General features: G+C 41.1%; 4 protein-coding genes across 9 annotated transcripts; all 4 read right to left on the reverse strand.

Annotated features, from left to right (window-relative positions):
- Nucleotides 1-32,760: 32,760 nt before the first annotated feature.
- Nucleotides 32,761-35,131, reverse strand: LOC119770611. Of its 2 annotated transcripts, XR_005278911.1 has the most exons (7): nucleotides 34,965-35,131; nucleotides 34,540-34,900; nucleotides 34,240-34,477; nucleotides 33,938-34,175; nucleotides 33,515-33,875; nucleotides 33,213-33,450; nucleotides 32,761-33,148 (listed from the first exon to the last, which is right to left on the reverse strand). XR_005278911.1 is itself a non-coding variant. In XM_038265830.1 (3 exons), the coding sequence occupies exons 1-3, from the start codon at nucleotides 33,753-33,755 to the stop codon at nucleotides 33,091-33,093; spliced, it is 537 nt and encodes a 178-aa protein (XP_038121758.1). In that variant the 5' UTR covers nucleotides 33,756-33,846; the 3' UTR covers nucleotides 32,761-33,090. The 2 variants fall into 2 exon arrangements, 1 of the variants encoding a protein (XP_038121758.1); XM_038265830.1 differs by lacking the exons at nucleotides 33,938-34,175; nucleotides 34,240-34,477; nucleotides 34,540-34,900; nucleotides 34,965-35,131 and having other exon boundaries at nucleotides 33,515-33,846.
- A 565-nt stretch (nucleotides 35,132-35,696) lies between these two features.
- On the reverse strand, nucleotides 35,697-43,360 carry LOC6038791. 5 transcript variants are annotated; one of them, XM_038265823.1, is made up of 11 exons: nucleotides 43,282-43,360; nucleotides 39,351-40,654; nucleotides 39,251-39,286; nucleotides 38,491-38,827; nucleotides 38,391-38,426; nucleotides 37,943-38,267; nucleotides 37,519-37,879; nucleotides 36,850-37,456; nucleotides 36,425-36,785; nucleotides 35,879-36,362; nucleotides 35,697-35,816 (listed from the first exon to the last, which is right to left on the reverse strand). In XM_038265823.1, the coding sequence occupies exons 2-6, from the start codon at nucleotides 39,958-39,960 to the stop codon at nucleotides 38,249-38,251; spliced, it is 1,038 nt and encodes a 345-aa protein (XP_038121751.1). In that variant the 5' UTR covers nucleotides 39,961-40,654; nucleotides 43,282-43,360; the 3' UTR covers nucleotides 35,697-35,816; nucleotides 35,879-36,362; nucleotides 36,425-36,785; nucleotides 36,850-37,456; nucleotides 37,519-37,879; nucleotides 37,943-38,248. The 5 variants fall into 5 exon arrangements, with proteins under 5 accessions (XP_038121751.1, XP_038121754.1, XP_038121752.1 ...); XM_038265826.1 differs by adding an exon at nucleotides 38,951-38,986 and having other exon boundaries at nucleotides 37,943-38,426; nucleotides 39,049-39,286; XM_038265824.1 differs by having other exon boundaries at nucleotides 37,943-38,426; nucleotides 38,491-38,540; nucleotides 38,799-38,986; nucleotides 39,049-39,286.
- Nucleotides 40,754-44,182, reverse strand: LOC119770603. The gene is made up of 4 exons (XM_038265819.1): nucleotides 43,846-44,182; nucleotides 43,509-43,768; nucleotides 41,557-43,447; nucleotides 40,754-41,153 (listed from the first exon to the last, which is right to left on the reverse strand). The coding sequence occupies exons 2-4, from the start codon at nucleotides 43,760-43,762 to the stop codon at nucleotides 40,803-40,805; spliced, it is 2,496 nt and encodes an 831-aa protein (XP_038121747.1). The 5' UTR covers nucleotides 43,763-43,768; nucleotides 43,846-44,182; the 3' UTR covers nucleotides 40,754-40,802.
- A 1,883-nt stretch (nucleotides 44,183-46,065) lies between these two features.
- On the reverse strand, nucleotides 46,066-58,431 carry LOC119770604. Its single transcript, XM_038265820.1, has 12 exons — nucleotides 58,334-58,431; nucleotides 58,089-58,251; nucleotides 57,865-58,019; nucleotides 57,550-57,796; nucleotides 53,171-53,411; nucleotides 48,190-48,649; nucleotides 48,077-48,130; nucleotides 47,763-47,984; nucleotides 47,120-47,279; nucleotides 46,822-47,003; nucleotides 46,484-46,762; nucleotides 46,066-46,400 (listed from the first exon to the last, which is right to left on the reverse strand). Exons 6-12 carry the CDS (start codon nucleotides 48,646-48,648, stop codon nucleotides 46,332-46,334), a joined length of 1,425 nt encoding a protein of 474 aa, XP_038121748.1. The 5' UTR covers nucleotide 48,649; nucleotides 53,171-53,411; nucleotides 57,550-57,796; nucleotides 57,865-58,019; nucleotides 58,089-58,251; nucleotides 58,334-58,431; the 3' UTR covers nucleotides 46,066-46,331.
- Between the last annotated feature and the right edge of the window lie 12,575 nt (nucleotides 58,432-71,006).

The raw sequence follows: 71,006 nt of genomic DNA on the forward strand, positions 1-71,006 counted from the left end.
TTAAACTAATCACATTAAAATTATTTTACCGCACATAAAATTTAATCGAAAAGCGCAAAAATGAGCCCACGCGCTCGCTCTCTTCTCTTCTTTCGTTCACACTGCACGCAACGCGATACATGTCGTGACAGGAATCGGCAATTAGCAGACAGACAGCTTTTGCGTTTGGCGGGCGGCTGGTTTGTTTACGTTTCGCGCAGTTTTTGGTAGTTCGCGAATCGCCGCGGGTTGTGAGTACGTTCTGTGGCCGAGTGTGTGTTCGTTCGGGAGCCGCGATATATTGTGGTTAAGTGATTGCTTCTGTTTTGGTGGCTGGGGCGAAGAAAAAGTTCCGCTCAGAGTTGGCGGATGCAAGGAATGTTCAGGCCAAGCACCTGTCCCCAGAAAGAAATCCTCTTGCCCTCAATGTCACTTGTCCTCCTTCAACTCCTCCTTCTACTTCAGGTGCTGTCTTGACACGAATCAACGCCGGTACGTTTTAGGCGGATTTAACAGGACACAGGAGTTCTCGTTGAAGGAAAACACAGCTGGTTAAGTTTGTTTTGGTTTTGGTGTCGCGTGATTGGAATCCTGATTTGTGGGGAACATTATTTTCGCGAATGCGCGATTGTGTGCGTGTGTTGGTTTACGTTTGACGTATTCTTGGTGAACAGGTGATTACAACTGGATGAAACTTTCTTGGTGTTTCCAGAGGGGTGAGCAGAGAAAAACTTAAGTGGAGTCTATCTGAATCGATGGTACATGCTGGTTCTAAATACTTAGTAGGAAGAAGTATTTCAACGATTTTTGACTCAGATAAGTATTCTTTGCTTTCCTTTTCTATTTTTATAATATCATGTTGGATTATTTGATAAAAAAAACCTGGAAATTCTGTTTGAGAATTGATACTTTGTGTTTTGTTTTCTTTAACAGAACCACAACCTGGGCATGTTTCAGGACATTCAGCATCTGGCATTTTGTTTAATTAGACAAAATAGCTGCGATGCAATCGTGCTTTGGTTGGATGGATTTGAAGAGGATTAACCAGGTATGTACGAAAAATATTATTTTAAAGTGAACCTATCGAACTTTATTTTGTTACTTTGCGAATATTTTTTTTCAAACCAAATCAATGTAGTCATAAATTTTATATTAATTGAATTGAAACACCAAGATATATTGATCACAGATGGCTTCGAAAATCTTTTTCTAGAATATTTTGTGCGAATTATTGTTGTAATATTTTTTAAAGACGTTCTCGCAAAGAGATTTTTTTAATTTCACGTTGTTGCAGTATTATATTGGTATAGTAGTTGTCCTAAACTAAGATGAGGAGTACCTTTAGAAACTGTTTTATTCAAAGAAGATTTTGGTTTTAGCGAATAATTCAACTGAAGAAGAACATCACCTTTCTTCAATATTTGATTTGCTTTTATTATTTCAGTGTTTTAAAGAATTTGGGCATGAATCGTTTTAAGATAATAAATTATGCTAATGTCAATGTAACTTTCCAATTTTTCAACAAAAGTTGTTTATATTACATTGAAAAACTGATGATCTATGTAACTTGCAATATCAAATATAGAAGTTTTGTTTAAATATTTAATGAATCTCTTTAAATACTTTTTACATTTAAAAATATTGTTGACTTTCAGTACACAGAAAAATGATGGTAATATTCATCAAATGATGACAGATTTTATGGCAAAATAAATGATTAATTTTACCCCAGAAAAAAATGAATTTTCATCAGTTTTGATCAATATTCATCAGGTTCACATTTTTTGGATTGGTGGTCTGGGACGCTAACTAGTCGGCCATCATGGAGTTAATGCTCTAGAACTGAATTGATCCGTAGTGGCAAAATAATGTCACATGGTATAATATAAGTTACGGAAATTGCTTTCCGCATAATTGATCGACGCCACCAACATCGTCAACAGCCGGCAACAGTAACCCAAACTGCGAACAAAGCTAAACTTCGTTTACCTCGCCGCGATTGAAGCAAGTAGCTCGATTAATGCTTTGCAAGCAAAACCTCAGTACCTCGTGTGTGAGGCTCTGGGGGACTTTTCGATCACAATAAAATCAGAACGTTTTGGACAGTCAAAATGAACACTTTGGAGTAATTAATCAAGAGAAAACCACCCTTGCATAATGGGACTTTTATAACTTATATCAAACCATTATATAACTACTAACACCGTCTCAAAACAGCCCAGGGCCATCTCATATACGCATGAACTGGACGAAGTCGTGGATTGCCTGGCCCGAGTCATCTGCATTATCGATCTTTGTCTGTACAATTTCAGAATCGTTAGCCATAGAAAGGTATTTCGCTTCAAAGGTTCTTGAGATATATGGTGGTTACTAACCGAACCGTCTCAGTTGAAATATACTGTGGTCATGGCCAAGTCCTGCCAAGACGGGGTTCAAATACATACATACATACATACAATATTCATCAGGTTCACATTTTTATGTAATATTAGTCAAAAAAAAAAAAAAGGTATTCAACCTACCAAATTTTCAACATTCCAAAATTCAACTTTTTTCTGTGTACATCATTTTAATAACAGATTGATTGAAAGTTATTAACAAAATATTGTTATGTGAACATATCACTTTTTATCAATTGGATATTCATAACATGTCAATTACCGTTTGGTTTTTTAGATAATGGGTCTTCATTGAAAACATTCATGGTGTTAATTTTTGAGATATTACGCTTAAAACTACTTTTGAGAAAAACTTCTTGCAAATTGTAATTCTCGCTTACTTTTAAAAGGTCCTATGTACATAGGAAACCCATGGCGCATGGTGGTTTTGAAAAGTAACCTAGAATTATTTATAGCATAGCATAGCATAGCATAGCATTGGTGTCTACCCGTAGCTGCTACTTCGTTATTGACCAGGACCCCAAAAATTGCTCCGTGGACCACAGATAAAAAGTAGGAACCAATCATCACCCCTTCGCAATTTTCAAAGGTCCCTATCATGCTGATCAATACCGACGCCGGCCACGACCAGTGGTAAGACACGGGGAAGTGGATGGGAATGTTAGTCCGATACTTGAGTGATGGGACCGCCAAATCGACTGCGTCTCCGACAAAGTATCACATGAGTTTTGAGGGTTAGTAAGATGGGTATGAGGTCAGGATTCACTGTGGTAGGTGATGCGACCATGAGCAATTTGTTTATCGGTTGATTTTTTAAAATCTTAGGCAGCCGGCTGCGGAAAGATACATTGTTAATTATTTAGAAAGTTTTTAAACGAACGCGTGCCTTCCGAGCATTGGTGCTGTGGGAAGGACTTTTGATTTGCGAAAACATATTAAATTTTAAATAAAAAATATACAAATGTAAAAATAAAAATATATAAGAAAATATGCGAATTGATAAAATAAATAAGTCAAAGTTGAGAATAATACACAACTGTGATCGGACAATAATCAATAAAATCGTGTGACAAACTCGACGGCAAACGTGGCAAAACATACTCTGGACGAAAACGAAACCGAACAACTTTTCGGCCCGAAAAATCATTCGTGACTCGGGACAACAAAGACGGAAAAGGCAACGAAATTCCTGCAGAACGACCGTGACGCGCACCCAATCGTGATGATCTAATTAATCACAAGAAAAACATTTTTAATTATCGACCGATTTTGAATTATTTCGCGGCAAAAGAATAGTATTAAGTCATTGAGAAGATTGAGAAAATATTTAAAAGCAATGTAAAGTCGAATCAACCACGCACGGAAAAGAGATAAAACGATGATTACAATAAGGCTGACGCGCTCGAATCGAAGCCGGATAAAAATAAACATCTTTTCGATCAGATCTAATCAAATGGAACGACAAACCGGCGGTACGAAACGATAACTACGGAATTACTTAGCGGGAGAACCGACCACGACACTGGAACGTTTAACGGCACCGAATGAACTGATATACTCTGAAAATAAAAACACTGACACAGAAAATACAAACAAGCAAACACGCAAACACACACACACACACATACACACGGCTTTAATCCACATTGTTGCGAATTCACTAAACCGTTTAGTAGTTCCTCATTTAGTAGCCGATAGTTCCTCAAAAGTCAACGCGTATAAATTATGGAAAAAAATATAAGATTCAAAAAATATTGGACAATCCGACAACACTGAATCTAGCTCAATTGTACTCTCACATGCAAACACGCAAACCCTCATACGTGCACTCTCTCTCTCTGAATTCCTATTGGAATTTCCTCACCAGTTTCTGCCGCTGCTCCGCCGACACCAGTCTCACGCCACGATCACAGAGTTTCGCGAAAAGGGTTCGTTCAAAATTACGTCCATGAATAGGGGAGGGGCGTCTGGGGTTTGTGACAGCCCATGTTAAAGGTATAGGAAAAGTGCGTGACAGGGGGAGGGGGTCTGAAATCCCGAAAATCTCTGGACGTAATATTTGAACAAACCCAAAGGAAATGAAATAATCAGAATAAGCAGTTTGTTGAATAGGCGACATCGAGCTTAGAAAGCCTAATCCATGCTCCCAGACGCCAAAGTGTTTGCTCAACATGGAGCGAACTCACCGGAAATATTTTCAGCATACACACAAACACACCGACGTTGTCGGTCCGACAGCCTCTACACGCTGCCAGAGACGGATGATGAATCATCATCATGATGATGACGACGCAAACACTAGCAGCAACAAAGCGCTACTCTATCCTCGACCGCCTCGAACCATGGATGGAACGAGAGCACTTGCTGTCAGACACGCAGTATGGTTTCCGGAGAGGCAAGGGAACAAGCGACTGTCTAGCCTTGCTGGCCACAGGGATCGACATAGCCCGTGGTAAGAAACAGCAAATGACTTCTGTCTTTCTAGACATCAAGGGTGCATTCGATTCAGTCTCCATCGATGTGTTGGGAGTAAAGCTGCGGCGGAGCGGTCTCAATCCGAAGATGTGCAACTTCCTCATCAACCTGTTGTCAGAAAACACATGCACTTTGTGCAAGGTGATCTGGCAATCACTCGGATAAGTTACATGGGTTTGGCACAAGGCTCACGCCTTAGCCCATCCATGTATAACTTCTACGTCAGCGACATCGATGATTGCTTGACCGGAGACTGCACCCTTATACAGTACGCAGATGACGCAGTGGTTTCAATCGCTGCCAAGAAGGAAGTCGATCTGCTAGAACCCTTGCAAGATACCTGAACATGAACAACTTGGCCCATTGGGCAGTTGAAAAGGGTATTGAATTCTCTCCGGCGAAGACGGAACTGGTCGTCTTTACGGGAAGCATGAACCGCCGCAGCTCAATCTTTCTCTCTCGGGAAAGACTATCGAGCAGTCGGACCACTTCATGTACATGGGTACCATCTTCGATCAAAAGGAACATGGGGAAGCACATTAACTACCTGAAGCAAAAGTGCCTGCAAAGAACTAATTTTCTGCGCAGTGTCTCTGGCAACCGGTGGGGTGCTCATCCTTCTGACCTGCTTCGACTGTACAAGACAACGATACTCTCGGTGGGAATATGGCAGTTTCTGCTTCCAGTCAGCTGCGAAATCACGCTTGTTGGTTCTCCAGCGGATACAGTACCGAAGTCTTCGCATTGTCTTGGGATGCATGCACTCAACTAACAACATGACCCTCGAGGTCTTGGCGGGAGTATTGCCTCTGCGAACTCGTTACTACGAACTGTCTTACCGGTTCCTGATCCGGTGTGATTACAGGAATAAACTGGTAATTGACAACTTTGAAACGTTGCTGAACCTTCACGTTGAGTCTCGGCGCATGCTTCTATACTATGACTTTATGTCATCGTGAAGTGGAGCCCGAGCACAACGGTACAGCGCACGCCTCCGTTAACCAACAGCACCCTGATTGGCTTCGACACGTCCATGAAAGCCGATACTCGCGGTATCCCAAACCGTCTTCTGCGGGGAGTTGTACCGTCGATCTTCGCATCAAAGTACAACCATGTTCCTCCAAACAACAGATTCTTCACCGATGGCTCCAAGCTCGACGGTTGTACGGGCTTCGGTGTTTATCATGAATCTTATCAGCTGTTCTTTAAGCTGAAGGACCCGAGTTCGGTTTACGTCGCAGAGTTAGCCGCGGTTTACAGCGCACTGCGAATCATCGAGACCATGCCACCTGACCACTACTTCATCTTCACCGATAGCTTTAGCTCTGTTGAGGCTATCCGGTCTCTGAAGCCGACCAGAGTCTGCGTTTTCCTCACGGAAATACGCAAGACTTTAAACAACCTGGCGGCTCAGTCCTTCAGCATCACGGTGGTGTGGGTCCGCGCTCATTGCTCGATTCCGGGTAATGAGAAAGCGGACTTGCTCGCCAAGAAGGGTGCTGAGTGGTGACATTTTGAAAGGCCAATTAGCCTACAAGAATGCTACGGTTTGCCGAGGCAGCGTGCGCTCCTGGATTGGCAAAAACAATGGGACGACGACACCAAGGGACGTTGGATGTATTCCATACGACCTAAGGTGCAAAGAAAAGCCTGGTTCAAGGGAATGGACTTGACGCGTGGATTCATCAGAACGATGTCCCGCCTTATGTCGAACCATTACTCGTCCAAGGCTCATCTTTACCGTATCAACATGAGTGATACAAACTTATGCGACTGTGGGCAGGGTTATCAGGACATCGACCATCTCGTATGGGCGTGTCCAGATCACCAGGCTCACAGAATTAAGTTGAAAGATACCCTCAGGGCCCGAGGAAGACCACCAGAAATCCCGATGCGAGACGCGTTATCTCAACTAGACCTTGATGTTCTCTATCCGATCTATCAGTTCCTCGTAGATTCCAAAATATCCATTTAGTTTTCTTCCAGTTAGTTTTCCTTCAGTTAGTATAACTCGCCTTCACACAAAGCCGTCGTTTCTGGATTGCACCGGAAGCAAAGCAAGAACGCCCCAGCAGCTGGACACCGAGTTGCGGCTGAGGACAGAAGCAAAGGCCAGCAGAGCCAACCAAGACCCCTACACAATCCCCCCCCATCCCACGCCTTGTCTTTAACATCAATCCCTTCCCTACTAACCCCGAGTAGGCCGCGGGTAATCGGCTCCCCTCCCACTAACATTTACACACAAGATCCTCTGTAATTATTAAGTCAAATGTAATTACAAAAGCCGACTCGGTCCTAACCAGGTCCCAGTACCGAAAAGGACCTAATAAAAATAATTTGACGAAAAAAAAAAAAAAGCGCTACTCTCACACCGCTCGAACTCGTGAGACCATTGCAATACAAACGCAAAAGCTCTTTTCGCCTTTTTCCTTTCAACGCGTCAACTCAACACATCAACACCTCCGCACCACTGTCATCGCTGAACCATACAGTCAAACGAAAATTCTCTCTCTCCGCCTGCATTTTGTCGTTCTCCGCAGCCTAACTCAAACCAACCGCACTACATACTACGAACTTCTGCTCTCTTCCGAAATGAGCTTTAAAACACCAACAAAGCAGTCTAAAAAGCTGCACGTCACACACACAAGATTCGCAAGGGAACACCAAAACCTTTTTTGCCGCCTTGGCGTACACACTAATACAACAGAAAGGTATGAAGAAATGCTTTAGAACTCGGCGACGGCGGCAAAAACAAAAACACTTGAAAATGCACTAAAACCATGGAATTTAACAAGAACTCCATCTTTCCCAAAACGACGAAACACTTCTGCGGCGAACACTTTTTGACCCGAAAAACCAGCTTTAGCTACGAAAAAAAGCGAAAATAATCGAGCGCGATTTCCAGCAAGACCAAGTCCGGTCAGTGTTGCCAGACCAATCCCAAAAGTAATCTAGAATTATTTATTGGCAAAAATAAAAGGAATCTAAAAATATGCAATTTAGCATTTCAAAAGACGATTACACCAGCTGTATGATTAACGCTTTGTTTATTCGTATTCAGTCATACTTTCGTTTTGCAAAATCATCATAAATCAAAGTCATCTGGTTTATGGTACCCATGCTTATTAATGTTAAGCCGGGACCGTGGTGTAGGGGTTAGCGTGGTTGCCTCTCACCCAGTCGGCCTGGGTTCGATCCCAGACGGTCCCGGTGGCATTTTTCGAGACGAGATTTGTCTGATCACGCCTTCCGTCGGACGGGAAGTAAATGTTGGCCCCGGACTAACCTAAAAAGGTTAGGTCGTTAGCTCAGTCCAGGTGTAGGAGTCGTCTCCCTGGGTCCTGCCTCGGTGGAGTCGCTGGTAGGCAGTTGGACTAACAATCCAAAGGTCGTCAGTTCGAATCCCGGGGTGGATGGAAGCTTAGGTGTAAAAAGAGGTTTGCAATTGCCTCAACAATCAAGCCTTCGGACACCTAGTTTCGAGTAGGAATCTCGCAATCGAGAACGCCAAGGCAATGCTGTAGAGCGAATAATTTGATTTTTGATTTTTTTTTTGCTTATTAATGTTAACCCCAAATCAAACAAAACAATCAATTTATGTAAATAAGTTAGACTCTAGTACATTTATATATTTTCAGAAAAAAACACCAATGTATCACTTATTTTCATAGTTCTTTTATGTTTTCAGATGACAGTTTTTGACATAAAAAAAACTTCTTCTGACTATTTTTTTGTAAACAGTGCATTGGGCTTACACCCTTACCAAAAATCATGATTTTCTGAGTTCAATATCCCACTTTTCATACGATTTTTTGAGTTCAGGTACTACAACCATAAAAATGGTTATATGGGTTGAACTCGAAAAATCGTATGAAAAGTGGGATATCGAACTCAGAAAATCATGTTTTTTTTGGTAAGGGTGTACTCAGTTCAGATAGCGCGACGCACTTTTACTAAAAAATAAGCCCTTTTAAGTTTTCTGTCGAAAAATACCATCTGAAAATAAAAATGTTTCATGAGAAATTGCGGAATATGGATTTGTAAGATTTCTTCACAAATCACAACTTTTCATGATACATCAATGTTTCTGGATGATATTTTTACGAACATTTTTTTCAGGCAAAAAACCTGAACCTGTCTTGATTTTATGTTTCTACATCTCTTAAGTCAAGCGTTCTGGAAACATGTCATCTTCATGTTTTGGCAACATGACAAGTTTACCGTAAGATGTAATTTTCTGATCGGGCGGGCGACTTTCTGCCCGGGAGATACTTATTTTGCGACTCAGAAAAAATTGACCTCTTTATCATGAGATGATATTATTTTGTTTTATCATGTTTTCGCTGGACTTAGCAAAATTTTGTAAGCCAAATTATTTTGGGACTTAAAAAAAATTTCTAGGGGAAATCTACCCATTTTAATCCTAATAAGCGGTCGTGTTTGAATGATGCTGGATAATCTAGAGTCTCCCTTGAATTTTACTAAAACCAAGTACACCAACGAGTAGAGCAAGTTTTTGTGAACATTTCTGTTTATTTTCACTTTCACTAAAAGTTATTCTATTTCTTTACCAAGCATTTAACAAAAAAAAATTCCCAATGGTATTCTAATCGAGGCGAATGCATTGGGCCACGCCCATTTTTCTAATATCGGCTTAGTTCTTTTTTCTTCCAACACTCTGTCGAGTGTTGCCATTTGCGCTGACAGTTCAAACGAACACTCACGAAAAGTGGCATTTATAGGGAAAGTTTCCTGGCATCGCTGGCTGTGCTGCTGGTGGTGTTGACGGCCAGCCTTTGTTCTTTTTTGCCTTCGTCTCTCGCTCGGTTTTCTTCAGCCTTCGGTTGGAATGCAAAGTGAAAATTGAAACGTCAAACGACTTGGCGCGTTTGTTTTTGATGGCGCTTGCTAATTTATTACATTTTTCGGGATTATTCTTCAAGTGAGTGCCTTACTAATGATCAAAAGAACATGTTGCCGGTAGTTGGAAGCAATTTCATATCTTAAGCGCCGTGAAAAAGTAAGCGAAAGGGAAAAGTTAATTTTGGCGATATTCATTAAGCGTTTGAGGATTCTCGTGTGTGTCACTGTGTGTGCCAACAAAATGATGAGAAGTGGTCTCGCAAAATACAAATTATGATCAAAAGTGCATTAAATGTGATCTTTTTGGCCAGTAAGTGGCATACATTTGCGTGCTTACTCGAGGCGGTGCTGTTGCTGATAAGTTTATAGCCCAAATAGTATTTTTGGAGCTTTAATCGAGCATCAAACTCTCCATATGACGAAGATAGGTGTTTGATTGGAAAGGGTAGATTTCCCCTACCTCTTTATCATGAGATGATATTTTCTAGTTTCATCTTGTTTTTGTTGGACTTTCACTCCTCGACTAAATTTCACTTTTCTGACACTTAGAATATTTTTGAAAACCTTGGATTATGATATGATTTTTAAAGTTATTTTTTGTTCAAGCGGGACTTAGCTAAAATGCCAGTTTTGTTAATAGAAATTTTAATTGAGTTTTCTTTCACTTAAATTTACTTTAAATGCACTAGTTAAACTAATCACATTTTAATTTAATTTAATTGTGTTTTTATTAGAATTTAACAGTTTTGCTCCAGGATGTTATATTTGCAATTCAGAGATTTGGAGAACCTTTCAACTGAGATCAATTCATAAGCCTTTGCAGGGAGGATACATATGTCTACGTTTAGATTTTGCTAACTGAGCGTTCTTTTAGGCAACTAATCACATTAAAAGTATTTTACCGCAAATGAAATTTCATCGCAAAGCGCATATATGAGCCCACGCGCTCGCTCACTCTCTTTTCTCTCTTCTTTCGTTCACTGCTTGCACGCAACGCGCGGCATGTCGTGACGGGAATCGGCAATCGGCAGACAGACAGCTTTTGCGTTTGAGGCGGGCTGGTTTGTTTACGTTTTCGCGGATAAATTGTTGTCTGCGAATCGCCCCGGGTTGCGAGTGCGTTCTGTGGCCGAGGGAGTGTGTGTTCGTTCGTTCCGTGGCGTTCGGGAGCCGCGATATGTTGTGGTTGAGTGATTGTTTGTGTTTTTGTGGCTGGGGGGCGAAGAAAAAGTTTCGCTCCGTGTTGACGAGTGCAAGGAATGTTTCGGCCAAGCCGCTGCCCCAGAAAAGTAATCCTCTTGCCCAAGATGCTGCTGTGGATTAACGAGGAAAGGATTTTGTCGGATTTGCCAGGACAAGGACAAGGGACAAGGATTTGTTTACGTTTTTGGTGCAGTTGTTTTCCACAGATTAACAACAGTCCGCGAATCACCGCGTGTTGTAAGTGCGCCGTGGGAATGTGCGTTCGTTGGTGTCGTTTTATGTGAGTGTTGCGAAATGTTGTTATTTATGTGAAAGTTGATGTTTTTGTGGCTCATTGGAGAAGAAAAAGTTACCTGCATGTCGCTGGTCATCGTTCCTCCTCCTCCTCCGGCAGGTGCTATCAAGACGCGAATCAACGTCGAAATGATTTTGGCGAATTTGACAGTTCTCGATGGAGGAAAACAGCAGTTTCGATTTGTTTTGGTTTTTATAGTCGCGTCATCAGAATCGCGATTTGTGGGGGAACCGTATTTGATCCGTGTGTTTTCGCGAGTGTGCGTGTGATTTGTTTGCGTTCATGGTGGTGATTGGGGACTGGACATGACACTGTTACATTGTTTCTATCGTTTTGGAGTGTCAGCGACATAAGGATTACCCACAGAGTAACGCAGAGTTACCACTGCCGCTTGATTTTTGGTTCAACTTTGTGGTACATCGCAGGTACATCGCACGCCTGCTACCAGCAAACCTTATGGAGCCAAAAAATAAAATGACTTTTCTTCGGACTGTTCACTTAGGGTTACTCTATCGATGAACCTTCCTCTTGTGATTCCGGAGGAGGTGATTCAATTAAGTGGCTCACAAGCTGTTTTAAGGAAGAGGATGAGCCCACCTGAAGTGGGTACAGATGCTGGTTTTACTAGTCAACCCGACAATTATTTTTCGACGATTTTTAAAACTCAGATAAGTATTGCTTGCAGGGTTGCGAATGAGCGAGCGCTCACGGAATGCGTGCTCGCTCCAGCTGGAGCGTGAGTTTTTATCAGGTAGCTCGTGCTCGCTTACGCTCACCGGAGCTTTTTGCGCTCACGTGAGCTGGTGAGCCAATGTAGGTAGTGGTATTTTCCCGTTAAAGCAGCTGCGCGTTTGAAATGAAGTTTCTAGAACTATCTCAGCAGTGTCTTGCGAACCTTCGAGGTGAACGGACACTAGAGCTGCGGTATTTTTTACTACCTAAGCTCAGAGTTATTTCAAACAAAATTCACAGTCTTTTTAAAGACTACCTGAGTTATTTTCCAAAATTCTAAACAGTCTTTTCAAGACTAACCCCACCTGAAATTTTGTTGTATTTTACAAACAAAGCCATCTTTTCAAGAGAACTCTGCTTGCAAAATGCGTCAAAATAAAGGTAAACGCAAATTTTCTGAAGATTTGGTCGTTACGTCGGTGAAGCGTTTGAACGCTAAACCGGCTAACGGAAACAGAAAAAGAAAACAGCCTCATCCGAGTTCTGATTCTGAAAGTGAGGTCAATCCTCCAATTCCATTGGCAAACAGTGTTTCGGTGTTTTATCCGAGTAAAGGCTCCGCCAACTTCCGTCTCCGATTTGGCCAGCTTTCGATCGTAACTGAAGAATTGCATGGAACTTGCAATTTGAAGGTTTCGTTCCAGCTTGGTCGAAGAGGAGAATGTCGCTTGTTGACGGAATCTTTACAAGATCACCAAACTTTTGTTGGTTATTTGAAAAACCACAAACACAATTTCTACACGTATGAGACCAAGAATGCTCGTCCATTCAAAGCGGTCCTGAAAGGTCTCTCCAACGACTTGTCGGTGGATGAGATCAAAAATGAACTTAAGGTGTTGCTTGGCTTTGCCCCATCCCAAGGAATACCAATGAAGAAAAAATCAAATGGGAATATTTCTCGCTTTGGTTTGACTTCACAATTTTATCTGATTCATTTCAACAGAAATGAAATCAACAATTTGAAACTCTTGGACAAAGTTCAGTTTTTGTTCCATGTACGGGTAAAGTGGGAGCATTTTAAGAAACATGGCGGTAATGGCCAGAATCTGACCCAGTGCCGGCGTTGCCAGGCATTCGGTCACGGTACTGATCATTGCACCATGGTTCCAAAATGCATGGTTTGCGGGGATTCTTCTCACGAAAAGGACAATTGTCCCGTTAAAGAAGTCACCCAATTTAAATGTGTAAATTGTGGTGGAAATCACAAATCAAATTTCTGGGATTGCCCCATCAGAAAAAAGGTTTTGGATTCTCGTGCTAAGCATCAGCCGAAATCCAAACCGAAATTTTCTCAAAGTCAGGTTGTACCTGCATCTTTGAATCAAACGTTCGTGCTGTCTCACTCGAACAATGCTAGAAATACCCCTACCGTGGAAAAGTTAGGTAACACTAATGGTATTTCTTATGCCAACGTCGTTTCGGGTTCGGGTTCATCCACGAATTTTAAATCCTCTACCAATCTTCCGAAATTGGGCAGGTACCTCAAATATCATTCGAAAATTTGTCTGCTGGCAACGCTTTGGGATCTTCTGATCTCGGCGATGTTACGTTTGAAAAATGATTTTTTGCAAAACTCACTGTTTGGTTTGATTCAAACAATGAGTAATGCTACATCCATGATGGAAGCTATCCAGATTGGATTAAAATTTGCGAATGATGTTGTTCTTACCCTGAAGTTTAATCATGGATCTAAGTAATTCCATCAATATTATGAATTTTAATGCTAGCTCTTTAAAAGCGAAAGAAAATGAATTTTTCAACTTTTTACGAGTTCATAACGTGCATGTTGCTGTTATAACCGAAACATTTTTAAAAACTGGCACTTATTTGAAAAGTGATCCAGATTATAAAGTTATAACCAATAACAGAATGAATCGAAATGGCGGTGGAGTTGCAATAGTTATCCACCGTAGTATGACTTATAGCAAGTTACGTGACTTTAAGTTAAAAGTTATTGAAAGTTTGGGCATTGAACTTAAAACTTCTTTTGGGAAAATTATGATTGCAGCTGCATATTTGCCAACCAAGGCACTGGGGAAAATAAAAATTATTTCAAAGGGGATTTGAGCATGACCATGAGCATGAGAGACCACCCATGGTTGTCCTTCTCCGTTGCTGAAAAGAACCGTAATATCCTTTCAGCACTACTGATCATAGGCTTCGACTATCAAGTGGTATTTCCATTATCAACAGCATGTATGAATGCACTGAAAAGATAAAACACGATGATTGCCAAAACAAGATCAGTTGCGAATAGGTAACAGTCATTGGTCACAAACGGCGCCCGCCATGTCAGTTTGTAGATCTCGATTTTAAGGGACGGGAATGTTAGTTAGCCCAGGTTGCTACTAGGGCAGCTGATTTACTCTGTGCTTACACCCCACGAGCGCCAGGAAGCTGAAAACTTGTTAGTAGGATAGGGTGTTTCGTCAGGATTCATCATAGAAGATGATGATGCGACCCAAAATCATAGTGTTTGTTGAAAGGTATTATGTATTATTCTCAAGGCAAACAATCGGATGCTGCGGATGAGACATTTCCCGTTTAACTGTTGTTAAATTTTTAATGAAATGGTTTAATCTTAGACAGCCGGCTGTGGAAAGATAAAACCAAATAATATTTATTTATAAAATGAGGTGTTAAACGCAATGCTGCAATGATAGCGTAGTCTGATTTTTAATTATATAATCATTTAGTTCATGAATTTGTTACGGAATAGACGCGACGAACTCAACCATCAAGTGCCTTCCGTTCTTCTTTCTGTTAGCTAGATAAGGTATTGATTTTCGTTGCCTCTCGAGCTACGATGCTATGGAGAGGGCTTAACACACAAACAACCGACGTCGAACCCTCCGAGCAACGGAGCTATGGGAACACAAAAAAGACTCGCGCACCAAACAACGTTCTTGATTAATCATAATAATTTTGTTACGCGATAAACCTAACAAACTCGGATAGTTTTTATCGAAAACTATATAAAGAGAACAAAAAAAACTCATCAGCCAACGAACGCGCGAACTAAAAAAATGAAAAAGAAGAAGAAGAAGAAGACCAATCACCCCATGCACACAAACAGCGACACAAAAGAGACGTAAATTACACAAAAAACAGGACTGCGCGTCCTCATAGGTACTGCACTAATGATCAATGAACTCACTTGTTTGTTCAAAAATAAAATCAAATTGATTTAAAGTAATTGCCAAAGTGTAGAAACAATTTAAACCGTTAATAGTTTGCGACGGCCCGAACACAACGTGGACAATTTTCAAAGGCAGAAATAAATAAAACAAAACAAAAAATACCAAGAACATTAAAAAACAGGATTGACTAAGAAAAGGGCCTATATCTCCCACACATACTTTAAAAAAAAATCAAGTAAACACGCAACATGGAACGAACTCACCAGATGATAGTTGATCATCCTCCACTCGCAGACATTTTTCGCTTTCATAGATGAAGAAGTCCAGTCTTTTAAACACAACCGCCACCGATCACTCGCAAACCAACATCACTAAACCAATGAGCCTCCCACCCGTCACCCAGACTCGGTAGTCAACACAACCCACCACCGTTAGAGCACAGCTCCAGCATGTCATCTGTTTACCAACAAACCGCGATGACCCCAAACATTGACCTTAAAAAATTAAATTATTATTTTTTAGACCAAAATTAAGCATGTTTACAAAAGCTGGAAATTTTTGTTTACAAAACTTTTGAAAAAAGGTTCAAACTGCAGTAAGTTATGTACAACTATACTAAAGTAAACTATGTATGAAAACCCAGCCCAATAAATTAATCTTGAGGCTGATTCCAGTGACTGTAAAAATGCAGGGATCAAGTCTCCCTAAACGCACTTTTTTAAACAATTGATTGTAAAAATAGTATGACGATAAATTTAACATCAAATGCGTAAGGGTTTTGGAGTTGATAAGTTTATCAAACAATTCATGTATAAAACATATTTTTTTGAATAATTTTTGAGTGTTTTCTATACATATCAAAACAAAGAAAAAAAGATCTCTTGGAAGATTTTTGCAGCTCGTTTTAGAAAAATGTGTGTAACTCAATCTAAACATTTTTTGCTTTGTTTTCTACAATGAGTTTTAGTTAATTTCGCACAACTATCTAGAACAAAGCTAATTGTTGAAATTTTCAAGTTTTTTGAAAAACATATTTTTTTGCCTCCTGATTTTTCAGTCCAATATAAATTAAATTTTTAATTGCGGATTTGAAGGTGTCGAGACAGAAAACCCAGCAAAAATATTCAAAAGTAGATTTTTCGAGAGGACTAAAACGTACCTCAACTTTAGACAGCTATAAAAATGACAGGATTCGTTTTAGAAAAGAGATTTGTTTCAGCTAAGTCAATCACACCCCCACTAAGGGTACCTAAAATGAGGAACACACTCCATTCGGAGTTAGTATATTTTTAAAACAAATTCTCGAAAGTATTAAGGGACCATCCATAAACTCCCAACTTGTGTTAAATTTAAAATATTTTTAAAAGAAAACTAAACACTTTTAAAAAATATAAAAGAGGTTTCCCTGGAAAAAGAATTCATAATCGATTTCGGACCATTTCGTTTATATTTTATAGATCAAATCATGTTGAACAAATCTTTTCGTTTTGGCTTGAAAACAGGATTGCCAGATTGGCAGATAAATCTTATAATGCCAGCTTATTAAAGTGCCATCCACAAAGTCACCTGGACATCGCCTAACCAACGAACAAAAACACAAATCGACCACGTCCTCATCGGCGGCCGATTCTTCTCGTACATACGGAACATCCGCACGTACCGCGGTGCGGACATCCACTCGGTCCACTACCTGGTGGTGCAAGCATGCACTCAAAACTGTCGACGACGTACTATTTCAAAGGGGATTTGAATAAACTTACTCGGCATAGATCTCGATTTTTGATCATCGGTGATTTTAATGCCAAACACCAATCTTGGAATAATTCTAAAGTAAATTCCAATGGTAAAATGCTATTCAGAGATTGCACTTCTGGTCTTTATTCGGTTTTATACCCGAATGGGCCAACTTGCTTTTCTTCTGTTAGAAATCCATCAACAATTGATTTGGTTTTGACAAATCAAAGTCAGTATTGTGGTCCATTAGTGACTCATGCTGATTTTGATTCTGATCATCTTCCAGTAACTTTTTCACTTTCTCATGAAGCAGTTACCAGACCCAATAGTTCTGTGTTTAATTACCACAAAGCTAATTGGGACAGGTATCAGCATTATATTGAAAACAATTTAAATCATGATTTTGTTTTAGAAACCAAAGCTGATATTGATTTAGCCTTGGAATCTTTAACTAATGCAATTTTGAATGCTAGGAATATTGCTATTCCTTAAGTCCAATTAAAATTTGATTCTCCCATTATTGATGACGGTCTTCAGCTTTTGATTCGTCTGAAAAATGTTCGCCGAAGACAGTATCAACGTTCTCGTGATCCTGCACTGAAGCGAATTCAAAAAGATTTGCAAAAGGTTATTGACCACAGATTCACTCTCCTGCAAAATGAAAAGTTCGCAAGAGGTTGTAACCTGCCTGCTGCAGTTTACCATCGCAACAGTAGAAGTCTGCGAATAACAAGAAGAGTGCCCTAAGCCATCCCGATCAGGGCAAAATTTGATCTTTTGTCTGCTAGAATTTTTATAAAACCACTACACTTACAACACAAACAAGAAGCCAAGAACCATCATCATCATCATCGATCGCGGCTTCCCAGCAGCCGATCGATGCTGATTGCGCGTTGACTCTCGCGAGCGCGTAATCTCCCAGCGAACTGCACGCACATTTGGAACACATGCACATGATATTGGGCAATTTAAAAATCGAAGGCCGATCATTGATTGATTATCCTAGCACAAAACACAACAAGCACATCCACCCATTATGTTTATGCTCATCACCACATCAACATACCGGACCAACATCAACCATGCCAGCTTCAAACTAATTTCCCGAGGGGGAAATCAAGTCGAGCAGCCACCCTGGCGACGCCCCGGTACTCACTCTCCAATCTCTTATCGGCCAACGTCAACCAGAGCCGTGAGTGATAAGACGAGGCGCGATCGGTCAACCAATATAGCCGATCGTCGCCCGCAGATCGTCATCAGTCACTGGTTTAGCGTAAAGGAGACCGCGTCGATCGTCAACCCGTCAACTTTTCCGCCGGACGATCGACCTCAAGAAGAAGTTTTGTTCGAGGAATCTCTGTGGTGAAAACCGTCTCACCAGTGAGGAAGAACAAGGCGTGGAATAATAACCGCACTGGAGTGCGAGGTGCCGCGACACCGTAAATTGGTCGTGGTGGAGAGGTAGAGTGGCGACCCTCCCTCGTGTGCTTAATTGGTGTTAATTTGAGTCTTTTTGGTACTTTTGTGTGCTAGTGAGGTGGCGTCTACGATCAGCATGGAAAGCATGGCCATGCTGGAGTAGATAGGAGTACTTGAGATCGGCCTTCATTTCCTGTTTCACAAGCTGAATTCCATCATGGCTGGAGCCGTGGTGTGGAGCAGTGCGCTGCTGTGCATTCCTGCCGACTGGACGGCGGGGCTAATGCACCGGATGGCCGGCGTTCTCGCCGGTGACCAAGCTGGGTTCTGCCCGGGCAGCAACGTTGTTCCGGATCGTCGAGGGATACACGGGGGTCACACACACACACAGGTTTACACCCGCAACTCTAGTTTTAAGGACGCCAACAAGGTTTAATTCGTCAATATAGATGTAAGTACGCTAAAATCCCCTCTTTTATTTCTGTGTAGGTTGAATTTATCCATGACTTGGGAGGGCTGGTTGATTATCTGGGATTCTGTTGGAATTCGACCCATTTTTATTGTTTGCTGTGTTCTTTTGCTTCTGTGCAGGAAATGGTACTCCTGCTATTCAATAGTCCTCCATCTTGTCTCATGCTCGCACTTTCCCTGGAAATGGGAGGTGACAAGGTGTCGAACAAATTAAACCTTATTCCAAACCTTTTTGGAAACTTTCAAAGGTTCTTAAGAAACCTCAAAAACCAATCCCTTCTTTAAAAGATGGTGATAATATTCTATTAACTAATGGGAAAAAAAGCTCAAAAACTTGCCCAGCAGTTTGAGAGTGCTCATAATTTCAACTTAAATGTTTTGAGTCCTATTGAAGATCGAATTTCAATAGAATTTCAGAATATTGTTGAACAAGAGTTTTCATCAGATGAAGTTTTTAATACGGATCTGAATGAAATAAAATCTATTATCAAAAATTTAAAAATATGAAAGCCCCTGGTGAGGATGACATTTTTACATTTTAATTAAAAAATTACCAGAAGCAACTTTGAGTAGCTTGGTCAACATTTTCAACAAATGTTTTGATTTGGCATATTTTCCCAGTAGTTGGAAAAATTCCAAAGTAATTCCGATTTTGAATCCGGACAAAAATCCTGCAGAAGCTTGAAGCTATCGGCCCATTAGTTTGCTTTCATCTATTAGTAAATTATTCGAAAGAATAATTCTTAATAGAATGATGACGCACATTAATGAAAATTCAATTTTCGCTGATGAGCAGTTTGGATTTCGCCTTGGGCATTCAACTACTCATCAGTTGTTGAGAGTTTCAAATTTAATTCGAAGCAACAAATCTGAGGGCTATTCTACTGGCGCTGCTCTTCTAGACATAGAAAAAGCATTTGACAGTGTTTAGCATAAAGGTTTGATTGCGAAATTGAAAAGGTTTAATTTTCCGAATTATATCGTGAAAATTATCCAAATTTATTTGACGGATCGTACTCTGCAGGTATGTTATCAGAATAGCAAATCTGATCAACTACCTGTACGTGCTGGCGTCCCTCAAGGAAGCATTTTGGGTCCAATTTTATATAATATTTTTACTTCTGACTTGCCTGATTTGCCCCCAGGATGTCAGAAATCACTTTTTGCTGATGATACAAGCATCTCCGCCAAAGGTAGAAGCCTTCGTGTCATCACAAGAAGATTACAAAAAAGCTTGGATATTTTCAAATCTTATTTGAAAGAATGGAAAATTACTCCAAATGCTGCAAAAACTCAACTTATTATTTTCCCTCACAAACCAAGGGCTGATTTTCTTAAACCAAAAAGTCATCACATTATAAAGATGAATGAGGTAAATTTAAAGTGGGAGGATCAAGTGAAATATCTTGGACTTGCTTTTGACAAAAACCTTACTTACAAGGATCACATTGAAAGTATACAGGTTAAATGTAACAAATATATTAAATGTTTGTATCCTCTTATAAACAGGAATTCTAGATTTTGTCTCAAGAATAAACTGTTAATTTATAAACAAATTTTCAGACCTGCCATGCTTTATGCTGTGCCGATCTGGACAAGCTGTTGCTTAACCAGGAAGAAAAAACTGATTCTGAAACATCCTCCCTGGTTCAGCACCAGTGAACTTCATCAATTAGCCGAAGTTGAAACTTTGGATGTAATGTCCAATAAGATAATTGATGCATTTCGACAAAAATCATTGCAATCTTCAGCTGCATTGATCCGCTCTTTATATAGTTTATAAGTTAGTTTTAAGGTATCCCTTTTCCCTTTCTACATGTAGGACCTCCTACATTTGAAATCACTGAATAGCGAAAGCTACAATACTTCATGAATATTTTTTTTTGGAATTAAATATGTCTTTATTGAACTTTCTTATAATAATTACATTTCTTTTACATGCTAAGTGGTATGGCCTAATGCTCTTCATCTTTGTTGTATATTTCGTTTTATTATTAACTGATCACATTTATTTTATTTACTTCAAATTGTTTTAGATTATTGCATTGAATCGAATACACTTGGGTAAAAAAGAAAAAAATCACTTCAACAACTAATCCTAACTTAAAACTAAAAAAATAAATTCATTGAAATATTCAAAATCATTAGAACGAGTAAACTACGAACTGTATTTTAAGATGAATGCTCCAAGAGCTCTTACTTGTTCCTGGCGAGTTTTGCAACCACGCAGTGTTGTTGTCATCTCGATGAAAATGTTCAGATGTTCTTGTGGTGAAAACAGGTCACTACTGCCTTCACCCGTTGATGTTGGTTGGTTTTCCCTCGGTTGCTGACTGAAGCCTGGAGGTGTTGTATTCTCTGCAACTTTTTGCCGCTGATTCAACGGCAATGGCTGCAGATTTGGAATTACTCGAACAGATCCTGCTCCAGGTGACGCCAAAGCAGGAAAATCCACGTCCGTGGTGGTGGTGTTTTGCGACGATTTGGTTGGTGCCTCGTCGTCGCTTGCTGCCGAATTTTTACAAACTCAGCACGTTTTAGGCAGCTCCGATTCTTGGTAGAATGGTCGCCGCCGCAATTGTAGCATTTCGCTTCGATGTTCTCGTTGATTGTTTCACAAGCTTGAGTTTTGTGCTCACCTCCGCAGGTTGCACAGCGACTCTTGATGAAACAGTTCCTTCCACCATGTCCAAACTGCAAGCAGTTCGAACATTGTGTCACGTCACGGTGCACTGGACGATAACGTTCCCAAGTCACGATGATGTTGAAAATTGCCCGAACTGCTTTCAGCTCAGACGGCGTTGTCGATCCTTTCTCGAGATGAACCAGGTACAGTTGATCACGATACTTGATGTCCTTGTTGTGTCTCGTCATCTTGAAGACTTCGATCACGTTCAACTTAAGAGTTTTGAGCTCTTCTTTCAGCACACTCCCATCCATATCGTACAGGCCTCGGAGAACCTGTTTCATGGGGCGTTTACCTGGATCGTCATGACTGAAGTATTCAATCTTGGTGTTGTTCAGGAAATCCCGAACGTAGTTGTAATCCTTTCTGGTAGGTAGCAGAATTTTGAGTCCATCAGCACACAAGCGAATGGAAGCTCGTAAAGCACCAGATTTGATAAATCCGGTCAGCCACTTTCGCACCGAATCCGATGACGATGTTTTCACAAAAATGGGTGGCAACTTTTCCCGTCGTTCAAATTCTTTCTTCTCGCTCACGTCCACAGGAAGGGTAGCGAACTGGTTTCCAGACGATTTTTGAGCGTCCTTGCTCAAACTGCCTGGCTTTGCAGGTAGCGCTTCGGCATTCTTTAGCTTCTTCAAATCTGCCGATCCTGCTGGTGAGGACCGCCTCTTTTTCTTGCTGTGAGGCATTTTTGCACTTTTTAAGCACTTTTCAGGAGCTAATATCCAGGAGTACCTCACTGATCGGTGGTCCACAAAGGAATTCATGAATAAATGAAAGTTGCTAGTATTTAAAAAGGTGAAAAGTCATCGATTGTGATTGGACACTCTATAATATTTTAACTGAATGAATGTACATGGAAGAGAAAATCTGAAAAAAAGAACTATCTCAGCGCAGGCAGCGAAAACAAACAAGAAAGGTGTCAAATAAAAAATGTAGATAAGTAATGAAATGTTTTTAGTCGACGAACCAAAATTTACGTTCTATTTAAAATCTAGAACATTTTCGAACATGGAACAAAAAAAAAACATGCAAAAAAACTAAATGTTAATATCCTGTCGTTGGCGCGAATACCTTATATGTTTGTATTGAGTATATTGCTTCTCATGAAGGAAATTTACAGATAGGATTGAAAAAAAATAAATTAAAATTTTAAATGTTCCTGTTACTGCTCTCGTTGGGAGCAGATAGGAATCAAACCAAGGATCAATCGCTTACAGAGCGAACACCGTATACATTTAGCCAAGGCTGCTCCTCAAGACCAACCAAACTTGTCAGATATGGAAAAAATCATTCTTGAAGAAGCAGTTTTGGGGCTTAAAGTAGGGGAAATAAACCCATTTTAAGCCTAATAAGCGGTCTTGTTTGAATGATGTTGGATTATCTGGAGTGTTCCTTGAAATTCAGTAAAACCAAGTACACCAACGAGTAGAGCAACTTTTGTGAACATTTCTGTTTATTTTCACTTTTATTAAAAGATATGCTATTCCTTTTACAAGCATTTAAAAAAAATATTTCAAAAATGCATTCTAATCAGTCGAGTGCATTGGGCCACGCCCATTTTTCTATTTTCAGCTTAGTTCTTTTTTTCTTCCAACGCTCGTTTGGGTCTGCTTCGTGCTGCCAAAATTGATGAAATTTTGAGCGAACACTCACGAAAAGTAGCATTTATAGAGAAAGTTTCCTGGCAACACCACAAGCGCTGCTGGTGGTGTTGGTGGCCACCCTTTGTTCTTTATTTGCCTTCGCTTCTCGCTCGGTTTTCTTCAGCCTTCGATTGGAATGGATGGTCAAAATTGAAACGTCAAAAGACTTAGCGCGTTTGTTTTTTTTGATGGCGCTTGCTAATTATTTACATGTTTCGGGATTATTTTTTAAGTAAGTGACTATCTAATGGGCAAAAGAACATGTTGCCGGTAGTTGGAAGCAATTTTATATCTTAAGCGCTTTGAAATCGTTAGCGCAAGTGAAAAGATATTGATGACGACTTTCGTTAAGCAGTTAACATCTGATCTTGCGTGTGGATTTGTGTGCCAACAAAATGATGAGAAATGGTTTCGCAAAATATGAATTATGATCAAAAGTGCATTGAATTTGATCTTTTTGGCCAGTAAGTGGCATACATTTGCATGCTTACTCGAGGCGGTGCTGTTGCTGGTAAGTTTATAGCCTAAATAGTATTTTTGGAGCTTTAATCGAGCATCAAACTCTCCATATGACGAAGATAGGTGTTTGATTAGAAAGGGTATATTTCCCCTATTTTCCATAAAAATCGATCAATTTACTCTTCAATTTACCGATTTTCAACTCGTATTCAATATGATTTCGATTAACATTTATTTATTATAAAAACCGTCAAATTTTAAATTGGGATATCTAAAAATAGACATCGATAGACACGGAGATATTTTCAGTAAATGTAGGTGAAATTGTGTACTTTCAGGTGCATTGTTCGGTTTTGCGTCAAAAAGCGCCATTGTTAAAACATAGCAACTTGAAAATAGGCTCAAAATTGTAGAATCATCACTCCCGTAAACACATCCGTTCCATGCTGCAATCCAATCTCAACTGCCGTTTGACATTTACTCTCTCGCTCTTGTTCGTTCGTTCGTCTGACAGCACTCTCCACTTACACGCTGAACTTGGTTTACTCATTTTATGTGTAAATGCTACACTTGGAATAACTCATAACTCTACATCTCTCTCCTTGTCCGAAGAAACTAAGCGAGAAAAAAAAACTGACGGTTGAAGTCATTTAACCATCTTGAAACCCTAATTTCAACATTGATCCATATTCGATGATCTTTACTACTAATCCGTTTTATTCAACAGTAGGAATAAATAAAGATTCTTCAATGCCGACATAATCCATTCTCAATAAAGCATGCAGATAGCAATTTTAAATTCCTATTTTTGAAGCAATTTCATTTCAATACGTTCCGCTATATTCCCATAGTTTCCTCTATCACCCACGGAGCCAGCTTGTAAGATTTACTTTTCAAATGATATATGACCAATCACAAGCCAGTCTCCAAAACTACACATACTTTGATTCTAATACCAACAACTTCTCAATCCTCTATTACAAAAAGAATACCATAATAATAAAAATGTGGTCATTCAGACCGCGCACTGCACTTACTATCCAGAGGTCGCCTGTTCGAATCCAGCGGCGAACGCCCTAAACTTCTGAGTGTCAATACCGGTCCTTTGCCCCTGCCGTACTTTCATACACTTAAGAGCACAGGGCTGCGAATGTAGATAAAAAGGAAGACGCTTAGCAGACCTCAACCTGAACTAGAAATTTGCTTATAGAATAACTGTTTCAAATTGCGTATGCTCCTAAACAACGAAGACAAGTCAACAATCAATCCGTCTCCAACAAAACAAGACGTTACTAAAGAGTAAGCTGTAATCCCTTAACCAAGCCGAAGAAACTTCGTTATCAAGACAGCAACTGAGAACAACAGCATTACAGAAGAGCACATTTTTCTTACCATTTGATTTCTTAACTTCAACAATCCACTATCACCTCTTCTGGGGGCAAAATGAAAGCTTTGATCGCTCGTATCCCATATTCAGTATCCAGAAGACTCGCTATTTGACTAAATCCTCAACACATATTTTCTGTAACAGATATATTATATCACCTCGTTGGGCCTCATCCAAACTATTCAAACTTTCGAAATGGCAACAATATTCAAAGCCATCTCTTCTGTACACCGTCAATACATCAAAATGTACCGTGCCCGCTGTCTCAATGACAACCTTTAAATGTCACGACCATCCTACAAAATTCATGTTAAATAGGCACATCAACGCGCAAATAAACAAAAAAGGTCTAGCTCTAGGCTGAAACAAATAGGAATCAAATCCAATCCACCCAGATCTTTGTCCCTGATCCTTTGTTCAACCTCACCTCGCGCGACTGTCAGATCCACCATCAACAAAGTTAGTATGCTGCATCACGTGCTCAACAAGGTGCGATAGTAAAGACTTAAGAACAGGTCAGCCAACAGTTCATCCAGATAGGACCACTCCAAACTCACACTTAAAATAAACCATCCTGGAAACAACATCAAAACTTCTCTAAACGACTTCATTTCGAACTCCATCTTTAACGTCACCAAAGTGGGAACAGTGTGATCACATGTTACAAACCTATCTTGATTTCTGTCCTACCTTGTCACCTCAAATGCATTGAGCTGTCAAACCCCCTGCGCTTTTTTTAAGATGTCAACTCACGTATTTTCTCTCGTGGACAAATTGCGCTACACTCTTGATTAAATATGCGGCCATCGGTCACAACATCACCGAATTCATCTTCTCATCTGTTGGAAATCCCAACCAGGGATCGAGTCGATCTTTTCAGCAAATCCACCTTTTCACCTCTCCTTGCGCAGCTGTCAAATCTGAAGACAATTTGAACAACAAATGTGTTGTACCTATTGTGTCCATCTTTCCGCCTTCAACCGATCTCGGTTCTGCCTCTCTGAATTTGGCCCTTCGGGCTTCATCCGGTCCCGCTCTTTTATTTACGTGGCGCTTCGGGCTTCAACCGGTCCCGCTCTTTTGTTTACGTGGCGCTTCGGGCTTCAACCGGTCCCGCTCTTTTGTTTACATGGCGCTTCGGGCTTCAACCGGTCCCGCTCTTTTATTTATGTGGCGCTTCAAGCTTCAATCGGTCCCGCTCTTTTATTTAATCAAAAAAAGCAAAACAACAATATCAAACTGCAAATCGATCACCAAATCCAGCTTTCAAGTGGCCTCGCCACTCTCACCCGTTGCGCTATTGGCATGTTTATTCTCCTCACCTGAATCAAAACAAATCCCAGGTCATCCGCTGACTTACCAAAACGCAAAAGCAAAAAAAAATCACAACAACAAAGAAATTGTATCGTACCGGCTGCGCCAATTGTAGAATCATCACTCCTGTAAACACATCCGTTCCATGCTGCAATCCAATCTCAACTGCCGTTTGACATTTACTCTCTCGCTCTTGTTCGTTCGTTCGTCTGACAGCACTCTCCACTTACACGCTGAACTTGGTTTACTCATTTTATGTGTAAATGCTACACTTGGAATAACTCATAACTCTACAAAAATAACTTAAAAATGGTTATAACTCTTAATAAAGGCTCAACACATTTTGCTGTCTTAGGCAAAGATGTGTAATTTTATGTCATAAACAACTCTTTAGAACATAGTAGGCCGCTAAAGTTATCACCAAATAAGCGCTTTTTTGGACCATTTTTGCAAAACCCGATTTAATCCCACCTGGGGTGAGATAGAGCCTTTCTTACAAAAGGAAGTTAACGGCAGTTGATTTTTTTTCAAGGAAATAGCAAAATAAAGAATGGTCCATTCATAATACAATTCGAAACTCAACCATATTTTTTCATATAACTGAAAAGCGCTGGTTTCTGCCCCATTTGCCATGGCCGGTTGTAAGCTGTGCTCGCACACAAGCATTTTCGATTTTTTAAATCAGAACACATTGTTTTTGAGACAGAGAATTAGCTCATAATTTGCGATGTTCGTAATGTTCTCTGCATATCGCTAAATTGTTCGTATTCTCTGAGTGTTTTTTTTTGCACTTTTCAAAATATCAAGAATTAACGAGAAAACAAAATAATTCCGTCTTGCTCCAATGCGTTAAAGTGGTTACAAAATGACTAGCAGAAAGTGTTTCAACTCCCGAGAATTTTCCGTGTTGTAAACAACGATGTAACGGTAAAGCCGCATAAATGTTCTTGAAAGCTTTGAAACGCCTACTGTAATTCACTAAACTGTCATTTAGGCGTTAGGCAAAATTGTGAGCTTTCAATAAGTATGCATGAGTATGTAGTATGCATTTAGGCGTTTTTGGGATTGGGAAGCATACAACGGCTGAGCGCTCGGTGGGACTTCACTACGACAAACGCAAACGTACCGAATAAACCACCTTGGTGCGCTGGAACGATGAACAAAAATACTAATACACAAAAAGGCTAGTACCGAAGCTATTTTTTTTTTCATAGCTTATTTTTATTAGGTCCTTTTAGGTGCTGTGACCAGGTTAGGACCGAGGATCAAAAGGTACAAAAATAATAAAAGAAAAATAAAAAAACTGTAACTGATTCAGATGATCATTTTTTCGTGCCATGTGTCAGCAAGTGTGCGATCACATCGATCTATTCCTCGGGTGTCTTGCACTGCCTCAAGCGAACTCTGTACTCTCGGTAAATGGACCACAGCTCCGACTCGCTGTACAGCTTCGGTTCGCCTTGATCCTCCTTCGGGTTGCACCGGCGCCGGCGCCAGTATTATCTGAACTTCTTCCTGCGGGACGAGGATGCTTTTCTTCCGTCCCAACGGACGGCACCGCTCCAGGTAGCGGAGGAAAATCCGCCGCGGTGAACGTGGCTCCTGCCGGAGTCTGCTTGTCCTTCTTCCATGCTGGCGGCTTCGGCGTGGACGCCTGCTGCCTCGACTGGATGAACTGCGCACGTTTGGGACAGCTGCGGTCCAGACCCTCGTGGGATCCAGAGCAGTTGACACACTTCTTGGCTTCCGTTTCTTCTGCTTTGCACTTTTCCGTGCTGTGGGCTCCCCCACAGCTGCTGCACCTGGGCTTGAGATGGCAGTTACTGGTTCCGTGACCGAACTGCAAGCAGTTCTTGCACTGGGTCACGTGCGGTTCTTTGTTCCGGTAGGCCACCCACCGGACGACGACTGGTCCCACTTTCTTTACCTTGCTACTCAACTCCTTCAGACTGGTGTGACCCTTGGGGAAGAGCACGATGAAAGGCGTCTCATCGATGGCGGGAAGCTGCTGCTTCCGCCTGATGGCGTGTACTGCCAAGACGTCCAGCTGATGTTCCGTCTTGAGCAGCTCCTTGACGTAATCCGGTTCCGCGTTCGGGAGACCTCGCATTACTACCCGGTGCGGTCTCGCACTGCGCTTTCCGTGCGTGTAGAACTGCACCTTGTTCTTCTTCAGGTGGGCTTGCACCGTGTCGAAGTCGTCGCTCGAGAAGCACGTAATTTTGATGCCGTACCGCGTCAGTTTGTGTTTCGGCTGGACATTACATGTCGACATCACCTTCGCAAGGCGGGTGAAGCTCGTTTCTTTCACCACCAGCGGTGGCTGCTTCTTCTCCCCGGCCGAATTGCCGGGTGCTGGTACCACAGGGGTGGTTTTTTCTGCTGCTGGATTCGCATTGTTATTGTTGTTGCTCTTCTCCGCTAGCGGGCTGAACTTGTTGTTGCTGAGCAGTTTCTCCACTTCCTGGCCATCGCCGACGTTGATCTCCTCCTTAGCCTTCCTGCGCCGAACCTTGATTACGGGACGAAATTCGCCCCCGTCCTCTCCTCCTCCTTCGGAGACTTCCACCTCCATGCCCGTCGCCGCCTGCGTTTTGGGTTGGAACCCGTCCGGTTTCTCCCACACACTTTTCTTCATGGCCGCGTTCCAGTAGAACGGCCTTCCATCCTCGGTTCTATGCTCCGTCCATTCACTCTCCGCCGTCGCGGCCGCCGCCATGGCCGTCGGCGAAAGTTAAAAAAAACACCGTCAAAAACGCGCTCAAAGGACACACGTCTGCTCTGGGCAAGCTGTCAAACTGGAATGTAGTACCGAAGCTAGAAAACCAAACCCGCGATGTGCGTTGTCACTGGCACATGGGAAGCATAGACGCTTCCCAGAAATTCGTTCGCTCAGAGTTCGATCAGAGAATGAGCAAAACAAAAAAGAAAGGCAAAAGAATGAGCATGAGGCTTCAGAACAGATAGCTGCTTGCGTCTAGTTTGCGTTCACTGAAGCTTAGCATAGAAAATAATGATAGGCGATATGTGATGAACGAGCAATCGATAAAGCAACTTGCACTAAAAGGGGGTAATCTAGTATCAAAACTCTATACGCGCCAGCATCACGCGCCAGCATTGCTCGCGTCTGCATGTGAAGCTCAACTTGACAACTTGTCGACGAGGCGACGGAAATCGCACATCCCCTTTCAAATGCGCCCAAGAGAGCTTAAATCCATAATGTGGGCTCTGAGAAACCCCCTACCACAAAATTGAGCACTTTTTTACCACACACGGACGTCACGCGTGCTCTACAGTAAATTAAGCGCCAAAATTCGGATATTGGAGGTAGACCAATTCTGTCATTGTCAATCGATCGGGCGTCGAAAATCGATCGTCCATGATTTTCTGCAAATTTTTCGAATTTATATTTCTCGAGAAATGATTTGAGAACGAAGCTTAAATTGGAGTCGGAGCCAAAAGCAAACACTATACCTTTCTTTAGTAAGAAAGGCAAAAATGGCGTATATCTCAAGTAGATTAAGAGCTACAAATTTGGCGCCTTCGACAAACTTCCATGAAATTTTCTCCTCTACAACTTTGCCGAAGACACCATAGCCCTACAACGTCATGTCAATAACTTCAAAAGATAGCCCTTATCAAGTACAACAACTCTTCCGAAGATACCATTTGGCTAGGACGTCAAATAAGGAGTTATCAATTTATTCCACTTGATTTTGCCATTCCGAACACTGTGCAATGGAGCATTTCCATTCGAGCAGTTCCGTAGTAACAGTTCAATAGTGCGTTTGTAAACAAGCAGTCTATCCCTTTTGCTCAAGTGACAGTTTCCGTGAAGTAAGAGGGGGATAGAGGGCTTGTTTACAAACGCAGATTCGCCCTATTGAACTGTTACTACGGAGTTTTTGCTTTTTTCTACAATGTATTCCTTATGGGAGAACTGTTATTTCTACCACTCGAATCGGATGCTCCATTAGAAATCACTTTTGTTTGAAACGATACGATTTTTTTTACTGAAGATAATTATTCAATTCAATCAAAGATTTGTTTCCTTTTTAAAGATTGGTGCGCCTCCACACAAATGTATGGGAATCATTAAATAGACTTGAAAAGTTTATATTTAGTGAATGGAAATTCAACAACCCAAACGTACAAGAACTATGCCAACAACTATCAGCGGAAGACAAGCAACTTTTTAATATTGATATAAAAAGTTTACAATGGCCAGATTATTTTATTCATTTGGCACAGGAGTAAGGCGTTACTTAAATAATGAGCATCCAAAGACACTGCCGGCGGCTCGAAAGAAGAATTCTATGTAAGTAACAAGCTGGATATTGAAAAAATACCGTCGACTGGGGCAAATCGGGACTATAGTCTGAAAAGGGACAGAAGTTTTCAGATCACTGAAACGCTTTAAATATGGAAGTTGATAAAATTTTGCTAAAACAAAATCAAACTATTGTGTGAAAACATGACTAAAACAGATGTATCATTTCACACCATGCGTCCCAATTTGCCTTAGAAGACGGTACAATGAATCTATAGGAGCAAGAGAAGTCATTCGGCTAACCGATGCGGATCCAGATTTGGAACCAGTGTCGTCAGATTACTTTGCAAGAAAGAGCGAGCGAGATGACATATTTCATATGAGCAACAGACTGCAAAAAAAAGAAAGAAAGTGTCTTAAAAGAATACAGTCATCCCACATATTCGGAACACCCACAAATTCGGAACACTTTTGTGGTAATTTGTCTATAGAATGCAAAATGCAACTTTTCTGCCGACCCTGCTATTTTTAAGGCCTTTATTTGGACATTTTCTTGCTATTTCACTAGTAAAAGTAGTACTTTTTGAACAAAAAACTTCATTTCAAGACTATTTTATCCAGAGCAGCAAAACACTGCCTCCAAATTGCCTGTTCCATGATTGTGGGATGTTATTGTGCCTCCCACAATTATGGAACACCTGTATTTAACTGATATTTCCACAAAAAAGTTATCAGACCATTCATAAAACATTACTAAGCATGAGTTTTATTGGTTTCGGAGTGCGAAGTCATTATTTTGTAAAAAATATGTACTCCTGGAGAGAATAAAAAGTTTGTTTACATCGTAAGAAAAAAGTGTTCCGAATTTGTGGATTTCAAGGGTCAATGTTTTTCTTTGAAAACTTGATATAAAACGTAAAAATGTACAGCCGGTCTATACATCAATCGAAAGATCGCAAGAAAAGCTTTCACATGATGGTAAAAGCAATTCATTATGTTCAATTATCGATTTTATATGATTTGTTGAACATTGGCCGATCTGTAAACTGTTCCGAATATGAGGGATGAGTGTAGATTGACTTCTCTTGCTCTTAGCAATGAATATGTCTGTACTTTGTTTGGTCAAATAGGAAAATGTTAACCTGGGCAGACGGTAATGACAAAATCCATCCAGATTTTTAAGCGAAGATGGCGTTACGAATGGTGCACGCTCGAAATGTCAAAATCGCGCAGTGGTACCAACATTAGAAAAAAAAGTTTGGCTGTCATGCCATGGCACACTTTAATTGTAATGTTGGTACCACTGCGTGATTTTGACATTTCGGGCGTTCACCATTCGTAACGCCATCTTCGCTTAAAAATCTGGATACCATTTAAATAACAACGAAAAACGAAGTTGACTTTATAGCTGTCGGCCACCATTGCATTGACCGAGCCACGTAGCCTAGTGGTAACGCTTCCGACTCGTCCCGAGCAGGGGTAAATAACACGGGAATACTATATTTTGGTATTACTTGGCATAATAACAAATACCAAAATGTGCCCTTGGTTGCCCAGTAATAGATGGTATAATACCATGAAATCATACCAAAGAACTGTATGGGGAAGACCAAAGCAATACCAAAACGAGCCATTCCAAGGGCAAATGAATACCAGACAAAAAACAACTTTCCGGGTAAATAAAAATCACATTGGACAAAAAACAATGAGAATTCTCTATAGGATTACAGCGGGAATTCAATTTGGCTAATGGGATTGCAATGAGAAATGGGTAGAATTGTGATGCTATATTTAAATCCTTCGAACAGGCAGGAAAACGAAGTCTTGCTTGGAGAGCCAAAAAATATCAGGTAAAGTAAACTAGAGGAATACTGGAATCGAACTAATGACAGGTAAGGTGCAGACACCATTTTAGCTACCCGTTTACCAACTGCACGGATAGAAATCCTGTCCGAGAAATCGACAACATTGTTGTCGATTCGTTCTAAAAATCGTTTCGGAATGTTTTCGACCAGTCGTCCGGTAACATTTGCAACGCATTCGAGACAAAATGTTGTCGATTTTGAGAACATAACGCATCTTAGATGGGTAACGCCTGAGCTGTCAAACGCGCTACCCCTCCATATTTGTTTTTCAAACTGACCGTTGCAACCGTACTGAAATGTTTGCAATAATAATAAGAAGAAATCAAGCAGAAAGAAGAAGAAGATCTATCAAAAACTTTTTCGTTTCCTTCAAATTGACGGTTGAATAAAGACATTTGTAACAATAAAAAACATGTTTATTTCATTAATCAGTATAATTTCGTAGTAAATACATATATTAGGCTGTCTGAATGTATTAAATGCATACGGCTAATCGTTATTTCGCTCGGCGAAACACGAAAACGAGTAGGGGCCTGGGGGACCCAGTCGTCGATAATCTAAAAGCTGCACGGATTAGGCTGGTTCTGGAACAAAACAAAGCTCGGCACGTGAAAGAGTTACGTAGGGAGCCTGCCGGAAATGAACGATCCGCCGGCTTGTCCGTGGCGAACAAGAGGAGTGCGCGCATGTTCTGTTCTCGATGGCCTCGGGGACAAAACGATGTTCCACGCTTGGACGATTTTCTGCGGGTCAGGACCGGAAATGGACGATCCTCCGGCTCCTTCTACAGCAACGAACCCGACGAGCCCTAGAAAAAATAGTTGAAAAAAGTCACCACAAATGGAACTAGCCGGGTTTGAACAATTTCTCACCTTCTTGACCGGTTCTGGGATAAAACGAAGCTCGGCATGCGTAAGATTTCCTGGACGAGTTCACCGGAAATGGACGATCCTCCGGACTGTCCGCGGCAAACAAGAGGAGCGCGCGTATGTTCTGTTCTTGATGGCCTCGGGGACAAAACGATGTTCCACGCTTGGACGATTTTCTGCGGGTCAGGACCGGAAATGGACGATCCTCCGGCTCCTTCTACAGCAACGAACCCGACGAGCCCTAGAAAAAATAGTTGAAAAAAGTCACCACAAATGGAACTAGCCGGGTTTGAACAATTTCTCACCTTTTTGACCGGTTCTGGGATAAAACGAAGCTCGGCATGCGTAAGATTTCCTGGACGAGTTCACCGGAAATGGACGATCCTCCGGAATGTCCGTGGCAAACAAGAGGAGCGCGCGCATGTTCTGTTCTTGATGGCCTCGGGGACAAAACGATGTTCGGCACGTGGAAGATTTCCTGGACGAGTTCACCGGAAATGGACGATCCTCCGGAATGTCCGTGGCAAACAAGAGGAGCGCGCGCATGTTCTGTTCTTGATGGCCTCGGGGACAAAACGATGTTCCACGCTTGGACGATTTTCTGCGGGTCAGGACCGGAAATGGACGATCCTCCGGCTCCTTCTACAGCAACGAACCCGACGAGCCCTAGAAAAATAGTTGAAAAAGTCACCACAAATGGAACTAGCCGGGTTTGAACAATTTCTCACCTTCTTGACCGGTTCTGGGATAAAACGAAGCTCGGCATGCGTAAGATTTCCTGGACGAGTTCACCGGAAATGGACGATCCTCCGGACTGTCCGCGGCAAAAAAGAGGAGCGCGCGCATGTTCTGTTGTTGATGGCCTCGGGGACAAAACGATGTTCCACGCTTGGACGATTTTCTGCGGGTCAGGACCGGAAATGGACGATCCTCCGGCTCCTTCTACAGCAACGAACCCGACGAGCCCTAGAAAAAATAGTTGAAAAAAGTCACCACAAATGGAACTAGCCGGGTTTGAACAATTTCTCACCTTCTTGACCGGTTCTGGGATAAAACGAAGCTCGGCATGCGTAAGATTTCCTGGACGAGTTCACCGGAAATGGACGATCCTCCGGAATGTCCGTGGCAAACAAGAGGAGCGCGCGCATGTTCTGTTCTTGATGGCCTCGGGGACAAAACGATGTTCCACGCTTGGACGATTTTCTGCGGGTCAGGACCGGAAATGGACGATCCTCCGGCTCCTTCTACAGCAACGAACCCGACGAGCCCTAGAAAAATAGTTGAAAAAGTCACCACAAATGGAACTAGCCGGGTTTGAACAATTTCTCACCTTCTTGACCGGTTCTGGGATAAAACGAAGCTCGGCATGCGTAAGATTTCCTGGACGAGTTCACCGGAAATGGACGATCCTCCGGACTGTCCGCGGCAAACAAGAGGAGCGCGCGCATGTTCTGTTCTCGATGGCCTCGGGGACAAAACGATGTTCGGCACGTGGAAGATTTCCTGGACGAGTTCACCGGAAATGGACGATCCTCCGGACTGTCCGCGGCAAACAAGAGGAGCGCGCGTATGTTCTGTTCTTGATGGCCTCGGGGACAAAACGATGTTCCACGCTTGGACGATTTTCTGCGGGTCAGGACCGGAAATGGACGATCCTCCGGCTCCTTCTACAGCAACGAACCCGACGAGCCCTAGAAAAAATAGTTGAAAAAAGTCACCACAAATGGAACTAGCCGGGTTTGAACAATTTCTCACCTTCTTGACCGGTTCTGGGATAAAACGAAGCTCGGCATGCGTAAGATTTCCTGGACGAGTTCACCGGAAATGGACGATCCTCCGGACTGTCCGCGGCAAACAAGAGGAGCGCGCGCATGTTCTGTTCTCGATGGCCTCGGGGACAAAACGATGTTCGGCACGTGGAAGATTTCTGGACGAGTTCACCGGAAATGGACGATCCTCCGGACTGTCCGCGGCAAACAAGAGGAGCGCGCGCATGTTCTGTTCTCGATGGCCTCGGGGACAAAACGATGTTCGGCACGTGGAAGATTTCCTGGACGAGTTCACCGGAAATGGACGATCCTCCGGACTGTCCGCGGCAAACAAGAGGAGCGCGCGCATGTTCTGTTCTCGATGGCCTCGGGGACAAAACGATGTTCGGCACGTGGAAGATTTCCTGGACGAGTTCACCGGAAATGGACGATCCTCCGGACTGTCCGCGGCAAACAAGAGGAGCGCGCGCATGTTCTGTTCTCGATGGCCTCGGGGACAAAACGATGTTCGGCACGTGGAAGATTTCCTGGACGAGTTCACCGGAAATGGACGATCCTCCGGACTGTCCGCGGCAAACAAGAGGAGCGCGCGCATGTTCTGTTCTCGATGGCCTCGGGGACAAAACGATGTTCGGCACGTGGAAGATTTCCTGGACGAGTTCACCGGAAATGGACGATCCTCCGGACTGTCCGCGGCAAACAAGAGGAGCGCGCGCATGTTCTGTTCTTGATGGCCTCGGGGACAAAACGATGTTCCACGCTTGGACGATTTTCTGCGGGTCAGGACCGGAAATGGACGATCCTCCGGCTCCTTCTACAGCAACGAACCCGACGAGCCCTAGAAAAATAGTTGAAAAAGTCACCACAAATGGAACTAGCCGGGTTTGAACAATTTCTCACCTTCTTGACCGGTTCTGGGATAAAACGAAGCTCGGCATGCGTAAGATTTCCTGGACGAGTTCACCGGAAATGGACGATCCTCCGGACTGTCCGCGGCAAACAAGAGGAGCGCGCGCATGTTCTGTTCTCGATGGCCTCGGGGACAAAACGATGTTCGGCACGTGGAAGATTTCCTGGACGAGTTCACCGGAAATGGACGATCCTCCGGACTGTCCGCGGCAAACAAGAGGAGCGCGCGTATGTTCTGTTCTTGATGGCCTCGGGGACAAAACGATGTTCGGCACGTGGAAGATTTCCTGGACGAGTTCACCGGAAATGGACGATCCTCCGGACTGTCCGCGGCAAACAAGAGGAGCGCGCGTATGTTCTGTTCTTGATGGCCTCGGGGACAAAACGATGTTCCACGCTTGGACGATTTTCTGCGGGTCAGGACCGGAAATGGACGATCCTCCGGCTCCTTCTACAGCAACGAACCCGACGAGCCCTAGAAAAATAGTTGAAAAAGTCACCACAAATGGAACTAGCCGGGTTTGAACAATTTCTCACCTTCTTGACCGGTTCTGGGATAAAACGAAGCTCGGCATGCGTAAGATTTCCTGGACGAGTTCACCGGAAATGGACGATCCTCCGGACTGTCCGCGGCAAACAAGAGGAGCGCGCGCATGTTCTGTTCTCGATGGCCTCGGGGACAAAACGATGTTCGGCACGTGGAAGATTTCCTGGACGAGTTCACCGGAAATGGACGATCCTCCGGACTGTCCGCGGCAAACAAGAGGAGCGCGCGTATGTTCTGTTCTTGATGGCCTCGGGGACAAAACGATGTTCCACGCTTGGACGATTTTCTGCGGGTCAGGACCGGAAATGGACGATCCTCCGGCTCCTTCTACAGCAACGAACCCGACGAGCCCTAGAAAAAATAGTTGAAAAATGTCACCACAAATGGAACTAGCCGGGTTTGAACAATTTCTCACCTTCTTGACCGGTTCTGGGATAAAACGAAGCTCGGCATGCGTAAGATTTCCTGGACGAGTTCACCGGAAATGGACGATCCTCCGGACTGTCCGCGGCAAACAAGAGGAGCGCGCGCATGTTCTGTTCTCGATGGCCTCGGGGACAAAACGATGTTCGGCACGTGGAAGATTTCCTGGACGAGTTCACCGGAAATGGACGATCCTCCGGACTGTCCGCGGCAAACAAGAGGAGCGCGCGCATGTTCTGTTCTCGATGGCCTCGGGGACAAAACGATGTTCGGCACGTGGAAGATTTCCTGGACGAGTTCACCGGAAATGGACGATCCTCCGGACTGTCCGCGGCAAACAAGAGGAGCGCGCGCATGTTCTGTTCTCGATGGCCTCGGGGACAAAACGATGTTCGGCACGTGGAAGATTTCCTGGACGAGTTCACCGGAAATGGACGATCCTCCGGACTGTCCGCGGCAAACAAGAGGAGCGCGCGTATGTTCTGTTCTTGATGGCCTCGGGGACAAAACGATGTTCCACGCTTGGACGATTTTCTGCGGGTCAGGACCGGAAATGGACGATCCTCCGGCTCCTTCTACAGCAACGAACCCGACGAGCCCTAGAAAAATAGTTGAAAAAGTCACCACAAATGGAACTAGCCGGGTTTGAACAATTTCTCACCTTCTTGACCGGTTCTGGGATAAAACGAAGCTCGGCATGCGTAAGATTTCCTGGACGAGTTCACCGGAAATGGACGATCCTCCGGACTGTCCGCGGCAAACAAGAGGAGCGCGCGCATGTTCTGTTCTCGATGGCCTCGGGGACAAAACGATGTTCGGCACGTGGAAGATTTCCTGGACGAGTTCACCGGAAATGGACGATCCTCCGGACTGTCCGCGGCAAACAAGAGGAGCGCGCGTATGTTCTGTTCTTGATGGCCTCGGGGACAAAACGATGTTCCACGCTTGGACGATTTTCTGCGGGTCAGGACCGGAAATGGACGATCCTCCGGCTCCTTCTACAGCAACGAACCCGACGAGCCCTAGAAAAAATAGTTGAAAAAGTCACCACAAATGGAACTAGCCGGGTTTGAACAATTTCTCACCTTCTTGACCGGTTCTGGGATAAAACGAAGCTCGGCATGCGTAAGATTTCCTGGACGAGTTCACCGGAAATGGACGATCCTCCGGACTGTCCGCGGCAAACAAGAGGAGCGCGCGCATGTTCTGTTCTCGATGGCCTCGGGGACAAAACGATGTTCGGCACGTGGAAGATTTCCTGGACGAGTTCACCGGAAATGGACGATCCTCCGGACTGTCCGCGGCAAACAAGAGGAGCGCGCGCATGTTCTGTTCTCGATGGCCTCGGGGACAAAACGATGTTCGGCACGTGGAAGATTTCCTGGACGAGTTCACCGGAAATGGACGATCCTCCGGAATGTCCGTGGCAAACAAGAGGAGCGCGCGCATGTTCTGTTCTTGATGGCCTCGGGGACAAAACGATGTTCCACGCTTGGACGATTTTCTGCGGGACAGGACCGGAAATGGACGATCCTCCGGCTCCTTCTACAGCAACGAACCCGACGAGCCCTAGAAAAAATAGTTGAAAAAAGTCACCACAAATGGAACTAGCCGGGTTTGAACAATTTCTCACCTTTTTGACCGGTTCTGGGATAAAACGAAGCTCGGCATGCGTAAGATTTCCTGGACGAGTTCACCGGAAACGGACGATCCTCCGGACTGTCCTCCGGACTGTCCGCGGCAAAAAAGAGGAGCGCGCGCATGTTCTGTTGTTGATGGCCTCGGGGACAAAACGATGTTCGGCACGTGGAAGATTTCCTGGACGAGTTCACCGGAAATGGACGATCCTCCGGACTGTCCGCGGCAAACAAGAGGAGCGCGCGCATGTTCTGTTCTCGATGGCCTCGGGGACAAAACGATGTTCGGCACGTGGAAGATTTCCTGGACGAGTTCACCGGAAATGGACGATCCTCCGGAATGTCCGTGGCAAACAAGAGGAGCGCGCGCATGTTCTGTTCTTGATGGCCTCGGGGACAAAACGATGTTCCACGCTTGGACGATTTTCTGCGGGACAGGACCGGAAATGGACGATCCTCCGGCTCCTTCTACAGCAACGAACCCGACGAGCCCTAGAAAAATAGTTGAAAAAGTCACCACAAATGGAACTAGCCGGGTTTGAACAATTTCTCACCTTCTTGACCGGTTCTGGGATAAAACGAAGCTCGGCATGCGTAAGATTTCCTGGACGAGTTCACCGGAAATGGACGATCCTCCGGACTGTCCGCGGCAAACAAGAGGAGCGCGCGTATGTTCTGTTCTTGATGGCCTCGGGGACAAAACGATGTTCCACGCTTGGACGATTTTCTGCGGGTCAGGACCGGAAATGGACGATCCTCCGGCTCCTTCTACAGCAACGAACCCGACGAGCCCTAGAAAAAATAGTTGAAAAAAGTCACCACAAATGGAACTAGCCGGGTTTGAACAATTTCTCACCTTTTTGACCGGTTCTGGGATAAAACGAAGCTCGGCATGCGTAAGATTTCCTGGACGAGTTCACCGGAAATGGACGATCCTCCGGACTGTCCGCGGCAAAAAAGAGGAGCGCGCGCATGTTCTGTTGTTGATGGCCTCGGGGACAAAACGATGTTCGGCACGTGGAAGATTTCCTGGACGAGTTCACCGGAAATGGACGATCCTCCGGACTGTCCGCGGCAAACAAGAGGAGCGATCGCATGTTCTGTTCTCGATGGCCTCGGGGACAAAACGATGTTCGGCACGTGGAAGATTTCCTGGACGAGTTCACCGGAAATGGACGATCCTCCGGACTGTCCGCGGCAAACAAGAGGAGCGCGCGTATGTTCTGTTCTTGATGGCCTCGGGGACAAAACGATGTTCGGCACGTGGAAGATTTCCTGGACGAGTTCACCGGAAATGGACGATCCTCCGGACTGTCCGCGGCAAACAAGAGGAGCGCGCGCATGTTCTGTTCTCGATGGCCTCGGGGACAAAACGATGTTCGGCACGTGGAAGATTTCCTGGACGAGTTCACCGGAAATGGACGATCCTCCGGACTGTCCGCGGCAAACAAGAGGAGCGCGCGCATGTTCTGTTCTCGATGGCCTCGGGGACAAAACGATGTTCGGCACGTGGAAGATTTCCTGGACGTGTTCACCGGAAATGGATGATCCTCCGGAATGTCCGCGGCAAACAAGAGGAGTCTTGCCTCACATGATATCAAGGTTTTGAACGTAAGATCAGTTTATTAGGGATGTCAAAACAAACAAATATGCCTTCGTCTGCGAATTCACATCGGCGTGGTTATAATTCAGAAATATGTACATTGCATTTCTTATTATCTAATTATTGTGTAAAATAAAAGAGAGTGAAAAGTAAAAAGAAGAGATCTTCAGACCATAAAATATAAATGATTCATTAGAAAAGAAAAAAAATTAAACATCCTTCCACGGCATGAGAATGCGAGCAGCTTCTTCAACAACAGGACATTTCTTCTTCGAGGCAATTTCGAACAGATGTTCTTGCACAAAACTCCATGCTGGAACAGCGTCGGCATTGTAGTTGAGGTTTAGTACAAACGTAATTGCGATGACGGCACCGATTGCCTCAACAACATTCCGGAAGCGATATTTTATATTGTCAAACACTACCATGAATGTGGGGCAGTCGTCTGGTCCTACGGCCATCACGGTTGGTTGCAAGTAGAATTTTTGCTTAGGCGTATTTCTTGCATGGAGGAACTGCTTCCGCGCCGTGATAATCTCCTCAACCGCTGCAGCATTCTGGAAAATGAAATTATTTTATAGTACGGAAAACAAAACAAAAATGTGTAGAAGTATTTTGGTTTTTGTCTGCTATTCAATGAACAAATACAACAATATTCAATTACCAGATTAAGGATACATTTTATTTAAAATACAATGAATTTAATTACAATTTTATTCTTATTATTTTTTCTCCACTTGCTAAAGTGTGAAATCGATTAGGAACAATATTTTGATTCTCATACTCAAAGCAAACAAGTTCAAAAACATTATCATCAATCATATATCCATCAAAGTGTGAATTATAGGTAAACTTATCAAATTGTTTGCAAACAAATATAAATTTTTTATCAAAATTAAGAATATGTTGTACTTGACGAAATACATAGCTATTGTTCGAATGATCGGCAAAAACCGTTCCAGTTTTAATACGTTTACTGCCAAGTTTAACATAATCGCATCTTAACACAATATTTTCCGGCAAATTCAGATTTGGTACATTTGGTAGATCTTCAACCTAAAAAAATAGTAAATGTATAATAAAAAGTTGACCTCAAAAATCAAAACATATCTCTGATTAAAACAAACTATAGGTTTTGTTTTTTGTCTGAATGAACGCCACATGCCACAAGATTTATATTTGGCCCTAGGCGTCCAAAACCATGAATCAAGAGAGATCCCAAATCTTATACTTGCAATTTATAGGTCCTTTTGCCAATCCTTAAATTTAAGAAATCCTATATGTCAGAAGATGTAAGATCTCTTCCCTTTAAATCTTTTGGACGCGTGGGGCTAATTATAAATCTCACAATATAAATTACAAATATCTGGATTAGCAGTGCGAATTTCTTCGTTTTTGACGTTCAACTCGACTAATCAAAGTTGTTCTAAGTTTGTGGGATGATTCTACGACTTCTTACCGAACATAGCACAGCTTTTCCCGGTTTCAGGACATCTGGTTCAAAAAAGTTTTTATTTGTCATTAAATTGTAAGCAAGTTGCAATTGATCCTTGATAGCAATAGTGAGTGCAATGTTTATGCGGCAAGCTGTTGAGTTAGCAATTTTTTTATAAATTCGGTGGCGAGCTTCTAGAAGAAAACAAGCAGTGTATTTAGCAGGTCCAAAATTTTCAATCGATACAGGATAGTGGGTCAAAAAATGACCCTTAGGTTTAAGATGGCAATCGAATATTTCCAAATATTCGGTGAGATTATTTGCAATTGCGGTACGAAGATTTTCCAGTGATTCGGCGGTAAAAACTGGACTCATAATAAGATCTCCTATTTTAACTACGTCCAACAAAAACTCCCATTCTCTGGTATTCGGAATGATGTCCCCAATCATCAATGCAATATTCTCAACGAGTGTTTTCATTTGCCCTGAAGACGTTTTCAACTTCCTGGCTCGAATGTGTTCCGTTGCGATCGGCTCCGGCTTGTTTCTTCGATCGTTGTATTCGTAGTCATAACATTTAATGCGATGATTAAGTTGCTCGATTGTTATGTGGCCATCTTCGATGAATTTAAGAAAACAAGCAGTCAAGGCATCGTGGACATAACCCTCGTAGAAATCGTGCATTGCATCTACATTCTTCAACTCCGTTATATGGAAATTGGGTATCGAATTAAACACAGAATCACAGTGCACGCCAGATGCAGAAAACTCTTTCTGCAAACATTCGTTGTAGTTGTCTTCATTGCGATAAAGAGTTGGGTCATCTCTAACTGATGTTCGCATTGTATCTAGATGCATTAAGCAGGTTCGACACGGATAATTCGCTACAAATGAGCTGCTGTAGTCGAGTATTTTATTCAAGCCCAAATTGTCACCACGCAGTCCACCAAACAGGAAAAATATCTTCGTAGGTTTCCCATCGATTTGGAATTCCATTCCATCACGTTCTAATCCAATAATTTCCTCGATCAATGGAGCCAAAATTTCCTCATTCGAGAGCGATTTTTCAATAGCAGAATATCCAAACATCACTAAGAAAGTATTTTCAATTAAACCGACAACATGCCTTGGTAAAGCCGGAAACGATAAGTAGTATCCATTCAGTGCTTGTTTGCCCGCTTTAGAACCCAGCGGGTTGTTGATTTCAAATCCATCGCTATACACCATGTACGGTACACATATGTCTTCTAACGGGCGATCCTCAATTTTTTTTTGCCAAAAAAAACCTTTCAGGAAGTTATCCTTCAAGTCGGATGATGAATTGTTGATTTCCTGTATGTGTCGTAAGACAGCCTTAAGGTTTGATTCATTTGAAAACAGTTTCGAGAATAAATTGCGCAGGCCAATATACACTCCTCCTCGTTTCATTTCTTTGAGTTGCACTGTTGAATCAATTTCAGAAGGTTGTGGTTCTAGATTCAGTTCATATATGTTAGCTGAGGGATCTTTGAAACATTCGCGAGCTTTCAATATTTTTAAAAATTTGTATTCAGTGGAACACGGTTCGAAAACACTGGTTATTTCCAAAATAGAGTTGAGAACAGTTTTTTTCTCCTCCCTGGGAATGTACATTTCAACCTTGTCAAATATCGCATGTGCTACCGGAGTAAGCAGATCATCTTGTATTTGATTAACCAATTGGAAAACCATTTCTCGATTGAATGTTGGAAGGCTGTTTAAAGAACTCACAAAAAGTAGTGCAATTTCTTGCAATGGGGTCAGTGCTTCCATAGAATCCATTTCAGCTTGAATAGAACTCCAAAAGTTTTGCGATTCCTGATTTTCCAAGTTGTTATCAGCATCTGGAGCATTGCTGGAACTTTCAGAGGAAGATTGCATACTAACATTGGCTGAACTAGAAAATTAAACAATAGTTTACAAAATCCTCACATATATTATTATATAAAATAGCTAACCATTCAGCTTCAGTAGGTTGAGAGTCATCTCTGAGGTTTGCCGTTTGAAAATGTGATTGCTGAGAATCTTGTCCCGGATGATCTCTTATCAAATGTTTGGTGAATGAACTTGATGATGTGTAATCCCGTTTACAATCGACACATGTAAATGCACTATTCATGTAGATTTGGTGAATTCTCTTATCTAATAAGTGGTCCTTCAATAATTTCACGGTATCAAAAGATAATTTGCACAGGAAGCATTGGAACCCCATTTTTATCTGAAATGAAATGAAATTATTTATGATTCAATAAATAATAATAAATATATGAAGAAAAAAATACAATATCTACTTACTTAAGAGATACCATCCACAAAATTAATCATGCAGGACCACGACACTCCCAATTGTGATGTTAATTTAGAAAATAAGTTAGGTTTATATTCATGCAACACAAGCAACTAAGCATTCCAGATTATTAGTAATCACATGCACAAACATCACTCACAAAACAATTGACAACCACACCAAAGAAATATATTATTACAAATGTGAAAATCATATGTATCTCAAGCACTTTGACAAGATAGCTACTTAAACGCGTTTTCAACTGAAATCAAATAATCTAAAACTTATGGACTAATGATTAATCACTGTTGCATAGGTATTTATAGCTAGGATATAACACTCTGTTGTCTTCACTTAACTTTATCATCAACAGATCTATATTATCTCTATATATCTCAGCTTGCTTCATAGGAATATTTGAGCTGGTTATTGTAATGCCTCAGTACATACACGAAAAAATTACAGGGTATAAAACAAACCAAAGTTTTGCACAAAAGGTGCCCATCATTTTTCAACTCCTCCAACATCCTCCTCACGTTGAAATGGCTGCATTTCAAACCTCCATCCTTGCTTCTGAAGCTGGTAATTTCCAGCTTCTGATGTCGATCGATTCCGGCGGCAGGTCATCAATTATACTCGGAGTGACTAACAGCTCCAGCTCGGTCGAGAAATCGCCAACGCGAGACCTAACCGTCGATCTTGCAGGCATACATTCCACTGACCTGGTAGTCGGCGCGCTCCTTCTTGATCGCCAGTTTTTCGGCAAACCGTTCCGTAAGTAAGTGGTTCTGCGATCCCGAGTCTATGAGCGCCCGATACAAATGCAGTCGACGAGTATCACGGCGGTCGAGAGGAGCGTCTGTTTCTTGGCACGTCGAGTGCGCCTTCGGCGAGGCCTGCGCCATTGACATCGGAGCGCCCATCTGCTTCTTCACTCCATCAGTGTGAAGCATGATGTGATGCCGCTTACCACAAATCTTGCAGGTGTTCGTCGAAGTACAGACTGCCATGCGATGTCCCTTCTTCAAACAGTTGAAGCACAACCCACACTTCCTTAAGTGGCTGTACTTTTCGTTCACGGATTTTGTCCCTTTCAAGTCATCAGCATCAGCAGCGCTACCGATCTGTGCGGCTTGGCAGAGTTCGCCGACACACTTGTCGACTCCAACTGCTCTAGAACTCTGCAAATCTTCTTCAGGAACTCCATAGTTGCCTCGATGTGCTTGTCAATTACCACTCGCTTGTCCTCATAGGTCTCCACCAAGAGAACCCATGCCGCCTCGTAATCGTTGTAATCGTTGCACCAGTTCTCGTAAGTCACTTTCACTTCTTTCGAGTCTTTCACTTCGCTTTTCGCGGGGGTCTTCTTCTTTGGCGTCTTCTTCTTACCACCTTTGGGCGTTCTCAACATCATTCATGCCCGTCGCTAGTTGGTTCTACGCCTCGACGCTCCACAAACATTCACATACGGACACGTAGACCACGCGAACGAATTGGATTTCTCCGTCACTTCCGGACCACTTGTCCGGTGTTTCGGAACCTTATTCCGATCTTCCGGAACCTTTTTTCCGGTTATTCGGTGCACTTCCCCGGTCTTTCACAGCACTGGCTATCGGATCGCGCACTATTTCTCGGCGTGGGTGCTACGCCCCTCGACGTTTCAAAGTCGGATTCCAGTCGAAATTCATCAATCGTCACTTCCGGACTACTACTTCAGCATCCGGCTCTTGCAGGACCACAATGTTCTCCGTTTTCGAATCGAGTGGACTGTATTTTTCTTTAAGCGAACGGATCGAGACAAAACGCGCGCGTCTTCTCTTTTACGGCTACACACTAAACTCTAATCCTTCATTATTTTTGACATTGTGAGGTACACGGAAAAATTACAGGGTATGAAAATAAACCAAAGTTTTGCACAAAAGGTGCCCATCATTTTTCAACTCGTCCAACAGTTTGGAAAACCTAATAGGGGAAATTCTCGTATGACTTACAAAATATCAAACAAAAAAGTTACTAACCACCAATTTGCTGATTTTTACTATCTAAACAACTTAATTTGTAAACTCACTAATTTGTCACTCGAACTCAGTTAAAAACGCTTATTTATGAGCTGTAATTGTCAAAGGGCTGATATGCCAACATTATAGGCACGATAGAGTTAGAAGCTGTTTCCCTATGTCAAGTTCTGACAATTTTGATTTATACTTTGCGAATAAAATAACTCGAACAACGAGAAATTTCGTAGTTTTTATTGTCAAAAAAATATTGTATTGAAAAGTGCTTCTGTAGGGTCAAGGAATTGTCGAAGTCAGTCAAAGTCAGTTAAGCGCAATACACAGAGTCAGAAAAGACGTCATAATTCTGAAATGTCGGAGTCGAAATCTCCAGAAACGGTGCTGAAGTCCGAGTCGGCTAGTTTGCAGTTGTTGTTGTTGAGGTCGGAGTCGGACAAATCGATTCGTTTTTGTGAATTTGAGTCACAGTCACTAAATTTTCAAAGGCCGGAATTGGATTCGGCTAAAAAAGCTAACCGGCTTTGTTTCCTGCTATCGTGATAGTCAGTCTGAAAAGTATATCAGTACATTCATCAATGTAGAAACTCATTTAAAAATTATAAATATAAGGATAATCAATTTTAATTGTTACCTGTGCTCGGAGAATGAACCCTTTGGATGCTTCCGCCAAGCTCGGCTTCCACGATTTGGTTATTTTACCAATCTTTGGGACGAAGGAGGTCATGAGTTGTGCAATGATGAAGTTCTTCTCCTCATGATTTTGGGCTTTCTGATACTTCACTGCCAAATGCTGATTGTCCAAAAATGTTAGTCGGTCGAAGAGCAAATGAACGGTATCAAGCAATTTCGGAAAATTTCCGAAATACTTGTCCCGGCTTCCGGGCCACCGCTTGTCAAAATCGCGCATCAGCTGAAAGAATATCCAATTTTTAAAATAAATAACTTGAATCTAATTATGTTAAAACTCACTAAACTTCCTCCCAGTGCAGTCGTAAGGATCGGGTAATTATCGACCACCTCTTGGAGAGACTTCGCCGACACGATGAGGGAGTTCCTGATTTCGTGACATTTTGTCCAATGTTCGATAACAAGCTTAATTGGAGTTCGCGCGTTCACCAACCATTTCCTCGATTCTTCTTGAAGTTCATAATCTGAAAACAAATAATAATTTTAGTTTTTTTTTTCATAAAAGTAACACTTGACTATCATTGCTCATAGAACTATTTGAAAAAAAGTGTTAGGTTTGTACACATTATAAAAAAATTACCTGCTGGACAGTTCGTTGCGACCTTTTCCTTCTGAGGCTTGGTGGCAGTGGTAACGTCGGGCTGCTTTAGTAACTTCATAACTTTGGACCTGCGTTGCATGAACTTGCCGCCAGCGCGTGCTGAGTTTTCACCGGTTTTCGAAGGTATGTAGTAGATGATCTGTATACAATCATGTTAGACAAGTTAAAGAAACATTATATTATAACGGCAAGTAAGACAAATATAGTAATTGTTCGGTAACTGGGCAATGTTTAACTCGGTGCTCGATAACTGGGCCGTAGCCCACGTCAAAAGCAGACAAACGTCAAAAAAAACAAAACAAACCGAAATTACCGAGGGGGTTAATGGATGCCAAAAGCCTGTTCAATAAAGAAAATAAAACTTTGTTCAATCTTTTATATAATTTCCAATCACAATTAAAGAAATATGAAAAGTAAGCATTGTACATAAATTTGAGAAACTTTTATTTTTTATATTTCATCAGGAAAATATTATGCATCGGTGGTCCCCTCGTTATTTTCCGTTCATCCCAGTTAGCGAGCAGCATTCGGTCACTGGGCTACGTTCTCAGCCCAGTTACCGAACAAGTACTGTAGAATAATCAGTCAGAACTAAAGTACTAAGATTATTTTTTCTATTCACCTCCTTTTCTTTGGGGAACAGCGCTTCAATCTTTTTAGCCATTATTTTATAAAAATTATGACTGATGTCAATGTTGTGCTCATCAGCAGCCTGGCAAAGAATTTCAACGAGATGATTCCGAGTACCGTTAATCAGGCATTCATTTCGATGGTACTCTGCTAGGATCATTTTGCCACGTGGAGAGCTTAGCAGGAGCTGTTTAAGGTTGGCAATAGGATGCGTCTAAAAAAATGTATAGAAAAATAGAATACAAAAGGCTCCAGTTAAAGTTTATGCAAAATATACTATAAAAATGTACTTCAAAAAATATTTACCGGTAGGTTTTTCTGTGCTTCGGAACTGGATGGCTCGTAGCCGTAGTTGATTTTCTGAAAAGAAGAACTATTGTTCTGATGGTGTCGACAAACAAACAACAAAATATAAATACCATGTACTGGATCATGTGGCGCATTCGAACCCTCAGGCCGACGATGTTTGTAATCTGATCGACATCTTCCGGCAATATCAGAATGAGTGTAGGTACATCATTTATTTGATGGTGTGTCAAGTTAGGAATTAGGTTGGCAAGACCCCAGTATTTCAAGACAACTTTAACATCAGCCTTTAAGCCTTCCGTTTGCACCAGCCGTATCAACTCAGCAGCCTCATCGTCAGGTATATCTGCAGGTGGCAGCAAATATACTACCCCGTTTACTTCCACGGACGTTCTTTTCAATGCTTGTCCAGCTGGTTCTGATTGTTGCGTAACGTTGGATTGCGTTGTCACAATTTCACTGCTGCTGGGTACCTGGGGTGAGTTTTCTTCGAGCACCTCTTCATTGAGCACCTCTTCGTTGAGCACCTCTTCGTTGAGATCCTCAACGATCATATCTTCGTACGAGTCCATCCTGATTGAACAAATTTTGTTGAAGATGTTAAAATAATATTTTCTGTACAATTGTTTCTACACCTCAATATCTTCTATAAAAAAAATCGACGGTTTTGTTCAAACGAGAATCAATTCAATACGGAGCATCGGATCGAGGTGCTCTTTGTTGCGTATAAGTCCAAGGAGTATAAGTCCAAGGAAGGTTCTTACGCCAAAAAGTGACAACTAAATAAAAAAAAAGCCTAAAACGTCAAGAAACAAAAAAAAAATCAAGACGAAGTTTGTCGGGTACGGCTTGTTATAGGTATATTACTTTTTTATAAATGAGCCTTTTTTTCATAGCTTATTTTTATTAGGTCCTTTTAGGTGCTGCGATCAGGTTTGGACAGAGGAACGATAATACACAAAATAATAAAAGAAGATGATCATTTCCCCGCGCCATGTGTCAACAAGTGTGCGATCACATCAATCTGTTTCTCTGGTGTCTTGCACTGCCTCAAGCGAACTCTGTATTCTCTGTAAATGGTCCAAAGCTCCCGTTCGCCTTGTTGCTCCTTCGGGATTGCACCGGCGCCGGCGCCAGTATCTTGTCGACTTCTTCTTGCGGGACGAGGATGTTTATTTTCCGGTTCAACGGACGGCACCGCTCCAGGAAGCGGAGGAAAATCCGCCGCGGTGAACGCGGCTCCTGCCGGAGTCTGTTTGTCCTTCTTCCATGTTGGCGGCTTCGGGGTGGACGCCTGCTGCCTCAACTGGATGAACTGCGCACGTTTGGGACAGCTGCGGTCCAGACCCGCGTGAGATCCAGAGCAGTTAACACACTTTTTGGCATCCGTTTCTTCTGCCTTGAACTTTTCCGTGCTTTAGGCACCCCCACAGTTGCTGCACCTGGGCTTGAGATGGCAGTTACTGGTTCCGTGACCGAGCTGCAAGCAGTTCTTCTTCTTCTTCTCTTGCACTGAGTCACGTGCGATTCTTTGTTCCGGTAGGCCACCCACCGGACGACGACTGGTCCCACTTTCATTACATTGCTACTCAACTCCTTGAGACTGGTGTGCCCCTTGGGGAAGAGCACGATGAAAGGTGTCTCATCGATGGCGGGAAGCTGCTGCTTCCGCCTGATGGCGTGTAAAGCCAAGGCGTCCAGCTGATGTTCCGTCTTGAGCAGCTCCTTGATGTAATCCGGTTCCACGTTCGGGAGACCTCGCATTACTACCCGGTGCGGTCACGCACTGCGCTTTCCGTGCGTGTAGAACTGCACCATGTTCTTCTTCAAGTGGGTTTGCTCGTAATTTTGGTGCCGTACCGCGTCAGTTTGTGTTCCGGCTGGACATCACATGACGACATTACCTTCGCAAGGCGGGCGAAGCTTGTGTCTTTCAGTGGTTTCTTCTCCCCTGCTGACTTGCCGGGTGCTGGTACCACGGGGGTATTTTTTTTCTGCTGCTGTGGGTTTGCATTGTTGTTGTTGTTGCTCTTCTCCGTTAGCGGGCTGAACTTGTTGTTGTTGAGTAGTTTCCATAGCCTTCCTGCGCCGAACCTTGACAACGAGACGAAATTCGCCCTCGTCCTCTCCTCTTCCTTCGCCGTTAAGTAAGGGCTCTTTCCCGAAATTTAGCGGGGTATACCGACATATTTCGTGGGGGGTCTAGAGCAACTTTTTTTTAAAGAATTTGTTCGATTTAATGGGATTTTTGGTGGACGCCAGTTCGATTTTTCCATGAACCGTCAGTCGATCAATCTACAGAGGTTGCTGCTCGATGACAGACAGGCTATGATGACAGGCGCATTTATTTGCGTTGAACGATTTATTTGCGATTGTCCACGGTCCATACAAAAATGTTTTGTTTTGTATGGAAATTGTCCACGAGGACGAGGGGGGGTCTCAGATTCCAAAAAAGTGTCAATGTGGTTTAGTAAAGTAAATCTTTCCCAGTTCCTGAGGGGAACACCCTTGAAGAGTATCGGGGCCGGCATTTACAAAGCGGATTCAGTGGCAGTTTCATTCTCAACTTAATGTTAACATGTTAAGGTTAATGTTAACATTCCATAGGTCGCCTCCCTAAGGTGTCGTGATAAGGTCCAGTTTGTGACGATACAGTACCTTCCCTTTACTAAGCAATCGATTCCAGAAGGGAAAAGATCACCAGTTGTGTTGGTCCGAGCCGGGATTTGAACTCCGATCTACCGCTTACGAGGCGGAAGCGTTACCACTGGGCTACGTGGCTCGGTCAATGTGGTTTATGGATTACTGAATATTTTCTCAATCGAATGGTCCATAAATCGTGTCATTTCAATTTGTGTTTGAAATCTCGTTTCCCTTGAATGAACTGGTACCTCTAGTAAAGTAAAGACATAGCCCTATGTTTTTTTTTTCATATTTTTAACATCAAATTCGAGTTCTGCGGCCCCATTTCAGTAAAATTTGAATAGTTGATTGCCAATTAAACAAAAAATGCATTTTTTTCAATATTCCATCCCCGCCATTTTGGCCGCCATCTTGATTTTAAAAATTATAAATCACATCGAAAACACATGCCCTAGACACCCCGACGAAACATTTCGGTATACCTACCCCGCAAAATGTCTGGAAAGAGCCATTCTTTCACGGTGCCAAATACCAGACAAACTGAATTTGTTATCTTTAAGGTGAAATTCCAAAACAACAGAAAAATGGCGGAAAAGGCTGCCGTCACTGCCCCTTAATTCTCATTAATGATTGGTTGTTTCACCTTAGGCCCCAGCAATGGAAAATTTCAATTGCAAAATACAAATCGCAAAAGCCTGTGTGCAAAATGAAGACAGAGCTTATCGAAGAAAAAAAATCAGAAATCACTTCGTGCATCATCCAATTCCCCCTGCTAGAATTGAATTAACCTTTTTGTAAATGTTTACTTTTGTTAGCAACCAAAACAAATAGATTTGTGTTTGATAAGTGTTTGTAAACAAGGTAAGGATTGTATCGGTATGTGTGGCAGTTTTGCCAACACAAACATTATGAAAATGATTAATGACTTCGATGATTGCTACCAAGAAGAAGAAGATGAAGAAGAAGCCCAAATAGGTTGTTTTGGAATTTCACCTTAAGCTCTCGGAAAAATACACCGTGAATGTTGTATTAAAATTATGGTAAATTTTACGATAGAATCGATCTATGCTAAATTCAATATAGATTGATGGATTGACACTTATTATTGAGTATCGGGGTCTTTTTTGAGTTTCACATTTCTTTTACACGACGCTGACACACACTACCAAAACGTTTGTTTCTCACATTTTTGTTTAACATTCTCAAACCAACCCACAAAAAAGTGTAAATTTAAATATGTCTAACGATTGTGGGTTTAGTGTACCATATTACGTGTTTGTGTAATGTTACCAATTGTTTACATAACATTTGTTCAGACGCAATCACCACTAAATATAACATGCAAAAATCTCTAAACCTTAAGTTGTATTGTTAAATTAACTCTGGTGGATTTTTTTGAAAACATTTCCTCGCACAAATTTAATGGCACATGTCATCACATGGCACAATCCTTTCAAAACTTTCACAGACATGGCTGGAGAAAACCTATCGATGAAACTATTTAAAAAAAAACCACCAAAATTGTATGATTAGCAATACGGCTCCAAATTTATCAACAAATACAACCTCGATACCAATTCTAACCTAATCTGTATTGTTAAACCGATTTCGGTAGATCGTGGTAGATTTTTCTTTAAATAATTCGAACTACCAAAAATTCACCAAAGTATCTACCACATTGATCACACAAAGAACTGGAAAGTATCCACCGCGATCAATTTTTGACAGTTTGACTGCCGTTCTACGTATAATTGTCCCATGTTCATAAAAGTGCAACTGAGAAAAACGCGATTGAAATTTTTGATCGATTTCTGTGTTTCTACGCATAATTGTCCCGTGGGTTCTTATTCGTCCTATGTGTCCCCAATCGCCCCAGTTAATAGTTTATCACTCTTTTTTATGATCCGCTTGCTATACAGTATGTAAACAACACTCAATGCTTCATATAACTAATGATTCCGTGAAAGAAAATACTTGGTGGGACAATTATGCGTAGAAGTGTAACGATGGGACAAACAGACTTGGTGTTGTTTTTGATGAGTTTCCAAATAAAGTGCTAGATTTTATGGGTTTTTCGAAAAGTATACAACAAACTAAACTTAAAAATGTCAAAAGGTCAAAATCGTCAAAAAATATCATGGGACAATTATGCTCAGAACGGCAGTTGACGCCAACGAACTATTTCGAGAAAATCTACCGTGGTTAACCAAAATCACGTTAACAATACAACGCTAGTTTGTGACCTGGAAGGGCAGATTAAAGGCTTGGACTACGTGCACAAACTACCTACATCAGAAGTAGTTTTCCAATAACGCAACACCTTGGATGTAAACAAGCATTCTATCTTACTTAAACACAGACTGAGACTGTAATAAATGAGTTTGTTTATGTTCAAGTCTAACTGAAAAGAAGCTACGGATTTTTTCATAAAAACATGCAAACATAACTTACCTGCAATGAAGAAGCGCCGATCTGGAATCCCCGGGACCGCGGCGCGACTGACCTTGCAAAAACTTCCGGCTGGGACTACAACGTGCGGCGCGGCTGACCGTCTGGAGCAACTTTTGGTCGTGTTACGGGCTGGCCACAAAGCGGGAGAAGACTTCCGGAAGGCCTACAACATGCGGCGCGGTGATCTTGGACCGTGGCGCGGCTGACCGTTTTGGACGGAGCAGTGCACAAAGACGCCGATCTGAAATAGGAAATTCACAAAAATCAGCGAATAAAACTTAAATTTTTTTTGTAGATTTAACACTTAAACTCCCATGAAGAAAATTATCCCGCGAACTACCAAGCTCGCGAAAAAAGTCGGAAGTCCAACTTTGAAAAGCTGTATCTCGGCTCCCCTTGGACGGATTTTCAAAATTCAAAAGATGCGGACAGATGTCTAGATAATTTTCCTTTTTTGAAAAGTCAAAAAAGATGCATTTACCCTAAGTTATGTACGAATCAATGAAACAACTTTTTTTCAAAAAAGTCGGAAGTCGATTATGATCAGCTGTATCTTCGCTCCTTGAGGGCGGATTTTCAAAATTCAGAAAGCCAAAAATAGGGACAGATGTCCAGATGATGTTCCTTATATGAAAAGTCAAAAATAGACCCATTTACTCTAAGTTATGGGCGAACCAATAAATAAACTTTTTTTCAACTCGTTTTATACGATTTGTCTTGACAGAAGATTGGAATATTATGTGATAATCTTTATCAAATTCATATCACAGTGAAAGTGTAAACATATTCATGATACTCAAGACTAATCTTGGACCGATGTGGCCACTTTGAGACCGGTTCCAGGTTCCCCGGTGAAACCCGGAGTACGGGAACATATGGTGTTGTTCGGGGAATATTCGAACAACACCAATTCTTCCCATACTTCGGATTTCTCCGGGGAACCTGGAACCGGTTCCAAAGTGGCCAGATTATTCCAAGAGTGGTCTTGAGTATCATTAATGAGTTTGATTTCGATAATTCTGTACTAGGATACTCATACCGGCAGGAAAATATATTCCTCGAACAACACCAATTCTTCCTGTATTCCGGATTTCTCCGGGGAACCTGGAACAGGTTCCAATGTGGCCAGATCATTCCAAGAGTGGTCTTGAGTATCATGAATGAGTTTAATTTCGATAATTCTGTACTAGGATACTCATAGTGGCAGGAAAAAAAATATTTCACGAATAATCTCTTATCTTCCCGTACTCCGGGTTATACCAGGGAACCTGGAACCGGTCTCAAAGTGGCCAGATCGTTTTAAGATTGGTCACGAGTATCATGAATGAGTTTGATTTCGAAAATTCTGTACTAGGATACTCATACCGACAGGAAAATATATTCCTCAAACAACACCAATTCTTCCCATACTCCGGATTTCTCCGGGGAACCTAGAACCGGTTCCAAAGTGGCCAGATCGTTCCAAGAGTGGTCTTGGGTATCATGAATGAGTTGATTTCGAAAATTCTGTACTAGGATACTCATACCGGCAGGAAAATATATTCCTCGAACAACACCAATTCTTCCCATACTTCGGATTTCTCCGGGGAATCTGGAACCGGTTCCAAAGTGGCCAGATCGTTCCAAGATTGGTCTTGAGTATCATGAATGAGTTTGATTTCGATAATTCTGTACTAGGATACTCATATCGGCAGGAAAATATATTCCTCGAACAACACCAATTCTTCCTGTATTCCAGATTTCTCCGGGGAACCTGGAACAGGTTCCAAAGTGGCCAGATCAATCCAAGAGTGGTCTTGAGTATCATGAATGAGTTTTATTTCGATAATTCTGTACTAGGATATTCATATACCGGCAGGAAAATATATTCCTCGAACAACACCAATTCTTCCCATACTCCGGATTTCTCCGGGGAACCTAGAACCGGTTCCAAAGTGGCCATTTCGTTCCAAGAGTGGTCTTGGGTATCATGAATGAGTTGATTTCGAAAATTCTGTACTAGGATACTCATACCGGCAGGAAAATATATTGCTCGAACAACACCAATTCTTCCCATACTTCGGATTTCTCCGGGGAACCTGGAACCGGTTCCAAAGTGGTCAGATTATTCCAAGAGTGGTCTTGAGTATCATTAATGAGTTTGATTTCGATAATTCTGTACTAGGATACTCATACCGGCAGGAAAATATATTCCTCGAACAACACCAATTCTTCCTGTATTCCGGATTTCTCCGGGGAACCTGGAACCGGTTCCAAAGTGGCCAGATTATTCCAAGAGTGGTCTTGAGTATCATTAATGAGTTTGATTTCGATAATTCTGTACTAGGATACTCATACCGGCAGGAAAATATATTCCTCGAACAACACCAATTCTTCCTGTATTCCGGATTTCTCCGGGGAACCTGGAACCGGTTCCAAAGTGGTCAGATTATTCCAAGGGTGGTCTTGAGTATCATGAATGAGTTTGATTTCGATAATTCTGTACTAGGATACTCATACCGGCAGGAAAATATATTCCTCGAACAACACCAATTCTTCCTGTATTCCGGATTTCTCCGGGGAACCTGGAACAGGTTCCAATGTGGCCAGATCATTCCAAGAGTGGTCTTGAGTATCATGAATGAGTTTAATTTCGATAATTCTGTACTAGGATACTCATAGTGGCAGGAAAAAAATATTTCACGAATAATCTCTTATCTTCCCGTACTCCGGGTTATACCAGGAACCTGGAACCGGTCTCAAAGTGGCCAGATCGTTTTAAGATTGGTCACGAGTATCATGAATGAGTTTGATTTCGAAAATTCTGTACTAGGATACTCATACCGACAGGAAAATATATTCCTCAAACAACACCAATTCTTCCCATACTCCGGATTTCTCCGGGGAACCTAGAACCGGTTCCAAAGTGGCCAGATCGTTCCAAGAGTGGTCTTGGGTATCATGAATGAGTTGATTTCGAAAATTCTGTACTAGGATACTCATACCGGCAGGAAAATATATTGCTCGAACAACACCAATTCTTCCCATACTTCGGATTTCTCCGGGGAATCTGGAATCGGTTCCAAAGTGGCCAGATCGTTCCAAGATTGGTCTTGAGTATCATGAATGAGTTTGATTTCGATAAATCTGTACTAGGATACTCATATCGGCAGGAAAATATATTCCTCGAACAACACCAATTCTTCCTGTATTCCGGATTTCTCCGGGGAACCTGGAACAGGTTCCAAAGTGGCCAGATCAATCCAAGAGTGGTCTTGAGTATCATGAATGAGTTTAATTTCGATAATTCTGTACTAGGATATTCATATACCGGCAGGAAAATATATTCCTCGAACAACACCAATTCTTCCCATACTCCGGATTTCTCCGGGGAACCTGGAACCGGTTCCAAAGTGGCCATTTCGTTCCAAGAGTGGTCTTGGGTATGATGAATGAGTTGATTTCGAAAATTCTGTACTAGGATACTCATACCGGCAGGAAAATATATTCCTCGAACAACACCAATTCTTCCCATACTTCGGATTTCTCCGGGGAACCTGGAAGCGGTTCCAAAGTGGCCAGATCGTTCCAAGAGTGGTCTTGGGTATCATGAATGAGTTGATTTCGAAAATTCTGTACTAGGATACTCATACCGGCAGGAAAATATATTGCTCGAACAACACCAATTCTTCCCATACTTCGGATTTCTCCGGGGAATCTGGAACCGGTTCCAAAGTGGCCAGATCGTTCCAAGATTGGTCTTGAGTATCATGAATGAGTTTGATTTCGAAAATTCTGTACTAGGATACTCATTCTGGCAGAAAAAAAATATCACGAATAATCTCTTATCTTCCCGTACTCCGGGTTTTACCGGGGAACCTGGAACCGGTCTCAAAGTGGCCACATCGGTCGAAGATTGGTCTTGAGTATCATGAATATGTTTACACTTTCACTGTGATATGAATTTGATAAAGATTATCACATAATATTTCAATATTTTGTCAAGACAAATCGTATAAAACGAGTTGAAAAAAAGTTTATTTATTGGTTCGCCCATAACTTAGAGTAAATGGGTCTATTTTTGACTTTTCATATAAGGAACATCATCTGGACATCTGTCCCTATTTTTGGCTTTCTGAATTTTGAAAATCCGCCCTCAAGGAGTTAAGATACAGCTGATCATAATCGACTTCCGACTTTTTTGAAAAAAAGTTGTTTCATTGATTCGTACATAACTTAGGGTAAATGCATCTTTTTTGACTTTTCAAAAAAGGAAAATTATCTAGCCATCTGTCACAAAACACAATCCGTCCAAGGGGAGCCGAGATACAGCATGTCAAAGTTGGACTTTCGACTTTTTCGCGAGCATGGGAGTTTAAGTGTTAACACCTGTTTCTCACCTGTTTACCGGCTGTCCTCGAATGCAGCTTCCGGGGACAAGGACGCGGCTGATCGTCTGGGGAAAGTGGCAGAAGAGGAGTAGTTCTGCGGCAGGCCACAATCCTTGCGGAGTCTTCCGGGAAGGATTAAAACGTGCGATGCGGCTGGCCCCCTGATGCAACTCTTGGTCGTGTTACGGTCGGTCACTAATCTTGGACCGTGGCGCGGCAGACCGTTTTGGACGGGGCAGAGCACAAAGACGCGGATCTGAAATTGAAAATTCACAAAAATCAGCAAATAAAACGTAAACAATTTTTGGTGATTTAATTTCTCACCTATTTACCGGCTGTCCTCGGCTGCAGCTTCCGGGGCAAGGAAATCCGTGACGCGGCTGACCGTCTTCCGGGAGGGACTTCACCGTGCGATGCGGATCGGGTTGGCCACAGCTCCAGGTAAATGGGAATGAGCGTGGAAACACTTCCGGCCGGAACTGAAAAGAAAAACACACAAATCATTTTTTTTAATTTCTCACTACTTTCTGCTGTACACCTGAACGTACCTTCCGGGGTCAAGGAAATCCGTGGCTGACTGTCTGGGGAAAGTGGCAGAAGGGAGTCGTGCGGCGCGGCTGACCGTCTGGGGCAACTCTTGGCCGACCGTCTGGGGCGTGCGAAGACTTCCGGGACTACGTGCGGCGCGGCGCGGCGATCGTGGAGGAAGTGCTGGAAAGCAAACAAATGAAAAAATAAACACAAATTAACACGGGGACAACGAAAAGCGCAGTTTAATTTCAAGTTTTCTCACCTTTCCGATGTGTGTCAACTTTTCACAATGGCGGTGTTCTCGTAGCTGAAAAAAATATACGAATGAAAATCAAGATGGCGACAGTTTGACAGCTCGAAAATAGCGTAACGCTCTGAGAGAATGTGTCAAACGGGGGCATCGGAAATGTTTACGAATGTTGTCGATTCTGACGACATTGTGATCGAATGTGAAGAAAACGTTTTTGAATTCGATAACAAGCAATGTTTTCGATTTCATAGCATAATGTTTTCAAATTTAGGGGGCAGGATTTCTATCCGTGTGAGCTATCAACGCTTGTTTAAAACGAGCTGCTGCTGCTCAACATGTTTTAGCTGCAGGCAAAAATATCAGGAAATTCAAAGAAAGAGAAACAAACTAAACCAGAACGAGAAAGGCTATAGCACAGGCAGCGTGGCATTTTTCGCGGGATTTTCGAGGATGCATAATTCCAACTGAATAGGATTCAACACAAATCCAATATTTAGAACGAAGTTCGAATACCACATGCATACCAACATTTTGGTATTGAAAGAGTTATTTTATCAAATTAACAAAGATTGACATTATTTTTTTAAGTTTATTGATTGTGACGAAAAAGACACACAATGTTACGTAAAATCCATTATACAATTTTAATTTTTTCACGTTAAACCTATTGTTGTCGTAAAGTCGTCTAAATATATAAACGTTTTTCTTATCATTTTCAAATGTATCAGCATACTTTTTAGAATGTTAAACATCATTTAAATCAAGATTTAAATTAGATTTTTTATGAATCACCTTTATATTTAAATATTTTTATTTAAAATACCTTTACAATACCAATGTATGGTATTCCCTAATTTATTAAGTTCATTAAATGACTTTTTTAGACCAAAATAAAATAGTTGGCTTTAATTTGAAGTAGATTTGCGTTTTTAAGTATGTAAGTAAGTAACAGTATGTCAAAATTCGACATTTTCTTAAAATTTGCCCAATAACAAAACAATACCATAATTTGGTATAATACTACAGATTGGTATTAACATACACTTTAGACTTTTTTTCAAGGGCTCGCGAAAACCAAAATTTGGTCTTGATACCATTGAATGGTATTATTTTGCATTTCCCTTGTTATTTACCCATGCTCGGGGTAAGCGGTAGATCGGGGTTCAAATCCCGGCTCGGACCAACACAACTGGTGATCTTTTCCCTTCTGGATTCGATTGCTTAGTAAAGGGAAGGTAGTGTATCGTCACAAACTGGACCTTATCATGACACCTTAGGAAGACAACCTATGGAATGTTATCATTAACCTTAACATGTTAACATTAAGTTATTATTCAACTGTCACTGAATCCGCTTTGTAAATGCCGGCCCCGATACTCTTCACGGGTGTTCCCCTCAGGAACAGGGAAAGATTTACTTTACCACCATTGCTAGTACCAACCACTAGTGTCTTCCTTTTTAACTGCAAGGACTTCGCCGCCCTGGGCTCCTAAGTGTATGAAAGTATGGCACGGAGCGACGGCGCCGAATACCCATATTTACACAAAGAATTTTAGAGCGCCCGCCGCGGGATTCGAACCGGCGACTTCTGGATTGTGAGTCCAGTGCGCGGTTCGATTGATCTACACGGGCGGGACAAATAACAAATACTGTTAAAATAACAGAAAGTGTTATGAAATTTTCTTGAAAGATCCATTTTTTCATTAAGAGTTTAATAACAGTTGATGTTATCAGGGCGGGAGCGAGTGACCCATACCCGAGCAGGGGTTAATAACACGGGAATACCAAATGTTGGTATTACTTGGGCGAATAACAGGGACCAAAACATGCCCTTGGTTATATTCTTATATGGTTTTAAACAAGTTTTATTAAATGCAAAAATGTTTTATAAAAAAACTTTTATCAAAGCAAACAGGTTTTCATCTTGCATAACCTTCATTATATTTTCAAGGTTTCTTGAAGACTTGATTAGGAATTCTACTTAGAAGTTTTAATTCAGTTTTTAAGTTACACTTCGAGATTTCCTGAAGAATATATGTCGCAGCTCGAATATCTTGACGAAGTCTGCAATAAATCTTTTGCGTCTTAATAAGGAATTTGACCAATCGTGTTGGATTTGAACTGTCACCTCAACTTATTTAGTTGTAGAACGAGAAACACAGTGCAAGGAGATAAATTACTTTGATCCAGCTTTTAAGTGCAGCTACAAGAGATCTCTTAATACAAATTTTTCATAAGTGTGCAAAGAATAATACAGCCATTCCACGTCAAACAGGAAGTCTCCAAATCAAAAGTGCTCCGATTTGGCTCAAACTCAGAGTGGGGGTTCTTTGGCCCAAATAATTAGACCCGTATTTTTTTTGTTTGGCGATTAGGGTGATCCTATCCGAAATAGGGTGGTCCAAAAAATTGCGTTTTTCGTCGATTTTCACAAAACCACATTTTCAAAAATCATATCTCCGGAACGGCTGAACCAATTTCGGAGCGCGTTAATGGATATTCGCAATTTTTTGATATGTCATGTAAAATATTACAAGGAACCAGGGAACAATATTTTCTGACCTGGGCTCTTTGGTCCCGAGACCTTGAAATCGGCCAATGAAATTTTCATAGGACCTTTTCGAATATTCAACTAGTTTTTTTGGACCTCAACATATTTTTCCTTAAAAGCCCAACTAATAACCTTTCTTTTGAATTGTGGCGCGCGATTTTTTGAAAAATGTGGTTTTTGAGAAAATCGACGAAAAACGCAATTTTTTGGACCACCCTATTTCGGATAGGACCACCCTAATCGCCAAACAAAAAAATACGGGTCTAATTATTTGGGCCAAAGAACCCCCACTCCAAATTTGAGCCAAATCGGAGCACTTTTTATTTGGAGACTTCCTGTTTGACGTGTAATGGCTAAATAAAAAGATTAAATTGGTGGTTTTGGTTGTGTTTTTTTGCACAAAGATTTTTAATTACCGTTTTTTCCAGAATGTATTATTGGGAACTATTTGTGTATTTCTGAAATGGCGCCTGTGCAGTTGTTGCTTAATATTATTTTTGTTAATATTGTTTATGTTATGTTATGTTATTTTTCGCAATTTATAACAACTGAACAAGGCGTTTCACACATTTTGTTTTGTGTGGCGTTTCGCGCAGACTTTTATTGAAAACTTTTAAGGTTTGATCAGAACTGTATAATGTGCTTATGGTTTACAAATAGAAATTGATATAACTTTGAATTCTACAAGTTTTCTTGTATAAAGCCATCAAGCTTTTATTCTGTGTATTGCTACGCGCAAGAACATTTATATTTCATGAACTTCGCCATGTTGCTGTGAGGTGCGAGCAGCCGAAATGCACAGCCATATTGAATTTGGGAGCAACAATATGGTAAAACATTGATTTTGAAAAAATCATAACTTTTTTAATGAATCGAAAGTGCGCATATTAGTTTTTCGAGCTATCTTTGAAAATTGGTCGATGAAATTATGTTGGCATAACTATCATGGTTCATTATATATTGAAACTCAACACATTTATATTTGTAACAACATGTTGATTTAACTCGTTTTTAACTCAGCATGTAGGACTAAATGGCATTTCGTTGAAATTTACTTGAGAACTCTTCAGAATCTCTTTGAAACTATATCAAAACTAAAATTGTTACTTGGGTATGAAAAGCTGGAGCTGTTCAAAATGATTTAGGTAAGATTCGGTCTCAATTTATTGTTTCTAAAAACTTCTAACGAGACTCTTTTAAACATCCAAACAGCGTTAAGGTCAATGTAACCACGGGTTCCTCCGGTAAGAAGCGTCCGACTACAGGTTTTGAGCCGAGTACCACGTGTGCCTCTTCCATCGCAAATCCGAGGATCTGCAAGGACGATGACCTCGAGTGCATCCTGAACGACAGAGCACAATTTTGACAACGATGCGACTGCTGGAGAAGTTCCGGCATAGGATTGATGGTGGCGCTACCAGTAAAGGAGAAGAAGAACCAGGAAGAAGAAATTATAACGCCGGAGCCGCTGCGGATGTTGATTAGGAAGTCGTCATGTTGAACGGTTCGGCAGAGATGGTTACATCAGGACTACGGCAGACCACCAGCAATAGGATTTGTCAGTAGCGAAGACGACTCCGGCTACGCTTCTTAACAGATTCAGAGGTCGCTTCGATCGCTCTCAATAATCGTAAGCTCTTTACGCCCCATCCTTACGCAACATCAATCCGTCCAAAGGCTCTCAACCTAAGTCCTTAGCCAAACTAAAGCGCGCTGGAATGATTTACTAAAATCGATAAATGTTATGATACACACACATCAGACCGATTCTTCGGCTCCTTTTTAAAAAAAATCCAATTTTTTTTTTCAGCGTTTTGGCTGTAGTGGCCAAATAAAGAAGATACCCCCAATGTTATAACATATTTGGAAAGATAATTTATTTTATGAATACAAAGAGACGAGTTGTTCCTTTTAATTCCGCTATATAGCGGAATTAGCATATCTTTTGTTTTGGGTGATGGATGGACTAATGGTTGTCTAGTCATTTTTGCGCTAGACTACGAACCTGTTTCCGGCTATATTCAACAGGCCCAAAATTTCCACAAACGTCCATAGGAGTGATTAATCTTAATTGTCTCATGCGGCTAAAAATTAGCTTATGACAAGGTATTTAAAATTTGAAAAAAATACTGCACTTAAATACTGATAAAATTACAATAATTTTACAAAAATTTCGAAAAAATAAAAAGAGAGAAAGAGAAGTAAGGCTTAAGAAATAGAAAGTATGAAGTAAGAAATAAAGATAAGTGTAAAGTGAGATGTTAGAAGTGACAATAGAGATGTCGTAAAACTAAAAGAAAAAGTGTGAATTTGGGGAAAAAGAAATTCAAAAATCAAAATCAAATTATTCGCTCTACAGCATTGCCTTGGCGTTCTCGATTGCGAGATTCCTACTCGAAACTAGGTGTTCGAAGGCTTGATTGTTGAGGCAATTGCAAACCTCTTTTACACCTTAGCTCCCATCCACCCGGGATTCGAACTGACGACCTTTGGATTGTTAGTCCAACTGCCTACCAGCGACTCCACCGAGACAGGACCCAGGAGACGACTCCTACACCTGGACTGAGCTAACGACCTAACCTTTTAGGTTAGTCCGGGGCCAACATTTACTTCCCGTCCGACGGAAGGCGTGATCAGACAAATCTCGTCTCGAAAAATGCCACCGGGACCGTCTGGGATCGAACCCAGGCCGACTGGGTGAGAGGCAACCACGCTTACCCCTACACCACGGTCCCGGCTAAAGAAATTAGAAGTGCCAAAAGTGTCAAAAATGTCAGCAAGAGTCAAAATATCAAAAATGTCATAAATTATTGACAGCACTCGTCATACATAAATGTCTATAAAAATTTAAAAAAAATGTAAGAAAATTTCAAATTTTCAAAAATGGCAGCAAATGCAAAGCAAATTATAATCAAATGTCAAAAATAAAGAGAGCAACTCTCTACGAAATTGGCCGATTTCGACCATTTTTATTTTTTGTATTTTTTTATTTGACTCAAACTTTGTGGGGGCCTTCCCTATGACCAAATAAGCTATTTTGTGTCATTGGTTTACCCATACAAGTCTTCATACAATTTTGGCAGCTGTCCATACAAAAATGGTATGTAAATATTCAAACAGCTGTAACTTTTGATTGAATTTTCTGATTAATTCGGCAAAGTTGTAGGTATTGTTGAGGATTTTTGAGAAAAAAAATAGGTACACGGAAAAAAAAATTGCAGATTTTTTTATCAACTTTTTTTGCACTAAAACTCAATTTCCCAAAATACGTATTTTTTTATTTTCAAGATTTTTTGATATGTTTTAGGGGACAAAAATCCGCAACTTTTGAGTCCGCAACATGGTCAAAAAATCTGCCGCCGTGTTATGAGTTTTTGAAAAAATAGTGATTTTTGGAAATAATCGAAGTTTCATGCAAAAACAAATTTGACATTCTTTTTGAATGCAAAATTGAATTTGCATCGAAAAGTACTTTTTTTTTGTTATGGAGACATACCAGTTCAATAACAATTTTTGTTATTATGCTGCTCCACCTCTCCGCACAAAATAACAAACCTTGTTATTCCTTCATAATTCCTTCTGTGTTATTGGTTCCCGGGCGGAAAGTGAGTTGGTGGCGATAACTTCGAACTATCTTGGCTTGTTTATTCGCATCTTGCTGTAAACTCCTCGAGTTATGACGACTTTTGAAACCGACTGCGTATCATGGAAAGTATATTCCATGATCATACTGCATTATCTACAGTTGATATTGAGGTGTTAGTGGAAGTTTTTTTGGACTTAGCAAAAATTTCGAAAATTTTATTTTTTCCAAAATTTTACCCGAACATCATGAAATGATTATTTTGACTTTATTTCAAATTTATGCTGGACTTAGAAAAATTAGCAGTCACTGACATAATTTTCAATTTCCGACACTTAGAATAATGTTCATGAGCTGATATTTTAAAGTTTGATTTTATTTATGCTGGACTTTGACATTTTTGCGTATATTTTTCAATTCTTTACTTTTACAGAAAAAGCATTTTTTGGGACTTAGAAAACTTTTGGGAGTTTGGAAACATGATAAATTATTTTGTTGTTTATTTTTGCTTTGAACCAAAATTTCGGAAAAATCGTAGAAATTACAGGAAATTTTTGTCCGATTTTTACAAAAACATCAGTTTGTTCCTAAAATAATGTCCCTTAAAAAACGTCTTCATTGAAATTTTGAAATTCGAAAGTCGGTTTTTAATAATTATTGATATACCCCCTAGAAAAATCGTTCCGGCACTTAGAAAATTTACGGGATCCGTATCACGACAAGATTTTGGTAGAATTTATTAGATTTTCAGGACTTTGCGAAATTTTGCTCTCATCCAGTTGAATATTTTTCAACATTTTGAAAAATTATTTTGATAAGAAACATTACCAGGCTTTTGAAATTTTACTGTGGATTTTTGGACTTATGCAATTTTAGGAATATTTTCATAAACTTTTATTTTTAATTAAAAAAATGGAATATAGAGACTTTGGATTTTTCGTGATTTGGAAAATTATTGTGACATTTTGGCAATTCAACGCTTTCTCCACAATTTTTAATGAGTTTTTAAAGTAAAATAATTTTTCAACTTTGAAAAATCTTGTTTTGATGTAAGTGCGTATATTCCTGCAATATTACTCATATTTGTGAAGAGGAAGAAGGGGGGTCTGAATTGTGGCGGGGTGCATTAAAAACCAATAAAATTATTTTGGGATCAAAATCTACTTTATGAACTTGATATGATTTTTGGAAGATTTCAGTTGTTTGCTACTATAAACTCAACTTGATGTGGCATTGTTGGTCAAATAAACTCAACAAGATTTTTCGCAGATACGCCTCGAACAATTTATGTTCGTGGCCATGTTCGGTTATCTCTTAACCATACCCTGGGGTGAACTTAACTTGTTCGTGTTTTTACGAACATGGGTAGATTTTCCAAGATGCAACTTTCTGCCCGGGCGGGTTTTGTTATTGAAAAACAGACTAATAACATTTTTAGTTATTCTTCGAACAAATCTTTGTAATTTTTTTGTTATTTTAACAACTACTCCGACCATCCCAATTATACCCGACCCGGGCAGAAAGTCGGATCATGGGACGAACAAAAAAATAACTTGAGTTGTTTTTGATATCATGGCATGTTTGATATTTGTTCCAAAAACTCTTAAAATGCGCGCCGAAATCTATGTTCCTTTCTATGTTTGTAGACCTTTTATCATCAGTTGATAAATTTTAATTTTCTCATGATATTACCGGACTTAGAAAAAAATCGAAAGCCGAATTATTTTGGGACTTAGAAAAAATTGACCTCTTTATCATGAGATGATATAATTTTGTTTTATCATGTTTTTGCTGGACTTAGAAAAATTTCGAAAGCCAAATTATTTTGGGACTTAGAAAAAATTTCGAAATCTTTATCATGCAATGATATTATTTTGTTTTATCTTGATTTTGCTGGACTTAGCAGAATTTCGAAAGCCAAATTATTTTGGGACTTAGAAAAATTTCGACCTCTTTATCATGAGATGATATTTTCTAGTTTTATCTTGTTTTTGTTGGACTTAGCAAAATTTTCACTCCTCGACAAAATTTCACTTTTCCGACACTTAGAATATTTTGAAAACCCTGGATTATGAGATGATTTATAAAATTAAATTTTTTCAAGCGGGACTTACCTAAAATGGCAGTTTTGTTAATGGACATTTTTATTGAGTTTTTTTTTTACTTTAATTTACTCCAAATACACTAGTTAAACTAATCACATTAAAAAGTATTTTACCGCATTTAAAATTTCATCGCAAAGCGCAAAAATGAGCCCACGCGCTCGCTCACTCTCTCTTTTCTCACTTCTTTCGTTCATTGCTCGCACGCAACGCGCGCGACCTGTCTTGACAGGAATCGGCAATCGGCAGACAGACAGCTTTTGCGTTCGTGGCGGGCTGGTTTGTTTACTTTTCGCGCAGTAGTTTTCCGCGGATGAATTATAGTCCGCGAATCGCCGCGGGTTGTGAGTACGTTCTGTGGCCGAGGTAGTGTGTGTTCGTTCGTTCCGTGGTGTTCGAGACCGTGATATGTTGTGGTTAAGTGATTGTTTGTGTTTTTGTGGCTGGGGGCGAAGAAAAGTTTCGCTCCGTGTTGACGGGTGCAAGGAAAGTTTCGGCCAAGCCGCTGCCCCAGAAAAGTAATCCTCTTGCTCAAGATGCTGCTGTGGATTAACGAGGAAAGGATTTTGGCGGATTCGCCAGGACAAGGACAAGGGTTTGTTTACGTTTTTGGTGCAGTAGTTTTCCACTGATTAACAACAGTCTGCGAATCGCCGCGGGTTGTAAGTGCGTATTTTGGCCGTGGGAATGTGCGTTCGTTGGTGTCGTTTTATGTGAGAGTTGCGAAATGTTGTTATTTATGTGAAAGTTGATATTTTGGTGGCTCGTTGGAGAAGAAAAAGTTACGCTAGCGCGTGCATGACAAAGCCGCAGTTCGCAGAATCGAAATCCTCCTGCCTGCATGTCGCTGGTCATCCTCCTCCTCCTCCAGCAGATGCTATCAAGACGCGGATCAACGTCGGAATGATTTTGGCGAATTTGACAGTTTTCGGTGGAGGAAAACAGCAGTGTCGATTTGTTTTGGTTTTTGTCGTCGCGTCATCAGAATCGCGATTTGTGGGAAACCGTATTTGATCCGTGTGTTTTCGCGAGTGTGCGTGTGATTGTTTACGTTTCTGCATCATGGTGGTGATTGGGGACTGGACGTGACACTGTGACATTGTTTCTATCGTTTTGGAGTGTCAGCGACAGAAGGATGAACCTTCCTCTTGTGATTCCGGAGGAGGTGATTCAATTGAGTGGCTCGAAAGCAGTTTCACGGAGGAGGATGAGTCCACCTGAAGCGGCTACAGATGTTGTTTCTACTAGTCAAGCCGACAAATATTTTTCGACGATTTTAAAACTCAGATAAGTATTGCTTGTTTTCTTTTTCTTTGTTTACTATTGAATTTTTAATTATTCCATAAATTTTGTTTGAGAATTGATGCTTTGTGTTTTATTTTCTTTTACAGATCTACTAACGGGCATTTTCTGGACATTCGGCTTCTAGAATTTTGTTTAGTTTGACCAATCAGCTGCAAAAATGATTTGTGCTGCATTCATATGCTCTCTGGATGCATTTGAAGAGGATTAACAAGGTATGTACGAGAATTATTATTTCAAAGTGAACCTATCACTTCAGTTTAGAAATTCTTTCAAACATTTCAATGTTTGTTTAGCAAAGTTCAGTTTTTCATTCTGTTATTTATGCTGATTTTGAATACACATTATTGACTTTTGACAGATTGATATAAAATTCTGAAAATAAATTATTTATTGATAAGGATTGCATATATTTTTATTCTTTCCTTTAAAGACCATATTTTTGTTTATTTTTTTTGTTTGGGAATTTTATAAATTTAAATGTTTGTATAAGACCGAGCCACGTTGCCCAGTTGTAACGCTTCCGCCTTGACAATATTTACAAATTTCTACACTTTCAAATAGGTTTGCTAGAATTTCAGGAAAATTTTCAGCGGCCAATGCAAATAAATTAGTGCATTATTGATTTGTTTAGTTCAATTGTACAGATTTTCGAAGCTTTTCTTTGACTTGGCTTTACAAAAGTTTGATTTGTTTTAATATTGTTAGTAGTGCAATTTTGGATGTAATTTTTTTCTGCCCCCTGATTTTTCGGGCAAACTTCGAAGGGAGAAGTGACAAAAACTTTAAATAAAATGTGTACCAGCCTTACTTATTCACACTAAACTTTGAATTAATTCGAATTATACGGCAAATGATACAGTCATCCCACATATTCGGAACACCCACAAATTCGGAACACTTTTGTGATAATTTGTCAAAAGCATGCCAAATGCATCTTTTCTGTGTACCTTTATTTGGACATTCTTTTGCTATTTCATTAATATAAGTAGAACTTTTAAACAAAAAACTGCATTTCGAGACCATTTTATTCAGAGCAGCAAAACGCTGCTTCCAAATTGCCTGTTCCATAATTGTGGGATGTTATTGTGCCTCCCACAATTGTGGAACACCTGAATTTAACTGATATTTTCACAAAAAAAGTTAGCAGACCATTCATAAAACATTACTAAGCATGATTTTTTTTTGGTTTCAGAATGTGAAGTCACTTTTTTTTTTAATATGTACCCCAGGAGCGATAAAAAAGATTGTTTACATCGTAAGAAAAAAGTGTTCCGAATTTGTGGATTTCAAGGGTCAAAGTTTTTCTTCAAAAACTTGATATAAAATGTTAAAATTTGCAGTTGTTCAATACAGCATTCGAAAGATCGCAAAAACAGCTTTCAAATGAAGGTAAAAGCGAATCATTATGTTCAATTATCGATTTTCTATGATTTTTTGAACATTGGCCGATCTGTAAACTGTTCCGAATATGAGGGATGACTGTATACAAATATTTAAAAAAAATTTAGATTGTCATTATGTTGAGTCTTCCAGCAGTTTGTTTGCTAGAGTTTTTAATTTTAGGCTTATTCAATAAAAATAAATTTTACTAGAAAATCACATTATATCATTAAATTAATTTGTTTTATTGAAATACAATTGAAAAACAGTCTATATGAAACTTATATTTTCTTACTGTGTATTACGCTTTCTAAAGCAACCAAATTATTACAGAAAAAAAATATCTGGAAACATCACAACTTGTTATGAAACTTTTATGTTTTTGTATGATATTTTTCGCCCCATATTTTCCAGGAAAAAATGAACTGGTCGGGATAATTTTATGTTTATGGATGATATTTTTCCGCACCATAGCATGATAATTTGAAGTTTCCAACACGAACTTAAGTTGATAATTTTTTGATATGCGTAGAGTAAATTATGTTCGCGTTTATGTTTGATTAACTCTTAACTGGAAGTTAACAGGTACTTGACATGTTTGTGTTTTTGCGAACATGACAAGTTTTCAGGAAGATGTAACTTTCTGCCCGGGGAGCAGACGGGAATAACTTGGGAATATTATTCTTTGTTATTTGAAAATACTAGGCCATTTTATGTTATTTATAACAAGATTTGTTATTCGCCGTTATGATTTTTTTGTTATTGGATTGTTATTCTAATAACAGCCCCGGGCAGAAAGTTGCATCTTGGAAAAATCTACCCATGTTCGTAAAAACACGAACAAGTCAAGTTCACCCCAGGGTATGGTTAAGAGATAACCGAACATGGCCACGAACATAAATTGTTCGAGGCGTATCTGCGAAAAATCTTGTTGAGTTTATTTGACCAACAATGCCACATCAAGTTGAGTTTATAGTAGCAAATAACTGAAATCTTCCAAAATCATATCAAGTTCATAAAGTAGATTTTGACCCCAAAAATAATTTTATTGTTTTTAATGCACCCGCCACAATTCAGACCCCCTTCTTCCTCTTCACAAATATGAGTAATATTGCAGGAATATACGCACTTACATCAAAACGAGATTTTCAAAGTTGAAAAATTATTTTACTTTAAAAACTCATTAAAAATTGTGAGAAAGCGTTGAATCGCCAAAATGTCACAATAATTTTCCAAATCACGAAAAATCCAAAGTCTCTATATTCCATTTTTTTAAATTAAAAATAGAAGTCTATGAAAATATTCCTAAAATTGCATAAGTCCAAAAATCCACAGTAAAATTTCAAAAAGCCTGGTAATGTTTCTTATCAAAATAATTTTTCAAAATGTTGAAAAATATTCAACTGGCTGAGAGCAAAAATTTCGCAAAGTCCTGAAAATCTAATAAATTCTACCAACAATCTTGTCGTGATACGGATCCCGTAAATTTTCTAAGTGCCGGAACGATTTTTGTAGGGGGTATACTGCCCATGTTCGCATAAATGTCCCATATGCAAAAACAGCAAGCTGAGAAAAACGCTAAACAAGTTTGTCCCACACATAAGGCTACGTGTTAAGTTTTCACGAAAAAACTGGATTTCCTCCTGATTTCTAGAACAAAGTACTGGATGTTATAGGCACTTTTGAAAGAGCACACGATATTGAACCAAACTGCATCAATAACTCAAAAGTGACGAAAATGCATATGGGACATTCATGCGATCA

Source organism: Culex quinquefasciatus, chromosome 3 (assembly GCF_015732765.1).
Source record: "Culex quinquefasciatus strain JHB chromosome 3, VPISU_Cqui_1.0_pri_paternal, whole genome shotgun sequence".
NCBI classification, from domain to species: domain Eukaryota; kingdom Metazoa; phylum Arthropoda; class Insecta; order Diptera; family Culicidae; genus Culex; species Culex quinquefasciatus.

Coding starts and splice junctions, on each gene's coding strand:
- LOC119770611 (XM_038265830.1), bottom strand. CDS start 33,755: ATGCGCGCGCTCCTCTTGTTTGCCACGGACATTCCGGAGGATCGTCCA. Junction 33,451..33,514: donor TCCCAGAACCGGTCAAAAAG/GTGAGAAATTGT, acceptor TATTTTTTCTAG/GGCTCGTCGGGTTCGTTGCT. Junction 33,149..33,212: donor TCCCAGAACCGGTCAAGAAG/GTGAGAAATTGT, acceptor TATTTTTTCTAG/GGCTCGTCGGGTTCGTTGCT.
- LOC6038791 (XM_038265822.1), bottom strand. CDS start 39,960: ATGCGCGCGCTCCTCTTGTTTGCCGCGGACAGTCCGGAGGATCGTCCA. Junction 39,287..39,350: donor TCCCAGAACCGGTCAAAAAG/GTGAGAAATTGT, acceptor TATTTTTTCTAG/GGCTCGTCGGGTTCGTTGCT. Junction 38,427..38,490: donor TCCCAGAACCGGTCAAAAAG/GTGAGAAATTGT, acceptor TATTTTTTCTAG/GGCTCGTCGGGTTCGTTGCT.
- LOC119770603 (XM_038265819.1), bottom strand. CDS start 43,762: ATGGGGTTCCAATGCTTCCTGTGCAAATTATCTTTTGATACCGTGAAA. Junction 43,448..43,508: donor CAACCTACTGAAGCTGAATG/GTTAGCTATTTT, acceptor TTAATTTTCTAG/TTCAGCCAATGTTAGTATGC. Junction 41,154..41,556: donor GAAAAGCTGTGCTATGTTCG/GTAAGAAGTCGT, acceptor CTATTTTTTTAG/GTTGAAGATCTACCAAATGT.
- LOC119770604 (XM_038265820.1), bottom strand. CDS start 48,648: ATGGACTCGTACGAAGATATGATCGTTGAGGATCTCAACGAAGAGGTG. Junction 48,131..48,189: donor GCCACATGATCCAGTACATG/GTATTTATATTT, acceptor TCTTCTTTTCAG/AAAATCAACTACGGCTACGA. Junction 47,985..48,076: donor AAGCACAGAAAAACCTACCG/GTAAATATTTTT, acceptor ACATTTTTTTAG/ACGCATCCTATTGCCAACCT.